This window comes from Mytilus californianus, unplaced genomic scaffold, assembly GCF_021869535.1.
Source record: "Mytilus californianus isolate M0D057914Y unplaced genomic scaffold, xbMytCali1.0.p SCAF_14, whole genome shotgun sequence".
In the NCBI taxonomy this organism is placed as follows: Eukaryota; Metazoa; Mollusca; class Bivalvia; order Mytilida; family Mytilidae; genus Mytilus; species Mytilus californianus.
This window is the reverse complement of record NW_026262626.1, coordinates 5,250,191-5,305,318: the sequence shown is the minus strand read 5'-3', so window position 1 is coordinate 5,305,318 and position 55,128 is coordinate 5,250,191. Positions and strand designations below refer to the sequence as shown.

The following is a 55,128-nucleotide window of genomic DNA, read 5'->3' as shown; positions in this document are numbered from 1 at the left end:
CCCCCCCCCCCTTTACAAAAAAAAATTAATTTTACCCCGGTTTTTTGCTTTTGTGCAAGTCATTATGCTGTTGAATATTAACCCCACAAAAAAAATATTTGAAGAAATTTTCTTTTAATTTCTGAAATCTGAAATGAGAAAAATTGTCTCCCCTCCAATTTTTTTCACCTCCCCCCTTTCCCTTATTCCCCAAAAAAATTCTTTCAATCAAGATATGGTCAGTGTCTCAATTCAAATTTCTAATGCAGTTTGCCATCAAAATTACCCATTTAAATACATCATGGAAGTTTTAAAATATAAAATGACATACATAGTCATGGCTAAAATTAATATTAATTAATAGTAACTGCTAAAAATAAATTGACAGCTAATCACCTCAAGACAATCATTATTTCTTAATACATTATTTACAAGCAGTGTAAGGGAGGTAATCAAACAGTGTTCTTTAATTTGAATCGGATTACCTCCCTTACACTGCTTTTAAATTGTCTCAATTGTCCTTTAACCAGAAAAACCCTTGTTTTTCCCCCTAATTACTAAACGGTTTAAGCCATAACCCCCCAAAGTCAATCCTTACCATCCCTTTGTTGTATGGAAGTTTGTGGTATAATTTCAGAGAGATTCATACACTTTAACACATGTTATTGTCTGGAAACTACAAAAATGCTTATTTGGGCCCCTTTTTTGGCCCCTAATTCCTAAACAGTTGGGACCATAACCCCCAACCTTCCTTTAGTGGTTATAAACCTTGTGTTAAAATTTTATTGATTTCTATTTACTTATACTAAAGTTATTATCCGGAAACCATCTGTCTTCGGACGACGACAACGTGATACCAATATACGACCAAAATTTTTTTAATTTTTGCGGTCGTATAAAAAGAATAGGTCACAGAGCCTTTTTTCCACCTATTGGTTGTGCAAAATTGTTAGATTTTGTAAGGAATTTACATGGAAAACCACTTTTTGACTATAATAATGTGCTGTCAGAAAATATATTAAAAATTGAGGTCACAGACTTATTTTCTTGCTACCAACAAAACAGCAAATTTGCTGTACATTTCTTAATTATATCAAATTATCTGAGTTACCTCCTCTTATTTGACTATGTTAAAAAAAAATGAATCAAGCAAAAAATATTCTGCATTTGAAAAAAAACCAGTCCTAATATTAACATTAAGCACCTAGTGCTCATTATTTTGATGGAAAGTCTTACAAATGAATTGCATTCCCGTCTTCAATTTGGCAATATTTCATTAAAGATCTAATAAAACCAATTGTTTTCTGCTTTTTTACAATCCAAGATGACAAAAGACCCATGATCAACATCTAAACAGTAAGGGACTATGTTTGAGAAACAATGAGAATGAGTCTCAACAATTAAATAAACTTTTTCAGGTCCATTGAATTTAAACTATTCTGATATGATTGCAAATTCAAACATCTTTCAATAAACTATCACAATAAAATTTATCAAATCTTTTCTGTTAACAGAATTTTCAAAAGGTTCTGTACATCCAGATAAACCAAAAAGATTTTGTTTATTATTCTATCAAAAACTTTGATTTGTCAAAGTAAAAATAATTTGTCATTTATTTAACATCATGATTCACATGTTGCTATTTAAAAATCTATAAAGAGTTTTGGTGAATTTTAACATTTTTGCATGTTTACTTACCCAATGCATGTCTGCAGTTTACTACAAGGTTCTGAAAACCCAATCTGCAGAATTCAATTAAACTGAATACAAAAGTATTCCATGATCTCTATTTCATAAAAACTCCAGAAAAATGTAAAAGGTAACTTCTATAATAAGCATGTTTCTAAAAGTCAATTTTACGATGTAGACATCATGTTTCATTATATACAATTTTTTCCTTAAAATTGTTTTGGGACGTTAAGCAAACAAAAATCAATATATTCTATTTAAAATATTCTACAACCTTTAAGTCTCTTAAAATAGCCTTTTCCATGTAAAAAATTAAAATTTGAAAGTCTTAAATTTTCAGTGTGTAGCTTGAACACAAGTATGGCACCCATTACTATTTATTCTAATTAATAGTAGATATCTAGTAAACTTTATATCTCATATAGTTATAAGATATCTGAAAATCATAATGCTGTGATACCTACATGTATCATTCCTACTGAGCACATATTACTTACTGCTTTTTTCAATTGTTTTTCCCTACTGAATTATCTACAAAGAGGAGTGTTGAGATCTCACAAAACTAGTTTCAAACTACTAGATGTCTTGTGCTATCCAAAGTCATGAAGTTATATCAGTAGTGGTATTTGTTCACTTTCTTAAGTTTCTGTCACTTTCTATATTAAGATCTCTATGAAATGAGACAATGTGATCCTTTCCAAGGACCATTATAAACTTCTACTAAAGAATTATGTCTGGTTTTTGTTGAAAACCTAATCTTTCTTGTCCTCCCTCACCTGCTGCAATTTGCCAAAGGACAGAAATAGTCTTCATCTGTCTGTCGTCCAACCATTACACACTACACTTCTGAGACCCTCTGTTTGAAATCTGTTATACTTGCTATGATTATCTGTTATCATTTGCAATTGACCATAATTTACCCGCATTTTGATCTGATCAATTAATGATCAATTTTGGCCATTGGTAGCATTGTCAGTTTGTTTGACAAAAAGCTTTAATACATGGTATGAATTATTTGAATATTTGTCATCATGTATAATTGATCATGCTACTGGTATATTCTATTTTGACGTGAAAATTTTTGCACGAGTTATTTCACAATTTTTGGCCTACTGTAGCTCCATGACACCTTGTGAACACTACATCTCTTTTCCATGTCTGAAAACTTTCATACTAAGAGAAATTATTTGCCCTTTTGATTAGTTGATCATACTTTATCATTATTTCGATTTGACAAATTTGTACTAGTTATAAGACTTTGTTCAATTCTGGCCTATTGTTGAATAATGACACCTTGTGACCAATTCTCTTGTGTTAGAATGTCTGCCCAAAAGGTTTCATCCCTAGTAGGATTGTTTCTGACCATTTTTGGTCTTAAGTAGCATAATTTGAATCCTCAGAGACCATAAATTTTGTCAGTAGCTTTCAAACATACTCAGATTGTTTGTCATCATGTGTAATTGACCTCACTGTACCACCATTTTGATTTGACAATTTTGGGGGAGTTATGGAACTTGTGCTATTGTTTTTTTATCATAATGACACACTGGGATCTTTCATTTTTTTTCCTGAAATTGTGTGACAAGTTGATCACCAGTTAGAGTAAATTCCTATGAAAATTTAGTATTATGCCAACATTTTCACAACAAGCCCTAAATTCACCAATTGACTACATTCCAGGAAAGGTGTAACAATTAGGGTAGGAGGGGGGTGCAAAAGCTCCAAACAGGTGTGATAATTTTATGTGTAGTTGTTCTGCAGTCTACTCTCCAGACTAGTACAATGTATTATAAGTAGCTGGGAACATTAAGCTACAGTGTATCAACCTTGTTTTTTGAGATTGTCTTGATAAATATCAACCACCCACCAGTCCAATGAAAAAGTGAAATAAAACCCTGAGAATAATCATGTTATTTAGTGCAGAAAAATATAAGTTGGAATACAAATTGAAAAATTCATTTCATAAAATTTTATTAAATAACTTTTTTTTAAAGAACACATGTATATATTGTCTTATCAACTATTATTTCACTGAAATATACATCACATTTATCAAAATATTATCAAGCTAATAAATGTTATCATCAAATGAATGATGTAATATCCCACAATTTTATTAATATAATATTTAGATATCATTCTTGCTTTGAATGATTTAAAAAAATCCTGTTATGATAGTTTTTAAGCAAAGCTTTATTTTAGTATCATATACTCGAAGCGCTCTTTTTAATCTATAATTTGATTGCAGTGTTTTAACTTGCTAACATATATCTATGTATATATATATCTACAGATCTAAATTATCATTTTTGAAAGTACATAAATTTTCTCCTATTTCACTGTAATTTTTGTTTGAACAGATTTTCTAGCTTAACAGCATCAACAGCAAATCGTCTGATTCCATCGGCTAATTTATCTGTTGCCATGGCATCTTCATTCATCTCCCAACGAAATTTGTTTTCATCTACTGTGACCTCTTCCAAGTCACAAGAATTTGCTATAAAAGAAAATGAAATGCATAGTTTAATACTTCTTATAATACATGTATTTTAATGAACTGAAGCATTTATTTTTATTTTCTCTAATTGGAATGTAATCAAATCCTTTCTCAACCAATATATTATCACATAAAGTTTAATCAGTACCTGCTCACAGTATTCTCAATCTGTAATTCCTTGCTAAATTAGTTACATTCAACTACTCTCTGATCAGGAGCAATAGATGTTAATTTTTTCATTTGATATTTTGCATAATTATTGTAGGTGACATATAAGGACTAATCACAAATTCATTCACAATAAACATAATGTTCTTTGTTGTGTGCTGTCTGCCATATTGTTTTTGTTTATTTATTGTTTTTAGCATAAAATCAGGCTGTTGAATTTATTCAATTGAATTGTTTGTCAATCTGTCATGCCTTTTATAGCTTAATATACAGTATAGATTTTGCTCATTGTTAACGGCTTAACTGTGACCTTGGTCTCTGGTAGAATATGATAGGCAATCATACCAAATCTCCTTATTTTCATATAAAAGCCAAATGCAAACCACCTATAATTATATAGATAGGTATTTTTATTTTAAAGTACAACTTGGTACATGTACATGAAATACAATATATTACAATTTTAAACATATGTAGTCAATAAACATGTAATTTATACCAACCAGCCTTTAGAGGCTTATGATGCACAGTCATTTATGAACGAAATGTTATATAAACAAATTTCAAAATCATATTAATCCTTATCATATCTGAGGCTTAAATCTTCTGAGAAAGTTTCAATATATCAGTTGTGTTTAATAATGTGAAAATAAAGATGAAAGTATCTAAGTAATTATTGGTTTAATAATGTAAGGGTTGTAAATGGAAATGCAGGAGGATAAGAGTTGCCTCTGTTTGTTTGTATCACCATTTGTAAATTAGGATTTGTAATAAGATATAAAAAGATATATAACTCATCTATTTAAAAATATTATAAATTTGTGTTTTACGCTTCATATAAATATGTTAAAATCTATACAAAATACTTTTGAAGATTTTTTGATTTTTTTATATGTCATGCATATTGGTGCAAAATGTTGAGGTGGAAGAAAATACAGATTTTCTTAGTAGTCAAATTTTCATTCTTAAAATTAAATAATTGATAAATATGGTAATCAACAGAATATTGGGACAAAATCTAAATTTAACTGATTCCATATCAACAGAATAACACAAGATCAACTTTATTCTATGGTACTTTTCATAAATATATGAATTTAATTACTTTTTCCATTTAAAATTGAACTATGTGTAATTGTGAAAATGCATCAAATGTATGGAATAATTGAAAATCAAGATAACATGTTTTACCTAATTTTTCGGATAGAACAGAAGATATCTGCTCATTTGCCTCAGACAGTTTCTTTAGCAAACCAGGTCTGAAAAATAGAAAATCACATTAATACTGATTCTAATAAATGACAGGTGCTACAAGTTGAGCAGGGACTGTACCTTAGTACATCCCAAAATATTAGTGGGGTTTGTGTTGTTAAGGATGTTGGCTACTATTATTTTAGACTTTTCGTCAGATATTTGGAATCCTCTAGTTTTATCCATGTAATGCCAATATAAATTTTGCCCACTAACCTCTACTTTTCTTTTCATAATTTTATTACATATAGTTTTAAAAGTCAGTTTTTAAAATCTTATAAAATCTTTGTTATTTTTTCATAGTTTTTGAAAGAATAAAGGTGCCAATGTTAAATGTATGAATAATCTAGAGAGAATCATTTCCGACCAAATTTTCAATCGATTATATTTCAAAAACAAGGACACGAACCTGTCATTTTTTTCTACTTTTTAAGTTTCGTTATTTATATACTATCAATTCATAATAGTCTTGCAAAAAGCTTGTTATTTTGAAACAGAGAAATATACTATCAATTAATAACAGTCTTGCAAAAAGCTTGTTATTTTGAAACAGAGAAGCGAACATTCTTAAATCTTTGATTTTCTGCGTACTGTTTCATGAACTGTTGTTTGCACGTTCACCACTTTGCTTTCCGCTATGTTTTTCTTTAACTTATGATTTTTAATTGCCCTCTTGGTATCTTTTTTCCTTTTTAAGGCTTCGATTACAGTACAGTGAAATAAATCATTCAAAGTTGCAGAGTCAAAATGTCTTCAACTCAAAAATATATAATCAGAGTATTGATGATAAATGCAGATTTTAAGGAGCAATTGTTTCAAGAATATCCCCTAAAGAGATGTTAACACGAATAAGTGTATCACATTTCCCTATTCAGTAAACTGAAAATCTAGGTCAAAACCTAATTTGACATATTTTAAAAAGTTCACATCACTTACTGATGATCAGTAATATACATTTTCAAGTTATGAGCTTCATGTTAAATTGTCTTTAACCAAAACTTTAAATTTATATTGTGCAGAAGAAAAGATTGACTAATGGATGAAGGTACAGTCTCTAAAACATAGTGCCCCCTACTGTCGTCCTTTAGGCAGGTCATAATAAATTGCTTCGCTGAGCGCAGCTGGATACGACCGCAGATGTCTAACACTGAAAAGTTGGGGCCAAATGGACACAATATTCATGCTTGATACAGGTCTGAATTTGGATTGTATCTAAATTTTTGATGCATAATAGGTTTCTGACACAGAATAACTGTAGTCAAAGAACTTCAAATTGGTTATATGATTTGAATTTATATTCAATTTTTTTGCTTTTGTGCAATACACTATGCTGTTGCAAATTGACCCCCCCCCCCCAAAAAAAAAAAAAAAAATTTACCCCGGTTTTTTGCTTTTGTGCAATACCCTATGCTGTTGAATATTAACCCCCCAAAAAAAAAATTTGAAGAAATTTTCTTTTAATTTCTGAAATCTAAAATGAGAAAAATTGTCCCCCCCTCCAATTTTTTTCACCTCCCCCCTTTCCCTTATTCCCCAAAAAAAATCTTTCCCTCAAGATATGGTCAGTATCTCAATTCAAATTTCTAATGGAGTTTGCAACCATAATTACCCATTTAAATACATCATAAAAGTTTTAAAATATAAAATGACATACATAGTCATGGCTAAAATGAATATTAATTAATAGTAACTGCTAAAAATAAATTGACAGCTAATCACCTCAAGACAATCATCATTTCTTAATACATAATTTACAAGCAGTGTAAGGGAGGTAATCAAACAGTGTTCTTTTAATTGATTTGGATAACCTCCCTTACACTACTTTTAAATTGTCTCAATTGTCCTTTAACCAGAAAAACCCTTGTTTTTCCCCTTTTTTTGCCCCTAATTACTAATTGGTTTGAGCCATAACCCCCCAAAGTCAATCCTAACCATCCCTTTGTAGTATGGAAACTTGTGGTATAATTTCAGAGAGATTCATACACTTTTTTTTTTAACACAAGTTATTGTCTGGAAACTACAAAAATGCTTATTTGGGCCCCTTTTTGGCCCCTTATTCCTAAACAGTTGGGACCATAACCCCCAAAATCAATCCCAACCTTCCTTTAGTGGTTATAAACCTTGTTTTAAATTTTAATGATTTCTATTTACTTATACTAAAGTTATTTTCCGGAAACCATCTGTCTTTGGACGACGCTGCCGACGACGTGATACCAATATACGACCAAAAAGTTTTAATTTTTACGGTCGTATAAAAACTCAATCAAAAGATGGAGTGCGACTGGAAAATAAAGAGGTATGGCTAATTTGCTCATATTTCAATTAACAATGAGGCTCGAATGAGAACAAACTTTACGACAAAAGAGATGATTTCAGCTTCCCAATTGTGACCTTCTACTTTTTCTATGTAGCAACATTCCAGTAGTGCCTGCATATGGAGTATATATCTCCCAGTTGATATGATATTCCAGAGCTTGCGTTTCCTATCATGATTTCCTTGATAATGGGTTGCTGCTCAGAAGGTAGCTATTGAGCTAAGAATTCCAAGTGGTGAAGTTCAAATCCTCCCATTGAAAATTTAACGGACGCCATCATAAGTTGGTTGACGGTTATTGAATATCTGTTTCAAAGATGACGATGTTCTTATTGTCATAACCACAATCTCGTTCTCTTTTCCTTGAATGTGACCTACCGAATGAGACTTATCACAGGGTTTATACTTACATAAGCAAAACAGTGGGTGCCACATGTGAAGCAGGATCTGCTTATACTTCCTGAGCGCATGAGATCACCCCCTTGTTTTTGGTGGGGTTTGTGTTGCTCGGTCTTTAGTTATCTATTTTGCGTTTTTTGTACTGTTGTTGGTCTTTTCTTTTTTTTCTCGTTTTTTTACCATGGCATTGTCAGTTTGTTTTTGACCTAGGAGTTTGATACCGTTCGGTATCTTTCGCCTCTCTTCTCTTCCACTCACAGGGTTAAAATTCTAAAGTTGAAGATACCTAAAGTTACATTATATCTACTTGTTTTTATATGCTTTCTCTTTACTTACGAGATTGTTAAGAGATCACATCCAGCTAGACCAAGAATTTGATCTGTATTTCTGAAGGAAGCACCCATTACTACTGTATCATAGCCAAATTTCTTGTAATAGTTGTAAATTTTTGTCACACTTTTCACACCTGAATGTACAAAAATACATACTTATATTAACTTTTTTCACCAGTGTCACTTTGCTATATTGATGCTTCAAAGGATGCAAATTCAATAACAACAACCAGACCATAGTACTATTTTATCATTTTCAAATGTTCCAACAGAATTCCTTGCCCTTTGTACCCCCAGTAGTTGCCATGATAGGCTTGGATACCATATTGTTATAACTGTAGCTATGTTAAAATTACACAGGCTAAAATACAATGCCAAGCTCTCTCATTTTGTTGTGAAAAAACCTTTGTAATTATTGCATTTTTTAAACTGCTCTATTTGAAATTACCATCCCTTGGACCATTCTTATGGCATTGACATATTTCAAGTGCCCTATAATTGCATTAGTACAATTTGTATCATTAAATCATGCATAGTCATATTATGCATACCTATTTGATGAGCCTCTAGTTTATGTACAAAAGTTGACACAGAAAATACATATGTGAAGATTCTCATATTGAAAGATCAGTTTGTATCATCAAAGTTAATCTTACAACCATGCTTAAATTTAAAGATATTCATTCAATGGACTTAAGTTAGTATAAAACATATGAAAGTAAGGATGCAAGAACATAAAGAAGCTGTCATTGACAGGCATAAAATAATGAAAATGAATTTCAGAACCTATCACACCACATCTTCTTATTTTTATATAAAAATTGTGTGAAAGATATGAAAGAGCTGTGATGTCTAAACATTACCGATTATCTATTTAAGTGTTTCTTAGTGGTATTATCTTAGCATTGTTTTACCTATTTGTTAAATAAGTACAGTGTTTGTAAAATGCTGGAAAAATATCTATATTTAAGTCATCTATAGGGTTTAGCAACTTAATATAATTCATGAACTATATTTTTATCAAGGTTGAGAATATGTATGTATATAGATTCTACCACTGCATCAAGTATGATACAATATTTCTCCACTCAAGACAGTTAAATTTCAAATTTAAAACGCGAGGCTTACTGAGCATTTTAAATGTTTAAAATCTAACTGACGAGAGTGGAGAAATATTGTATTGCATGAGATTTGATGGTGGAATCTGTTTCTTTAATGAAATTTGATGTCATAATTGAATTTTGACCAATGAAGAACTGAGATCAAACCAACCACACCTTTATTAAATGAAAATTATCAACAGGTTAGTAAAAGTATAAATCAGCTTAGAATTAGAGAAAAGTATTTTCACACTTACCTGGATCATCTAATCTTTCAAATGTTTTCTGGTCTGTATTTTTAACAAACCAATCATAAATTCTTCCAACAAAAGGTGAAATAAGTGTTGCTCCAGCTTCAGCACACGCTACAGCCTAATAAAATAAATAAGCGACAAAAATATAAGAAACGGTTGAGACTTAATCTTTTTGTACAAGGATTTTAGGGCTGTAGCCTATTTCATCTAATAAAAAAACAGGGATTTAATACAAACTGATGACTGATTTAAACATGAAGCTCATATGAAAGTAATCTTAAGTTCATATAATCATTAATACTTTGTGCACACTCATTAGACCACTCCACATCACAAGGTCCAATATTGGGAGAGTAATAGACTCTTTGAGCTTAAGGGCTCTAAGGTACTAAGGAAGTCTGTTATAAGACAAAAATGTCTGCCCCAAAAATATATCTTGTTTTCAATTGCAGTTAAAATTTTCTAACATTAATTAAGGTATAAAGACACTGCATACTCTATATACCAGTACATTGACACATAATTTATTGATAATTTTTTTTTCACTCTCTGATTTTGCATGAAATGTTTTCTGATGTACATTAAGCAAACAACAACAAATCTGCTGATCTTCCAAGCACAAAATAAATATTTAATATTTTTTTGTCTTCATTTTTACTTTGTATATTTTTTCTCCAAAAAAAATGGAACCATTCACATACATTTCAAATTGTTTTTACTATATACTTATTCTTACTTACTTGATAAAAGTTAAACAATAAAGTCATGTTGACATGTATTCCATACTTGCTTTCTAATACCCTGAAAAATACCATAAAGATTTAATTTCTCGGAATGAAATACATCACTGTATTCACTCAATTACACTAGAAATGCATAGCCAAAAATATGATTATGTTATGTTACTTCAAATAAGCTTATAATTTGTAAATTATATGTTATAAATTTATAAATACATTATTAGGTAAATTATAAGTACATTATTGGATTCATGCGTCCTGTATTCAAAATTTTACAAAAAAAACAGTCAGCTTTCTAGTCACCCTTAACCATGTTAACTGTGCAATCCTGTATCAGGCAATAATATAACTGACCACTATGAAATTGCATAAATGTAAAGAAAAAGTCATAAAACTCATCAATTAAACATTATATATAACATGGTAGGTAAAATAATCATGATAATAAAATAGTTGAATCTTCAAAGCATGAAGTGTGTCTGCAATATCCAAATAATCATGATACTATAAGCAGAAATGGTAAAATCCTTGTTTTGGTATGGGAACCCCCCCCCCCCCCCCCCAAATCACACACAGCAGAATTTAAAATAGCAGGTGTATAATTTTATGTCCTGTAGAAGGATCTACGCAAGTTTGGTTGGATTTGGTCAAGTTGAATCGATTCACTAAATATGTTGTGGATGAAGACCACAATGACAGAAGTGATCCCTATAATGTGTTGCCTCAACTCGAATTTGTCAGACAACCCAATAAATGGAGATGTTGGATGTTGGGTATACTTCAATGAGACTGTAACACAAGGAAACAAAAAAAAACACAAAAACAAAAAGTACAAGACATCTAATTCATCTTACCCCATGATAATACTTTCATATTTTTTCATGCTACACAACAGCTGTAACGTTTTTCAATGATGGACATTTCACATTTTCAATTGTTTTACATTTATTTAGGGGCCTTTTATAGAGTGCTATGCAGTACATGTTTTTGCTTATTGTTGAAGGGCAGTACAGTAACCTATAGTTGTTAAGTTCTACATCATTTGGTCTCTGGTGGAGAGTTGTCTCATTGTTACCACATCTTCTCATTTTCATATTAGCTGTTAAATTAAATTACATTTAACAAGTGGAACTTGTCTACAAATAACTACAATACCTACTTTGCTGCTTCTATTCCTTCCCATGTTGATGATAATTTAATAAGAATTCTGTCTTTGCTCACACCAGCAGCTTTATACATATCTATTAGTTTTTTAGCTTTAGCAATCATCCCATCTTTGTCAAATGACATTCTAAAAATAATAATATTATGCATTACATACAAAACAACTTAAAACTTAAACAAGACATGATGAAAATTTGAATGAGGTATATATATCAGGTTGAACAATGGTATCAAAATAATGTTTTGTAACTGCTTAACATCTAAATCTGTTTTTGGCTATTCTTGTAAGGTCCCTTTTGGTCATATTTACTGTACACATATATGTGTTTATACATCCTTGACTTTTAAATTTGTGGTTTTGTGTGTTCCTGGTGAGCATGGTGAGGGTAAATTAGAAAATTGTTTAAGAAGCACCACATTTATAAAGTGTTATTACTACCAATATAAACTTCTTTTTCCATATACATATCAAAATATAGGCGAGATTAGGTGCTGGTTCATTTATGGTTATTCCATATTTAATATCTAACCGACCGCAAGTAGTTTTTTGCACTTTGAGTCCTCCATACATATCGCAGACAAAAAATTCTGTTTCGGTTTTCCATATATATATATCTATTTATATTTTCACATGTTACTCTAGTTTCTGTTCGTTTTTGCTTATCAAAAATATTTTGTTAAAAGTTCATCTAAGATTGCATTTTATTGATAAAAATCTATAAGTTATTAAAATATTCTCTAACGGTTTGAAAGTAAAGCTAGAAAATATTGTATTGAATTTATGGGTAATATGCATATGATCCAATTGATTTAGAAACAGGTATGTAGGTGTGTTCAAATCTTTTGTCACTTACTAGCCGCCGTTCATACAGGCATAACTTATAGAAATCATATAAATATATATACATGTATATATTCATGTAGTAATTTTTTAGCAAGAATCATTTGCATTTACATCATCTCTTTCCTTATCCAAAAGATGTTAATAATTGAACAATCAGGTTCTTAAAAAAATAATCCTTTATATGCCTGTCATTGGCTAAAAAACTAACACACATTAATTGTTTCTGCATAGACAACCATTTGTTTAAAAAAATATACCTTGCATCAACCTCTGTTGAAACTCTGCCAGGTACAATTTTCAGAATCTCTAAACCAAACAAAACATATACCTTATCCATGGCAGCTTCTATTTGTTGTTCCATTGTCCTATTTGAAATAAAATTCAAATTCATGACATTAAAAATTATAACATATTTCATGTTGGTACATGTACATAAACATATGTTGTCTACTTCTTGTTTTTGCTCTGATTAAAATGACATGTTTAAGGCACACTTGCGCAGCAGGATATTTTTTTGGTTTCTCAAAAATTTCAGTTATTTTCTTTATTGTCATGTTTTCCAATTTACTTTTCATATAATTTAATGTTCATGTACATGTAAAAAATCAACAATAATCGATAATTTGGTACACCAGATCTGCATTTCGTCTACACACATATATATATATATAAAAGACATAGAATTACTAATATCATGATTATTGTTACTGATTTTTCATTTGAAATGATTCTTCATTAATTGCATTCTAACTTTAATAACATTGATAAAAAATCTCACTTTACATTGCCTTATTTCGATACAATATTAACTGTAATTTTACCCTCCACTTTTTTTGGCAAAGGTAACAGCCTCTTCAATAAGATGTTGGTATGCTGGCATATTTGCTGCTGCTGATATCAGAGAAGGGTTGGTTGTAGCATCAGTAGGCTTATATTCTTTCATAGCTATGAAAAAGTATTGAATAACTTCTGATAAATAATTATAACATGGCATATAAGAGGGTGTGGATGGGGGTTTACAGAATAGAGTATAATTCATTAATTGGCAAAAAATATAAAGAATAGAAAAAAATGGACCAAAAAAATAAACTAAAGAATAGAGAATAATGAGATGCTAAGATGTAAAGAATAGAGAATAATGGACTAAAAGTATAAAAAAAGAAAAATGGCCTAAAAAATTAAAGATACAGAAGGGAAGGACCCCACTCCAGACCCTAATGTATATTCTTTTCCTGTATACATTTTCAACGACAGTTATCCAGCTATAATAAGGGTAAACTATGGGCTTATAGGAGACAGAAACACTAAAATCCTTATCATGCTTATGTTATCATTATTAGTCCTAACAAAATAATATCTGGTAGTCTAACATACTGAATAAAACAGGGTTGGCAGGTAAAATACAAATGCACATCCAACATCAGTGTATTTTGTCTCTGGTGGATAGTTGTCCCATTTGCAATCATACCACATCTCCTTATTTTATATATAAGAAACAATTCACTGTAATTAAATGAATTTTAAAAAAGAAAATTTGCATTTTGCCCAGAGTTGTTGCCTGCATTTTCGCTGCATGAGGAATTTGTGTATTTTCATTTTAATGCAACAAATTCCAATTTATCAAAATGTTTAATGTTTGTAGTACCAATAATGCAACCATATTTCTCAATAGGTCTACTATATTTGCAAAATTAGACATTGTTTTACCATACCACAGTAGGTAATTTGTGTTACATTATTCATACTTTTTATGCTGCATTAACAGCATGCATTGCAACTGAAATTTTGTTTTTACATTTTAATAATTACAAGATTTGAAATTTTTACTTTATAAATTATTTAAAAAAATTTTAAACTGCAAAATTTAAAAATTATCCCTTTATTAGTGCCTCATATATATGTTTTGGCATTTAGCAAGATACATGTTTATGCTAGAGTTAAATGTGGTGCTGTTTTCTATTATTTATTTGCATGCTGCATGCCTTGTTTTATTTGTTATTGCATAGGTTTTTATATTCAGTGAAAAGCTCATTAGAGCTTATGTTTGTATGTTTCATTGTTTGTCAATAATGTCGAATCAAAATAAAGTTTTACTTTTGTTTTAGTGCTGTCAAAATTTTCCAGGAACGTTTGTTATGCACAGTTAAGGTAAACCCATGGAAAAAAGATGTATCAGAATTTTTGGTATAAATTTGTTTGCCCTATTTTCATGTGCATATAGTTGTAAATAACTATTAATATAGAAATCTTTTTATTTCATAAGTAACTTTGACAGCTGTATCATATTAAGTCAATCATCGTGTGCGTACTGTACAGGTGTACACATGTACATGCGACAACAACAAGGGCAAGATCTTCATTTTTTTTTCTCTCGGAAAATCCGTATTTACCTTCGAAATCGCCAGTGTCTGCAACTATGACAGTTAATTCCTTCAACTGGTCCAGTGTTGTCATGGCGGATTTTTTATTCTGAGGTTCAGACATCTCAGGAAATTACTTCATATAATATTTCCGCTAAATCAGGATGCAAAATATGGGACAAACTTTTCTATCAGGCTATATATTGATGTTTGTTGAGCGAAGCATGCAACACCTGACAAGGAACCAGACATAATGACGGAAGCGGTAACTTGAATACAATATTTGGGACAAACTCGGAGACGATATGCATTACCATCTTTAATTATTAGCTTTTTAAAAAGCGTATCCGACTTCAGTATGAAGAAAAATAAATAAAAAGAAAATAGTTTTAATCATTTGGTTAATATTATACAATTACTGTCTTTTGATGAGGTAAAATCTTCCAAATGGAAATAGTAAACTGCAGGAAAAGATTCACTGATGCAGATGGAGATCGCTTATTTGAACAATTTAATAGTGTTAATTTCGGAAACGACTTTATCAATAACCATCAAAATAGTACAGATATAAACAAAATGTGGGAGGAATCTAAAGATGAGATTCAAAAACTTACTGACAAGCACATACCACAGAGAACAATCACACACCAACATGGATACCCTTGGATAACCATAGTACTGCGTAGGATGATGAGGAAAAGGGACAGACTATACAACAAAATTAAAAAAACAGCAGATAACGGGAAAATGAGAACAGCATATAAAAACCTGAAACATCTTGTACAAAAAGAAACACGAAAATGCTACTGGAACTATGTATGAAACATCGTTGCACCAGATGATAAACCAAATCCAAAGAAATTTTTCTCTTTTTTAAAATGCATGAGGAAAGAAACAGCTGGAGTCCCACCAAGGACAAACATCAAATGACACAGTTGACAAAGCAAACACATTAAACCACCAGTTCCAATCAGTGTTTACTGAAGACAACAAAACTGAAATGCCAAATATGGGAAATAAAAAATTCAACACCATGAATGACATCAACATCACAACAAATGGAGTAGAAAAGCTGATGAAAGAACTCAACCCTAACAAAGCAAGTGGGCCAGACCATCTCACCCCAAGAATACTGAAAAAACTCCATCATGGATTAGCTGCAACAGTCACTTTCTTGTTCAATAAATCTATGTTTCTAGGAAAAACACCAACAGACTGGAAACACGCATTTGTTTGTCCAATCTACAAGAAAGGGCCACGCCATGAACCAGCAAACTACAGGCCTGTCTCATTAACCTGTATCCTTTGCAAGCAAATGGAGCACATCGTAGTATCCAACGTCATAAAACATCTAGAAACTAATAAAATACTATCCGAATTCCAACACGGCTTTAGAAGTAAGAGATCGTGCGAGACACAACTCATAGGCCTGATACATGATCTAACATGTACGATGGACTTAAAGACACAAACAGACATGATAGTCCTGGACTTTGCAAAGGCATTTGATAAAGTCAGCCATCCACGCCTGCTACACAAGCTCAGACACTATGGGATAAGAGGGAAAAATCACAAATGGATCACAGCATTTTTAGACAACAGAACACAGGCAGTTGTACTGGAAAATAAGTATTCAGACAAAGTGGGAGTAACATCTGGAGTACCCCAAGGCAGTGTACTTGGACCTGTCCTTTTCCTTATCTTCATCAATGACATCACTGATGATATACAGTCAACAATCCGTCTGTTTGCTGATGATTGCACCATCTACCGGCCAATTAGAACTACCAAAGATCAAGCCATCCTTCAAAAAGATTTGACTACACTGACGAAATGGGAACAGAAATGGAAAATGGAATTTAATGTCAGCAAATGCAACGTGATGCACCTAACAAGATCTAAAACCCCCATAAAAGAACCCTATAACATGCATGGGAAACAACTAGAAGCAGTCACAGACACGAAATACTTGGGAATTACCATCAAAGATGACCTTAGCTGGAACCTACACATAAACAACATTGTAGCCAGTGCAAACCAAGCACAAGGGATGCTCAGCAGAAACATCAAAAAAGCTCCACAACAAACAAAAACCAATGCTGTCAATGCACTTATAAGACCAAGAGTGGAATATAGCGCAGCCATATGGGATCCCTATATACAAGAAAATATTGACAAAATAGAGCGGGTACAAAGAAGAGCAGCTCGCTATATTTTCAACGACTACAGTAACGAATCGAGTGTCACAAGCATGATAAGCAAGCTTAACTGGATACCTCTCTACCAACGAAGAGTGAACATCAGATTATGCCTATTTTACAAAATTGTAAATGGACTAGTAGCAATTCCAACAGATACTTACCTAATTCCACTAAATAGAACATCAAGACACTACAATACCATGGCATACACCATCTTCAGCCCAAGACATGATTACTACAAATTCTCATTCTTTCCAAGAACAGTAATAGCCTGGAATAAATTACCGGAATCGACAGTGAAAGCTCCCACTATCGAAGCTTTCAAGACACTAGTTACCTAGATGATGGAATGTTTTTATCCTGCACCAACTGTACAGCATGCACCGTATTTTCTTTTTTGGTCTTTGATCTTTTATTGTAAATAGACATTACCAACACCTACGTAACGCACAAGTATTGAGTACTCATTATTGAGTTTAACTACTATATCTAAGAAGAAGAAGAAGAAGTGTTATTATCAGTCCAATTACACTGAGACTTTTGGAAGAACCTTCTACTTAAAAGGAGGGATCACAGTATTCTCATACTTCTAACGGTGTCAGCGAGACTTCTTCTAAAACTTTCTTTTAATTAGTAACACAATTCTATGACTAAACATTTCAAGTCTAATGCATTCTGGATACAGATCATTCATTAATATCATGCCCAAGGATTCAATAAGCATGGTCATGCACATCAACTTAATTACACTGTCAATGGTTTGTTGATAAAAAGTGATAACAATTGTCAGTGTTTAATGTTAACCTGCTGCTGAACTCGACGGGAATCAATCATATAACTTAATGGAAACGTTTACACTGATCTGTCGAAAAGATAATACATGTACTTCCAACCTTGATTCCATGTCTTGTTTTTTTAGAAACACGAAACCAAATCTGTGATACACACAAGCTACATGTTCACATGGTTTACAATTTTTAAAAAAAGTACAGAGCCCATAATCATAACACCTGAAGCTATTATACAGAACGAACTATAATAATTCAAATTGTATTCTAAATTAAGTCACACTTCCACTACATATGTTGAACAAAATTTTTAACGAATACTGTAACTGTAATGGCTCCTGCACATGATGATAGAACATACGCATTTCCAACAGCAACAAACGCAATCACTTCAAGACCATCACAAATAATTTTACTACATCAACAGTTAACAGACTTCCACTACCAAAATGTCTATAACGTTTGCAAATGGCATCACTTAATAAACTCACCGAAGATTTGCAATTCGTCACATAATACTTATTAGCGGCGCTCAAATCAAAATAGTCTGAAAGCCCAATAGAATACGAAATTTTAGAACGATGAAAACCAATAATTCCCCATAATTATGAAAAATCTGTCTTTGGCTAATTATCCCTTGAGGTGAAAAGTTTTAGTGTTTCGAATAATTTAAGATTTTATAAAAATAAACTTACAGATAATTATCGTGTACACGATATTTCATGGTAGCACAGAAGTGCCGAGTACTAGGTTTTGATACCTACGGAACAAAAACGTCAACCAGCAGTTGCATGAACATAGTGGTTGTAAATACTATTAAAATATACCAGACTTTTAATGTGCTAAGCTAGACGAGCGTTTCGTCTACATTAGACTCATCAGTGGCGCTTTGATCAAAACAGTTCAAAGTCCGAACCAAATAAGAAGTTGAAGGACAATGAAAACCAAAAATGTATGCAAAGTCTGGGTAAGCAGTTTAATTACAGAAAAATGACCATATCAGAATATTTGATGTCAACAGAGGAGTAGTGTGGTACCATCGGGAACGAAACGTCCAACAACAGTGAAATTGACCTTGCGTTTATAAATGCTAGTGGCAAAAAACCTATACAGAAAACTGAAGATTGAGCAATGATTATTTGTTATGAGATATGCAATTTATTTCAAGAACTGTTGGCAATAAAAGGGCCAAATGATTCTATAACAGACCCTTTCACACCAGTCTATTTAAAAGAATTTAAGAGTGAGCAAAAACAAACCCACTAACAATTTGGGATTAACCAGGGTGCATACGAGGGGTAAACCGTTCCTTTAGCAACAGGTGGAACTCGTCTTGTTGTTCATGACAGTAAATCTCCGGATATAAGTCGCACTAAGTGATATCATTAACTAGGATAGAAGGATGGGACTGTGGCGTGAACGGTCACTACATCATGATTGGCGTTAATTGCATACTTGGTAATACAGTTCCAGCAAAGTTCACGTGATACGTCTGAAATTTCTAAGTAACGACAATACTCATAAACACAACAGCATGAGTTATTACTACCAACTCTGACTTTTTTTAAGAGTAAACAACAATTACGTAAGCTATAACTTCAAATGCTGAACAAGCAACGTTTACTGAACTGAAAACTACATCTAAACAAGTTTTTACCACCAACGACATTCCTACTGCAACAACAGAATCCATAATGGAATTCTATGCGACTGTCATATATGTCATACAAGTTAGAGGTTTAGCTAGCTATAAAAACCAGGTTTAATCTACCATTTTCTACATAAGGAAATGCCTGTGCCAAGTCAGGAATATGACAGTTGTTTTCCATTCGTTTGATGTTTGAGCTTTTGATTTTGCCATTTTATAAATGACTTTCCGTTCGGAATTTTTGTTTTTTTCTTTTTTCAACACTACACCGTCACAATGGACTTAATTAACGAATATAAAGCTCTATTGGTGGTGGTGGTGGTGGTGGGAGGGACACAGTAATATCGACCTAACAAATGCAAATGAAAATACCACTAAAATTTTTTAAACAACCACATATGTCATAAATACTAAATATAAGCAGCTTCTGCAGTTATTGATCATACTACTTAACATCAACAAAACGGAAAATGGCAAAACTATGCAACAGTAATTAATTCAATTGCAAAATGCAGTGGAATGAACATGAATATGCGTCAACATAGTTATTAAACCAAGAGTTCAAAGGAGTGAAGTTGAAATCATCACTTCGTAAATTTTACGGACGCCATCACTAGTTGGTTGACAGTTATGGAATATCCGTTTTGCAGATGACAGTGGATATATTCCAATTGTCGTAACTACAATGCCACCCCCTTTTCCCCGAATGTGACCTATCGAATTAGACTTATTACCGGGTTTGTACAAACATGAGCAACACGGCGCGTGCCACATATGGAGCAGGATCAGCTTACCCTTCCACAGCACCTGATATCACCCCCAGTTTTTGGTGGGGTTCGTGTTGCCCAGTCTTTAGTTTTCTATGATGTGTTTTGTGTACTGTTGTTTGTCTGTTTGTCTGTTGGTCTTTTTCCTTTTTTAGCTATGGTGTTGTCAGTTTATTTTCTACTTATGAGTGTGAATTTCCCTTTCAATTGGTATCTTTCGCCTCTTCTTGACAACAGACATAACTACAACCCAGACTGTCACTAATTCTTCGGATCAAACGTCAATCGAATTTTCAACAACCACACAACCATTTGCAAAAAAACGTGGAGCTACTACAACGAAAGACAGAATTAAATCAACTCAACTCATAACTCGAAAAAAAAAAAACTTTCAGTGTTAGCTCACTACAAGGTCTGAACAAATCTTAAATTTGATGCTTTGACAACGTTCACTGCGAAAGATCATGCAACCAAAATATTTTCAATTACAGTGACAAAATGTAGCACCCTCTATAACTACTGAACAAAACACAAGTATGTTGCCAAAGACAACTACAATAGGCACAACCACAGAATTTTCTATTTCGCTTAAAGACGCACCAACTATTAAAGACACAAGCTTACATTGTATTTTCATTTTCAACAGTAGAAGTTATAGATACAACTAAGTTAGTATCTACAAATGCACTAGATAATCAAACATTATAAAGCCTTCCATTTTTATTGCAATACATGGGGGAAAACCAGTTTAAACTGTTTACACTAGCTCAGCCATTTCATCAATTTCTGCCATTTTTTCTAGACGCAAACACCTACTTTTGTCTTCAAGGACAACAGTTGATTGTATTTTTCAAGAACATTAATACTGTTTGCCATGTTCGAAACATTACTGTGTGTTACTTTCTAAACTTAACCCTGTGCTTCATTCTGACAATTACTAGACGTACCGTTCTGATAACTATTGTGTGTGTTACTTTCTGAACTTTACTTAAATGTTACATATGTAATTTGACATGTGTTCATCTAGGTAACGGTTAATTGTACAGATAAATTTACACATTCAATCATCCATTTTTGGCGCTTTTAAATACGAAATTTTTAGTAAATAGCGTTTTGATATATTTTAACAACTGTATTTAGCTCAAATGAATAATAGCCGTATTGAACGTTCAAAATTGTGATTATAAAAGTCAATTATTGACTGTTTTAAAAGTTTTTAACGCTTATTGAATATGAAACTGCAAGTTTACGAGTGTACAGTAAACTTAATAACCCATATTTATGTGAGTGAGTATATACATTGTGAACTTGTCTTCGATGTTGCCACAGATGGACGTCTTCAAACAAGAATCTATGACAAACATGTTGAAATCAACTTTCCTATTGTTAACTTTCCCATTTCTCAGCAGTAACATATATCCTCTGCACCATCATATGGCGTTAACATATCTCAACTAATACGTTACGCTCTTACATGTTCACAATATGCGGAATTTATTAAGAGGAATGTGCTCCTTTCACAAACATTGCTCCAACAAAATTATGAGGAAGAACGACTGAAGTCGACACTTCTTAAGTTATTGGATCACCATCACGAATTGGTTGACCGATGCGATTTGTCAGTGTCTCAGCTTACTAGCGACATGTTTTTGGGATCTTAAGATACCAGAATACCAGTATAGTCGTCTTATCAATATTTTAACCGATTGTGTCCTATTCCCGATTGTAATTTTTTTTACCGTGTGTGGGTTCGCATGGCGATGTAGAGGACGCTTAGTACCCTATCGTCGCACCGATATAGCCCCTCTTAGAGTTACTGTAATTCCATTCGTTTTTGTTTGTGACCTTGATTTTTGTATCTTCTCAATCGATTTATGAGATATGAACATCGGTAATTAGTTATCAAAGGTACCAGGATTATAATTTAATACGCCAGACGCGCGTTTCGTCTACATAAGACTCATCAGTGACGCTCAGATCAAAATAGTAAGCCACTGTTCTCTAAATATATAATTATTTGCATCTTCCAAGTACAAATTTGTAGATCTGAAAAAAATTGTTAAAGTCGGACATTTTAATTTAGAATTATAAAACGCAGGCATGTCTACATATTTCAGCCTTTTATACTATTATTTCTTTTGAATTGAAACCTTCGACTTCTCTCATGTAACAATTCCCACAATTTGTAAAAGTTGAATAAACGCCTTTTTTGTTTACCGAGAAAATGCCATGATTTTGCATGATGACAATTATAAACAAGATTAATTATTACTTATATCATATGTATATATGTCAAATAATCTTCTTTGATATATTTTTAATGTACGATCGTGGTTATAAAATAGTTTAATTAAGTATTGTTACCGACGTAAACATAATCATAAGAATAATTACTTTTCTATCGTTCGCGCTTTAGCAATTTATACCTATGTTTTTTGCATCATAGGAGCATTTCTAAAATCCATGTTTTGTCAGTGGTACTCAATACTAAAGAAATCGAAGGTAAGAAGAGTAATAAACCAAACAATAGTAGTAAAAAGGAAGTCAATACAAGGGAACACTTGGTCATAAGGATGACAATTTTAGTTGACACATAACTTGCAAAATTAATACTTAATTAGACTTACTGATATGCACAAAGACTAGCACCAAACATGATATTCTTAATAATAATCGCAAATAAGTTGCATACATTTTCTTTTTTATTTAAAGTTTTATGAGTTATAACTGAAAATGACAGACCTTTTTTTTTTTTATTAATAACAATATATAAATATAAATAAAAACAGCAATGATATTAAAACATAAGTTCAAAGTTTTCAGACTTGCTGTTTAATTCATTTCGTTATATACATCGATAATATTATAATACTTTCCCTGAAAAAAAAACATTATAAAGGCCTGATACAATATTTCATGATTTAAGATGCTTTCCCTTTCATCTATCATTTCAGTGAACATCAAATGAATGCTTCGCTACTCACGAGCATTATCACCTCTTCTTGGCGATTACATCAAAACTTTGTTTCTTTCATTTTTCATTCAGATTATCTTTCCTTTAATACGAAGACAATTCTTGAAATGCATCATAAACCGATAACTTAAAACAATGTACCAGTTTCTGTCACATTCATACTTGTGGAGTTTTTTTGGATTTTCCGTGGTGTTATCTGTACTATAGATGAGTAATTTCCTGTAATAGAAATACATTTAAGTTTCATTCAACTAATTGCAAACATGTTTATTCGTCTGGCAAGTCACATGGGTTATTATTCTGAATAGAATAATGCTTCTTCGACCAGCTTAAATAAAAATAAGGAGATGTGGTATGATTTCCAATCCCAAAGTTCAAATGAAGTAGATGGAAGCAATTATATGCAACCGTACGGCCTTCAACAAGGAGAAAAACCGTATAGTCGGCTATAAAAGGCCCCGACATGAACAATGCGAAATAATTCAATTGAGAAAACTAACGACCTAACTTATAAGTAAGTTTATAATGTATGCAAGCTTTAAATGATCAATTGGTTTCTTAGTAATATCTTAATATCGCTACTAAAATATTGTTATTTTGTTTTTCTCTCGTTAATATCTCACAAAGTAAGATTTACGAGATAGCTAATGTTGCATGTCCTAATTGGCCATGAAAGCTGCCCCTTAATAACTATTATCAATAAATAAGTTTCCCAGCAACCCAAAAATTTGTTTTGTAAGCAGATTATTAGATACAATTCAGTAAGAAAAATATAAATAAACCATTTCATACAAGAGTTTGACTGTCCCTCTGGTATCTTTCGTCCCTCCTTCATACAAATTTGTGTTAATTACTTATTAATATTGTACCGAAGTTGTCGGTTTGTTGTTGGATCAGACCGTGCATTTTCTAACCAATGTGTAAATAAATGTTAATTTCGCTCTAGAAGGGATTTCAAAATGTAAACTAATGTCCAAAATTAGCCCCAAAGGGTGTCTTAAGATAAACATGGTAATTTCATTATGATAAGTTGTATATTGAAATGTGGTATGATTGCGAATGGGACAACTTTCCACCAGAGTTCAAATGGAGTGGGTATAATACTCACCAGATAGCCAAAGGACTCTGTGTTCTGGAATCTTTCTCCTAGATCACCAAGGTCTTCATAACCATCATTATCAACATCCCCTAGCTGCAGTTTTGTGTCGCGGTGGTAAACGTTAATACTTTCTTCGTCCTTTTCATATCTGAAAAGATTATAATCGGTAATTTTTGACCATAGGTTTTAATTTCTAGTATTATTATCAGTATCTCACAGACGTTTAATACAGTATACTACAATTTTACAAGTTCATACCACTTCAATTACAGTTCGAAGTGACCATCTTGGTACATAACATTGACAATAGATACTTGTACGTAGCCTTTAAACGTCAGTTTATCTCAACCAAAAGGAGATAATCTATCTGGGTTTTACCCTTTACCGTGTTAAAATTCAGATCATAGTATTATGATTGTGATACAGTAAAAGCGCAATGTTGTAGATATCAAAGCCAATAACGGTATAAAAAATAAATCTATACATACAATGGAGTTCTACTTTGAAAGTTTGTTTTAAAAGTAAAATGATAATACTCACAAAACCTTGTAAACTAACCATATTAAAATAATTGGCATGTCTTTATAGATGTTGTTTTCAATTTACAAGATAATTAAGTATTTTACAAACAACAGATAAAATTTGAGAATAACTCGGCTGATTCGTTGATTTATTGGAAAAGTGTCGTTTGTTCATTTAGAATTGTGGAGCTTGTGCATGTTCACATCAACGGTGATCTCCTGACATAAAACTACCCAAAGAGAGTTATGAAGAAAAACAAATTAAATCGACTGAGCACAGTTGTTACGGTCACCATCACGAATTGGTTGGCCGGTATGATCCTAGTTCTGTAGATAACAGAAGAATTGTCTGATCAATCAAATTATCAATGGGGTCCTATTCCCGATTTTTATATTTCGACTGAGTGTGGATTTGCATGGCGGGTACTGCATGCATAGAAGGAAACGCTAACCATGTCGAGGCACCCGGTATAGAGTAAATGAAATTCCCTCAGTGTTTTTTTATACCTTAGTTTGTATTGCACTTTTTTGACAACCATTCATTTGAAGATTGAAAAGCAATTAAGATAAAGTTTGTTGCAACTTAAGTACCTCAATGTGCTGAATACAGTTTGGTGTCAACGACCATGCCATATTTTCTACTCATCTTGGTTTTAGAATAGTGGTGTTTCATTTAGACAAGGTTAAAAATGTTCACAAAAAAAAATACCGAACTCCAAGGCAAATTCAAAAAGGGGAAGACAATACAAACTGACAAAACCAAACGCTATAAATCAACGGAACAAGTGAAAACAAAATCAACTGCCATATTCCTGACTTGGTACAGACATTTTCCGAAGCATGCAGCCAAATAGATACTCTTATTGTATATATGTGATTAAGTGACAGGACATTTTCAAGGTTTCATAGCTTTTTTTTAGGTTATTGTACAAACAATGATCTCCGCAAGAAAAATTGTATTTTGACAGGTATCAAAATCTTTGTAGTAACAGAAATCTCTTGCAATTTGTTGTTTGTAGATCTTAATCACCGAGTCACCCGTGGTAGAATCTGGTATATATAAACTCATCATAGATACCAGGATTGAAATTTTATACGCTAGACGCGCGTTTTGTCTACAGAAGACTCATAAGCGACGCTCGAATTTTAAAAGTTGAAAAGGCCAAATAAAGTACGAAGTTGAAGAGCAAAGAGGACCCAAAATTCCTAAAAGTTTTGCCAAATACAGCTAAGGTAATCTATGTGAGTAAAGAAAACGTCAATTGGAGAATAAACCAGTAACACCTATATATGTAAAATAATATCTTGATATGCTAAGCTTCTTTTCTTAAATTCTGTACACAGTTGGGTAAAAAAGAAACAATGTTAAATAAATATATTTCATATTTTAGAAAGGATAAAAGTAATACGAATATTCAAACAATGTTGAAACAATATATAAATATATACAATGATATATTTTCAATACGTAGTATAAACCTTGTGGTAATGAAATAATAGACACTTACACGCTGTATTTTCTGCTGTATCGTTTATAAGAGCAGAATCCAAGACAAATCAAAAGGACAATAAGGATAATTCCAGCAGAGACCGAAACTCCAATTATCAATGGTTCGTCATTCTTAACTTCTACTTGTTTGTTATTTACTAACTCGCAATTACTTCCACTATAGATATATTTTTCATTCTCCGCGCAACTGGAATAAATAATGGAATACTTGTATATACATTATGGACACAAGAGGGGACCATCTTCTATTTTATATTAATATTTATATTTCAAAGAAGTTGCAAATGTCAACTTATTGATAAACTCAATCAAGGAAAGGAATTAACTCAATATTTGAGAACATCTTCAGAAGCAGTGACATGTACATACATTTCGTATAAGACACAACTTTGCTCCTTTTTTTTTGCAATCTATTACTGTGGATTCATTTATTTTCGTGGGTACCAATTTTCGTGTTTGAGGAAAACTTGTATATTCGTGGATATTTAATTTCGTGGTTTTTTGCAAATTCTTAAATATATTCCTTTAGAAAGTTTGCAATTCGTTGTATATTTAAATTCGTGGTTCCCCTGTACCCACGAAATCCACGAAAACTGGTATCCAACGAATATTAATGAATCCACAGTATTACAAACCTAAAAACTGATAATTTCCGAAAATCAATTGTCATTGGCATATTTCAGAACCAATTCAACGTTGTTCATAACATTTACAATTGTTTCGATATATTTAATAGAAATGACAACACGGATTTTGGTTCGAAAAAAGTCGTACTTGTAGATGTATTTAAATGGTATCAATATTAAGAGAGAACTAACGTTGTGATGTAATAAGACATAAGGCATTATGAAAACGTTAAGAAAGATAAGGAGCCTACAAAATAGACCCTCGTAATCCCTAAAACTGTGGGAAAATGATTAGAATCGAACATTTAAGCAACAACACGGAATACGTTTTGTTAAGATAATCGTGCCTGAATAATTTAAAAATAAATTATTGATAAATAAAACTTGACCTACCTAAAGACTAGATTTTGTTTGTTGAAGCAGATTTTTGCTCAAAATTGCAGTACGATAAAAAAATATGAAATTAACCTTAATAATAAAAAGTGAAATATAAGAAAGCAGACACGTTTATTCTTAGACATGTTAGAAGTGTAATTGCATTTTCATAACATGTGTTTTAAGCTTACTTGCAAAATACACTGCTTTCATTCAAATAACATATTCCACCATTGAGGCATAAATGATTATTACATTTATGTTCACAAATTAAAGATGATCCAAGTGATTTTTTGCAAACATACCCTGTCGGACAGATGCCAGTGGCAGAACATTTATTTTCAAGCGTTGTTTTTGCTGAAATGATATAAATAGAACTAGTGATCTTTAAAAAATCCATCTATTTTATGAAGTATTTGATTAAAAATAGATCTATAATGCAAGTATATACTTAAAAGACATTTTAACATCCAACCATTCTTTTTTCAAAAAGTTTGAATGGTCATGAAAATAACGAAGATTCAAAATTCAAATATTGATTTTTGGAAATTTTAAAATCAACATAATTAACACAAATTTAAAAACATTATACTACAAACTCATTTGTTGAATGTAACACAAATACAAATGTTCAAACCTGCTTCCACAGTCACTGACAGTAGTGATAAATGACAAAAAACCACAAAAAAATTTAAACTGGTTCTTATTTAGAATAATTTTAAATTAACATTTGATCATATTGTTGTATTTCTCTTGAGATTAAAGATATTAAGATACATTTTATTGAATATAAAAATAAGAAGATGTGGTATTACAGACAAAGAGACAACTCTCCACACAGACGACGACGACAGACGACGGACGACGACGACAGACGATGGACGACGACGGACGCCAAGTGATGGCATAAGCCCACATTGGGTCTTTCGGGCTCGGTCTTGAAGCACCCAAATAAAATTTAATTGTTTTTTAAACAAAATGATTTAAAAAAACACAAAAAATTCAGTGACTTCATGACACAAACAACATATTTACCACTTCGAAGAAAATAGTTCCCATGGTCCTTTAGGTAATCATCTGTTAAATTATAACCTCTAAAAATTACAGAATTCTGTAGTGTAGCCTTCTTCTCAAGTAAATAAGCAAAAACCTTTTCGCTGTCAACAGAAGCCGATACCTTAATTCGATAGTCCACAACGACACTGCCTTGTCTGAAACAGACAATACATTTATGTCAATATATCAACGCTGCAAGACGTTTCGGCCATACTACCAGTTAGGCCACAATCGTTTCGGACATACTGCCAGTTCAGCAATATTTTGTAAAGTCGTTTCTGCCTTGGTTTTTATTATTATAAGGAGAGGAAAAAATATGTGTTTTAGAAGCAGAAGTTGAATAATAAATGGAAAAAATACACTTTAATTCTACATTTAGATTTATAGATAAAAGAAAGGACGTATGTTATTAGTCATATGTTCTTAATAAAAGTGTGTATCAAATTATGAATGTTATAAGAATAATCGTTAAACTTCTTTCAATTGTTGTAATTTGTTTTTACTGTAAAATCCAAGCGTTAACAAAACCGCTAGAAAAATCTCATCTTCTATTATTTCTTTCTTTTCTTTTCTGTTCATTTCTAATTTTATACCAGGTCTAGAAACTTATGACACAAACAGTCAACATTACCAGAAGATGGTCCTTTCTCGTAGTGCTGATATGATTATATTATGCTTGCATGCATGGATAAGAAAATATTACAAACAAAACATCATTAGTTACTTAGATTAGTTTTACTGTTTATAAAATGTTGAATGATTCGAGACACTAAGGGTTTTCTACCCTTAGGCATAGATTGCCTTAGCCGTATCTGTAGAAACCAATAAAATCGTCTGATCTGGTTTTTTTACCAATTGTTTCCTATTCCCGATTGAGGCATTTTGACTCAATCTCTTCCTAATCGATAAACGACATTTGAACATTGGTAAACTACTGACGCCTTTATCTGATTCATTTTGTTCGAAATATTCGTTTTTTTTATAAACGCTCTTCTACTTTATATTTGGCCTTCCAACTGCTTTGATGCAAGCACCACTCATGAGTTTTTTGTAGACGAAACGCACGCCTGGCGTACCAAATTATAAGCCTGATATCTTTAGTTATTTGTTTGTACATGCACTAATAGAGCTTATAAGATTAACTTTGAATACTGCATAGGACTTCAGAAGTGGAACCTAACGAAATTGTGCATTGGTTGTTACATGACTTTATCAAATTTATTGCAAAAATTAATATATCCACCCACTGGACAATGAAAACAATGGCCGAAAGAAATCAGCACGGCAGTCTTTTATCAAGAATCAAACCTCCATTAATCATGATATACAAAGAAACAGTCATTTTATACAGGCATCAGAAAATAGAGTACTAATATGGACTGATACTTACATGTACCTTACAATTAATAATGACATAAATCCTGGCATATGCTTGTATAGTACCAGCAACTGAAAATATCCAAATTATATTAAACTCTACTTGAATTGACAAAAAAAAGTTTAAACATCTTACGCTTATCTTTAAAATTTTCTTAGTGTCAAGTTGAAGTGACTGGATTTGCACTATATTTTACTTTTACAGCAAGCCTGATCAGCTTTTAACTAGAAGTTCTACCGAGCCTGCAGCATCACTTAAATATACGACCAATGTCAACAATGGTCACTGTCGAAAAACCAACTTAATCTTCTTAGATTAAGAAGCAATTAACCTTTACGGCATTTATGGAAAATGTTCACTAATTTTCAAATCAAGCAGAATAAAGAATTACTTTTTACTATTTTGTCTTGTTTTCAGTGAAATAGAATGCAATGAGAATAAAAAAAATGTTTTATCAAATATTAGTATCAACTGGTATTTTACAACACTTTACGGATTTGTTATTTCATCTTTTGTCTAATATATCATTTCTTGTAACAACTACGGAAATGACAAAATTTTTAATCTGGTTTTGGTAACTTAAACTCAAAAATTGGTAGCAAGTGGTCCTTCACATGATTTTGTTAATGATTTCAGTTTTTCAAAAAATGATTTTTTTCATGATGATTGCATGTTATAACTTGGGTTAAACAACATAACTCTGAAGAGGGGGTTATTACTGTATCTTTGAAGTTTTGCATTATTTATTACTAAACGTGGTTTTAAAAATTCATATGACAAGGATAATTCTATTATAACCATATTGACAGAAAAAAAAATACACCATCATGCTAATAGTGGACAAAAAGTATTTAGCGAAAACTGACTTTTATTTGTATCTTCCTAATTGTTCGATGAGATTTAAACTTCAGTAAACTACTTTACCTAAATTTTATGATTATTGTAGTTCGCTATGGCGAATAATCGCACCAACGCTAATTGAACTTTATATATGCTTAAACAAATACAGTACTGCGGCTTTCTCCACTAATCAAAACTGTAGTCATTTCTGCTGAAAGTAAAATTTAACACCAAAAATCAATCAATCAATCAATCAATCAATCAATCAATCAATCAATGTTAAATAAGTATATACCATGACCCAATAAAAAGGATGTAGATAAACCATATCCCTTCAAAAGATACAACATAACTTCCCACTATTAAAAAGAACGATTATCAAAACCAAACCTAGTCTGAGCATGGAAGAATTAAGGTAATAGGTTATGTGTTCGTTTTTACGATGCTTAATTGAGAGAGCATCGATTTTCACAATGTGTCCGCTTATCGTTCTGTCGTCATTATGTAATGAAACACTAAACACTACTATTGTAAAAGATATTTTAAAAAATCAACGTGAATGTTAAATGTCACACACATACAACTTACAAGAATGTGTACACCACAAAAGAAAACGCAACTGAAAATACATGAAGGCACAAAACACTCAAACATAAAGGATTTTAAACGTCACAAAAAGATGATAGTAAGATATATGAGAGGGACGAAGGAATGTTAAGATAGATTTAGATAGGGAATTTGAGTTGCATGCATAGAGTAATGGCGGTTATCACATTTTAACTAAAGTTATTGAGAAACCACAATTACACATTTTTTTTACAGTTGTCTGTTAAACTGTGCAATTTGAAATATACATGCATACTGTCTTACTTTCAATTCTTTCACAGAAAATGCATCGATACATTGTTTCTTAAACTGTTAATCTTGTAATATTTCCATGAAAGGACAATCTTTCATGAAAATATATCGCCTATATGAAAATAAAAGGATTATCAGTAATCCCTTGTCGGTTTAAAAAGGGAAATGTTCTTAAAAAAAAACAACTTTATTTTCAAATTTTTGTATAAATGCATCGAATTTGTCTAAAAGCTAAATAATCCTCTCTGATTAACAATTGTCTTTTTTATTTTCGCCTGAACCTTTCGGATTTAGCTTTTGGACATATGTTATCAGTTTAACCATAATCTAAAAATATGATGTTAGCCCCTTAGGATTGATGTGAATGCATCTAAATCTCAACATTATTCCAAAACCTACCAGTTATCTGGCAGAAACAACTTAGCAAATACCTGTTTTAACTTGTTGTCATCTTTAAATTATTAAATGAAAATTTTTAGGTAACAAATACAAGAAAGCGTCAATACACTCTATTATCAGAGATCGGTACAGCAGATACTGAGATAAGTGTTCCCAATCCTACCTACCTTTTCTCTTCGTCCCCGGTGGGACATAACCCTATATGTTCCCGATCGCTATTACACAATTTTTTTTGCTATAGTGTACAACCGATTTCTTTCCAATTTTCCAATTGCCATTGTAATGAAATGGATTCGCATTCGTATACAGCAGATTTTGATCTTTGTATGGCATTGCCGGTGGACGTTTAGTCCACCATGGTATCACCATCCCCACTTTTGTGATTAGTACATGAAATACCATTGATTTATTCATTTTCCGTAAATTTTAAATGGAAGAATTATTCGAAACGTTTTTCTACCCCCAGGAATGGATTGCTTTGCCGTGTTCTTCAACCTCGTATTTGATTTGGCTATTCAAATATCCTGATTTGAGTGCCACGGACAAGTCTTATGTAGACGAAACGAGCGTCTTGCGTACCAAATCATACGACTGATAACTTTGATGACTTTTACCTTTTGCATCTGCTGTATCGATAGCCGGTTATAGGGTAGAGGTATAGTCAAAATAAACATAACAATCACAATTATAAAGGATTGTTTAAACATTAAACAAATTTGTGTGACACAATACATGTAGTTATATTTTCCTTTCAAACAGAAAATTATATAGTATACTGTAACACATATTTTGAAATTACACAAATGCGCCCTTTTTTCCTGGTTTGTGACGTCAACGAATAAATTAATTGTATGACAGGGATAATCCTACGTCAGCTGTAGCCATTATATCTGAGACATAACAAAGAAATAGTTGGTGCTAGGTAAGTTCAGATAAATTAACTGATTTCTTTCCTTTCTAATAAGTAAGTTGGTTGACAGGAAATATTGTTAAGTATTTAAGGTGGTACCCAACACTTTGACTAAAAAATATTTGGCTCGTTTAATTTTCATAAAAAATTGACAAAAAATTTACTTTGACCTGTTGACAAAAAATATAAACATTTCAATAAATTTGAACCACACAATTTACAAGAATAATTTCACGGATATATAGCAGTTTGAAAACACTAGTTTTGATCATTGAGAATCTTGATTTCTCTTTACTACTAGTATGTGATTTAAACGTTCATCAGATTTTTAAAGGGTTAACTCCCTTAGGTGTTCTGTATCATCTTAATTTAGATTCTTACCTCTTCGCTTATGTGTTTACTAATGGTCTGGTACGCATCAGTATGAGGATAGTAGTAATCGTTTGTCCATTGAATACATAAAGATATCGTCAATTTAATGGTAAAATATGCTGAATCTGAAAAAGAACCATAGTACTGTAAGATTATGACAACAGTTGCACTTACATATCATTCGATCTGTTTTAATCATTGAGACACTTCTGAAACCTGAATGCTGATGGGCGTCTCAGTATTTTTGAAAGAGGGTCAAATCCATTGATAATTCCTGTATAGACCAAAATATAACTGAAAAACAGTATTTTTATCTAAGCGAATAATATCTATTTGTGATTACTTAGGTGGGTGTGACTGCTCTTCATCAGCCAAAGGAGTTATCTTTTAATTTACTTGGTACAGTAATAACTTTCTTTGCCGGTTGTTCCAAGTTATAATTCAGTATTTGGCATCATATTCCTTCTGTTTTAAAAAATCTGAATACATTTTATTCTATCATACTATTTACTGCTTCACCTATTAACTTTTTTATCTATTTATTTATTCTGAAATAAGTTTTCACCCTATGTTTCCAAAGTAGCTACCGATTGAAGTTTAATATAGCAAACATATATTCAAATATTATCTAAATTTGGAATAAGTGATATTGAAATTTTATTTATAATTTAAAGCAATACTTTTTACATTTTAGGTATTGTAAATTCATAATTATTCATTAGGTTCAAATATGGATTTCTTGTGCATAGTTAAACCAATAATTTTAATGTTTAACAATATAACATTATCCAATAAACTTGTGTGAAAAAATCTGTTAACACCAGGAAATTAAGTATCTTAGAAAATTATATTTTCGTAAATCCACCAAAATTGGTACCAACAAAAATAAATCTATGAACAGTTTATAGCAAATAACGAGTATTGCAATATATAGAAAATATGAATTCACTTTTGCACTACAATCATTGTTATGGTTGTCCAAGATCCATATGCAAAAAAAAAAACAAAAAACAAAAAAAACAACTATAACAAGTTCTTAATAATTTAATGGGGTCTTTATGCTGCCATAATGATCAATTGCTTATAAAACTTTAAAGATACCTAATATATTGAAAAGACAACATAACAATATGAATTTACTTTTGGACTACAATCATTGTTATTGATGTCCAAGATCCATATGAGAAAAAAACTATTACTACTACTTAATAATTCATTGGGCCTTTATGTTGCCATGATTATTAATTGCTTATAAAATGGAAAGGTACTTGATACATGTATATTGAAAAGGACAACATAAAGCTTTTGCTTAGACTTTCCATCATGGAAAACCGTCCTCATATGTAAAATAATGTATAACTGAAAAGCTTACCAAGCAGTAGTTCCTGATTATCATACTTTGCTATGTTGGCTGCATAGGATAGTGGTGTTGACACAGAAATATTACACCAACCTCCCACTGTATAACAATAATATTCACATATAAACTTCTCTGATGGCGTTGTTGTTGGCGTTGTTGTCATGACCGTTGTTGTAACAGCCATTGTGGTAGTAGCTTCAGTCGTTGTTATCTGTGGTGTAGTTGTAGCTTCAGTCGTTGTTATCTCTGGAGTAGTAGTAGCTTCAGTCGTTGTTATATCTGGAGTTGTGGTAGCTTGAGTAGTTGTTACCTCTGGTGTAGTAGTAGCTTCAGTCGTTGTTATTTCTGGTGTAGTAGTAGCTTCAGTCGTTGTTTTCTCTGGAGTAGTAGTAGCTTCAGTCGTCGTTATCTCTGGTGTAGTAGTAGCTTCAGTCGTTGTTATGTCTGGAGTAGAAGTAGCTTCTGTCGTTGTTACCTCTGGTGTAGTAGTAGCTTCAGTCGTTGTTATCTCTGGAGTAGAAGTAGCTTCAGTCGTTGTTATCACTGGAGTAGTTGTAGCTTCAGTCGTTGTTATCTCTTGCGTAGTCGTTGCTTCTGTCGTTGTTATCTCTGGTGTAGTAGTAGCTTCAGTCGTTGTTACCTTTGGAGTAGTAGTAGCTTCAGTCGTTGTTATCTGTGGAGTAGTAGTAGCTTCAGGCGTTTTTTTCTCTGGTGTGGTAGTAGCCTCAGTCGTTGTTACCTCTGGAGTAGTAGTAGCCTCTATCGTTGTAATCTTTAGCGTCGTTGTAACTTCAGCCGTTGTTATCTCTGGTGTGGTAGTAGCTTTAGTCGTTGTTACCTGTGGAGTAGTAGTAGCTTGGGTCGTTGTTATCTCTTGTGTAGTAGTAGCTTCAGTCGTTGTTAGCTCAGGAGTAGTAGTAGCTTGTGTCGTTGTTATCTCGGGCGTAGTAGTAGCTTCAGTCGTAGTTATCTCGGGTGTGGTAGTAGCCTCTGTCGTTGTAATCTCTGGTGTCGTTGTAGAGTGAGTCGTTGTTATCTCTGGTGTAGTAGTAGCCTCAGTCGTTGTTACCTGTGGAGAAGTAGTAGCTTCAGTCGTTGTTACCTTTGGAGTAGTAGTAGCTTCAGTCGTTGTTATCTCTGGTGTAGTAGTAGCCTCAGTCGTTGTTACTTCTGGAGTAGTGGTAGCTTGAGTCGTTGTTACCTCTGGAGTAGTAGTAGCCTCTATCGTTGTAATCTTTAGCGTCGTTGTAACTTCAGCCGTTGTTATCTCTGGTGTGGTAGTAGCTTTAGTCGTTGTTACCTGTGGAGTAGTAGTAGCTTGGGTCGTTGTTATCTCTTGTGTAGTAGTAGCTTCAGTCGTTGTTAGCTCAGGAGTAGTAGTAGCTTGTGTCGTTGTTATCTCGGGCGTAGTAGTAGCTTCAGTCGTTGTTATCTCGGGTGTGGTAGTAGCCTCTGTCGTTGTAATCTCTGGTGTCGTTGTAGCTTGAGTCGTTGTTATCTCTGGTATAGTAGTAGCCTCAGTCGTTGTTACCTGTGGAGAAGTAGTAGCTTCAGTCGTTGTTACCTTTGGAGTAGTAGTAGCTTCAGTCGTTGTTATCTCTGGTGTAGTAGTAGCCTCAGTCGTTGTTACTTCTGGAGTAGTGGTAGCTTGAGTCGTTGTTATCTCTAGTGTAGTAGTTGCTTCAGTCGTTGTTACCTCTGGAGTAGTAGTAGCTTCATCCGTTGTTACCTGTGGAGTAGAAGTAGCTTCAGTCGTTGTTATCTCTGGTGTGGTAGTAGCCTCTGTCGTTGTAGCTTGAGTCGTTGTTATCTCTGGTGTAGTAGTAGCTTCAGTCGTTGTAATCTCTGGAGTAGTAGTAGCTTCAGTCGTTGTTACTTTTGGAGTAGTAGTAGCTTCAGTCGTTGTTATCTCTGGTGAAGTAGTAGCATCAGTCGTTGTTACCTCTGGAGTGGTGGTAGCTTGAGTCGTTGTTATCTCTGGTGTAGTAGTTGCTTCAGTCGTTGTTATCTGTGGTGTAGTAGTAGCTTCAGTCGTGGTTATCTCTGGCGTAGTAGTGGCTTCAGTCGTTGTTATCTTTGGAGTAGTAGTAGCTTCAGTCGTTGTTATCTCTGGTGTAGTAGTAGCTTCAGTCGTTGTTATCTCTGGTGTAGTAGTTGCTTCAGTCGTTGTTATCTCTGGTGTGGTAGTAGCTTCAGTCGTTGTTATCTCTGGTGTGGTAGTAGCCTCAGTCGTTGTTATCTCTGGCGTAGTAGTAGCTTCAGTCGTTGTTATCTCTGGCGTAGTAGTGGCCTCAGTCGTTGTTATCTTTGGAGTAGTAGTAGCTTCGGTCGTTGTTATCTCTGGTGTAGTAGTAGCTTCAGTCGTTGTTATCTCTGGCGTAGTAGTAGCTTCAGTCGTTGTTATCTCTGGTGTAGTTGTTGCTTCAGTCGTTGTTATCTCTGGTGTGGTAGTAGCTTCAGTCGTTGTTATCTCTGGTGTGGTAGTAGCCTCAGTCGTTGTTATCTCTGGTGTGGTAGTAGCCTCAGTCGTTGTTATCTCTGGCGTAGTAGTAGCTTCAGTCGTTGTTAGCTTTGGAGTAGTAGTAGCTTCAGTCGTTGTTATAACTGGTGTTGTAGTTGCCTCAGTCGTTGTTATCTCTGGTGTGGTAGTAGCTTCAGTCGTTGTTATCTCTGGTGTTGTAGTAGCCTCAGTCGTTGTTATCTCTGGTGTGGTAGTAGCCTCAGTCGTTGTTATCTCTGGCGTAGTAGTAGCTTCAGTCGTTGTTAGCTTTGGAGTAGTAGTAGCTTCAGTCGTTGTTATAACTGGTGTTGTAGTTGCCTCAGTCGTTGTTATCTCTGGTGTGGTAGTAGCTTCAGTCGTTGTTATCTCTGGTGTGGTAGTAGCCTCAGTCGTTATCTCTGGCGTAGTAGTAGTTTCAGTAGTTGTTACTTTTAAAGTAGTAGTAGCTTCAGTCGTTGTTATAACTGGTGTTGTAGTAGCCTCAATCGTTGTTAGCTCAGGAGTAGTAGTAGCCTCTGTCGTTGTTATCTCTGGTGTCGTTGTAGCTTCAGTCGTTGTTACCTCTGGTGTAGTAGTAGCTACATTAGTCGTTATCTCGGGCGTTGTAGTAGCTTCAGTCGTTGTTATATCTGGAGTAGTAGTAGCTTCAGTCGTTGTTACCTCTGGTGTAGTAGTAGCTTCAGTCGTTGTTATCTCTGGTGTAGTAGTAGCTTCAGTCGTTGTTATATCTGGAGTAGTAGTAGCTTGAGTCGTTGTTATCTCTGGAGTAGTTGTAGCTTGAGTCGTTGTTATCTCTGGTGTAGAAGTAGCTTCAGTTGTTGTTATATCTGGAGTAGTAGTAGCTTGAGCCGTTGTTATCTCTGGTGTAGTAGTAGCTTGAGTCGTTGTCATATCTGGAGTTGTGGTAGCTTCAGTCGTTGTTATCTCTGGCGTAGTAGTAGCTTTAGTCGTTGTTATATCTGGAGTAGTGGTAGCTTGAGTCGTTGTTAACTCTGGTGTAGTAGTAGCCTTAGTCGTTGTTATATCTGGAGTAGTGGTAGCTTGAGTCGTTGTTATCTCTGGTGTAGTGGTAGCTTCAGTCGTTGTTATCTCTGGTGTAGTAGTGGATTCAGTCGTTGTTACCTCTGGTGTAGTTGTAATCTCTGCTGTTGTTGTCATTTCTTGTGTTGTTAGTACATGACAGTAGCTTTCACAAAGATCTGCGACTGAAAACCCAAAACATAGTTTCAATAAGGTTTGACGTATAGATGGCTCATAAATGTTTGTTATGTTTATCAAAAATAACATTACATTACTAGTATCAAATGTTATAAAAAATTTCCTTACAACTGATCGATTGGTTTGTTATAATGTTCTGCACGGGGAGACCTATTATTTGTGTGTTTTTTGTCCGGATGTAAAACGTTTATCACCGTAAAATCTATAACAACTAATATTTAAAAGAATCTTTTTATAATTACTTCATACAATATTTCGTTATGTATTTGTATATTCTATTTCATGTTTTTACCAAACATATTTTAGGGGTGTCAAGTAGGAAATTATGGATTTTGTAATTTCTATACATACTGGGTAGTTTGTAAACGCAAAAATCGACAACATCTTACATTCGATTAGAATTACTTATAAAGTGCCGTTATGTATCTTATTGGAATATTTGCTTAGTTCTATTTTGTGACTATTGAGGTACTCCTAGTGTCCAAGAGAGCGTACGCATGTGTATGCATTGGGCGGCTACATCCAGTTCTCATAAACTAAGCGCACATAGTAACATAATTTTACTTGCAGATGCATCCCGGAGAGACTAGCATTTTGCCATTAGATGAAATTCGCATGACCCACAATATATATTACAGTTGTTTTTCACTTGTTCCGTTGGTTGATACCGTGTGATTTTGTCCGTTTTATGGACCTCCCCTTTTTGAATTTACCTTGGAGATCGGTATTTTTGTTATACTTTGTTATGGTTCAGTTGCTTTCATCAACTTTTAAACTTCATTTAGTTTTTGTCCGAATATTTAGTTCTCTGATACTCTGTGACCAACAATCAAACAATGTTGTGCAAAGATGCATCTATACTAGGTGATTATAACAATATGGTATTAGAAGAAGTCCTCTCTTACCAATATTTTATGATTCATTGACTTTGATCAAGTTGTACGTCCTAATTCATTCTTAGATACTACATGACTTACAATTATAATATAACTAGTACTAGAAACTATCTTTAGGAAGTGAAGCAGTCGGTCACATATAAAAGGTCAATTCTAACTGTCTTTTACGATTCATTGACCTCGGACTAGTCCGAGTCATGATTTTGATACTATGTGACTAACGATTATAATACTTGGTGTAAAGATGCATATTAAGGAGTAAAGCAGCCTCCCACAAAAATACGTCACTCTGACCTTTATTTAATGCTTCATTTACTTCGATTGAGTATTTCATTTGAGTTAATTTTTCAAACAACAAGTGACCAACAATCGTACAATTTAGCGTATTAATGCATTTAGGAGACATTATAATGTCTCCCTTTCCGATCTGTATCTTGTGGAAAAAAAGAAAAACGTTTGTGTCAACAATCAACAAACCTTATTCTATAAGGTTCAGTCAGTTGTAACAAAATTTATCACAGATATGTTATAGGTATTCAGGTGCTTGTTTTGTTTATTTATTTGTTTATTATATTTTTATTGTAATTATCATTATTGCACTGCGCTAAGAATTCTTACCAGTATAACAATCCGCATTCACTGTACATATGCCTTTCAAAATAAGCAATGAAGAAATGGCCAATAAATCAGAATAGATCATTGTTCTGAAAAAAATTATATTTTCATTATAAGTATTTAATTATGTGTTATATCTCGTAAAATTAAATTCATAAGACTAGTGGTGATATTTTGAATGATAAAGGGTTTGAATGTGACAAGTGTTGAATTAAAAGTCGGCGATGTCGATACAAGTATAAAGACGTGTGTAAAGTTTTATAGTTTACATTGTGTACTTTCGTCTATTTTTTTCTTTTATTTGTCCTACCTTTCATTTGTGATGACATTACTTTACTAATTTCGGATTTTTCCTTTTTTTCGATATGTCGACCACTTTTTGTTCTTTATAAGATTTTTTTGTTCCGCGTTTACTGTATAATATGTACCAGGAAAACTTGCAATATGCACATTTTCTAGTCTAGTTATTTTTGTCAATTTAAATCTATTTTAAAATATTAACAAAAGACTTCTTGGTATTGTATGTTTTAAATGGTATTAAATAGATGTTATTATTTATGTGAACAATATATAATTTATCAAAAGATAAATTTGATTGATTTTGTTTTTATTCGGACCATCCAATTTGACATATGTTTAATGATGTCTTCATAACTCTATCAAATAAACGAATATAACAGTATATACTTATCTTTAATACCAGTTGGGATTTCTCGCATAATTGCGATTAAGACAAGAAAAGTATCCAATGGCATGTATTCAGTTGCATTTATTTCTTTAGATATAAATTTGAAATTACCAGTTTATATTTCATACATACTTGTGAATTTTTTCAACGTCGAGTCTGGTCAGTAACATCAGGATCCAGAGTTGGTAAATTTAAAAACTCGATAGATTTATTCAGGTAGTTAAATAAGACAGGTATTTCAACAAAATTTTTACTGGTACGGAGTAAAAGGACTCAAATAACTGTTTAAAAAAGAATGTTATGAACTTGTCAAAACCTATACCTCTAAAAAAAACATAAAATTGGAATTTATCTTTAAATATTTTCAGTAATTTTATATTGTTACAAAACATTATTTTTCTAAGTAAATAACCCTTTAACTTTAAATAATATCAAGGGATACGATTCAATAACGTCAAAAATTTGTATTCTGTTTTATCAACATACATTGAATGGCTTAATGAATAACCGTGATATTGTTCAAATTATAATTCTACGTTCTGATGTTGATTGGCACAATTTCCTAAAATATTGCATATTGGACGAGCAGTTAATCCTATTCATACCATAATTGATCATTTTGGCTGTTTGCCATTAACCAAAATTTTGGATCCACCAATTATTGTTCCATGAATAAAATATACGAAAAAAATTACTGAAGTTAAACTGTTCATTTAGCATTTAGTACATTCAGGTATATAGAATATTGTGAACTTTTGCTAGATTGCAAATGCAAAATACTTGTAAATGATACTGAAAAAGGTAGCTTGATCACCCATTAGTTATATGGAAAGTAAATTCCTTTTTTTTCTTAATATTAAAAAAAGATCAAACTGATATAACATTTATAATGATTTCTTCAATGATCTTTTCATCATATTTGACTTCAAAATATCCGTGTTCATTTCTAAAAAATGGAAGAGAAAAAAAAAAGAACTTAAGATTACAAACATGATTAACCTGGCCTCCGACACACTTATCTGGTCTAAATTCATGTCAGTCTTTGTTAAACTTACAACTATTATATTATTATGAAAGTTTATAATAATGACTGTTCGACGTCTCTACTGCATGTATTGATATATTTTGTGTATACGATATTTTAAACGCACTCAACCATTAAAAAAAATTTAATAATATAAAATTTGAAGTATTGAAGTTATCTTATTATACTAATACGAATGAAACGAATGGTTTTAAATTTCACCTTATTAAAATGTATTTTCAAACATCCATTTTTGTTGGATATCAGTTTTCTTGTTTAAAGTTAAGCTATCCACATGGTTTCAGTTAGAAAAAATTACATAGATAAAAATGTACCCTTTCAACAAAATCAATGCATAAGCTATAACTTAACGAAATTGATTAACAGGAGTGTGCTCCTGAAATAAAAACTTATTAAAATGAGATATGAAGATAAACGACTGAAATCGACACTACATAAGTTTACGGTCACAATCAGAGATTGGTTGAACGATATGATGTGACTGTGTCTCTACTCACTTGCCTAGCGATATGTTTCTTGTCTATTACTATCGCCGTAATTTAAATACCGGAATAGTTGTGTGATCTGTAAATTTACCGACTTTGTCGTCTTCCAGAGTGAACAATTTAGACAGAGCGTGGATTCGCATTGGGGTGATGCAGACAGAGCAAGAGATGCTGAACTTCGTACTTTTTTTTATTCGAGCGTCGCTGACGAGTCTATTGTAGACGAAACGCGCTTCTGGCGTACACAATTTTAATCCGGATATCTATCATGAGTGCATTTACCCTGTCGACACATAAGGTTTTGCTCCTTTTGGAGTTTATATGACTACCTTCTCAGTTTTGTTTTACCTTGATGTGTATCTTCTTAATGGGTTAATAGAGATTTTCAATAAAATGACATATGTAAGTAACTCGACGTACGGACCTAATGGGACTGGTTATTGCCAACCATTGAATTTGATTAAATGCGTTGCTCAAGTTTAAACAAAGTATTCAAATACTTTGAAAATCACACACTGGAATTTTCGTCCCTATAAAATAATTTTATCATGACGAAAAATGATAGAAATCTTGCATTTCATTTATCACGTAGTTTTCCAGATTCCCGTCTTTATTTTCACAGACATAAGATCACGTATAAACACACGTATCCCATACCTATCATACGTACGATTTGAGTTATCTTTCATGGTTTTGATAATGACAATTATTTTTCAATAGACTTTGCAGATGAACGCCCCATTATACTTTTTTTCTGTCTTTCTTTATAGTTTATCTATTTTTTTTTATTATATTTGTTGCGGGGAAAATATTTAGAAGGATATTTTCTGACAATTTCAGAAATATCGAAACCAGAGTTTGTGAGAGTCTGTCTCTTTATAAAAGTTGAAAATTGAGTTAAAACTCTCGCTTCCATTTAATTTCTAAACAAAAGTATTTTTCATTTATTATAAAATGTAATGATAAAAAATCCCTATATATGTTGTTTTTTAGAATTAAGGTGTGTTCGAGTAGGGATTGTCCTGTATTAATTTGTTTAACGGGAATGCTATCGGAGTCCAAACACAAAAGACATTTCTAGGCAATTTTTTTTATATCCCTTGAAAGAAATTATCTTATAGTATTTTATCTATTTTATTGATAAACAATTAAAAGGGGATCACCGAATTCATTTTACTGAATAAATCATTAACGGAAATGTGTAAGGTAAGTAACATTGAACAACATAATATAATAAGATTTCGATGCCAGATGCGGATCCAGGGGGGGGGGGGTGTATAGGCAACGTAAGAAGTGGAACAAAAATAAAGTATTAATAGGATGTAGGGCCATATATATAAGTGTTCGTTGCATATGTATTTTACATATGCATATTTAGGACGAGAAGATGAATATGATTTTGTATTATACCGCAGGAAGACATGTCATCCTACCCGGACACATGATTTTGACCCCGGACCGATCAATCTTTGCTCTAATTCTTAATATTGCGTGCTTGACAGAGAGGCAGCCAATCTTCGATTTGAAACGGGTGAGGATCAATTATATACCATGTACGTCATAGTATAAAGTATACAGAGTGACGAAAACGTTGACTGCTTTACTCTTTACTCACTCAGTCCTCATTATTAACGTCTTGAAAACTGTCTTTCATAAAATCAACAAGGTAGATGCGAATATCTTTTTTAAATAACAGACAAAGTATACCTCGCAAAAAACTGATTCAAACAAGAGGTGTTAACTGTGAAACTGATATGATGCTTGATTTTTTTTTTTTTGACAACGAACTTGTTACTTTTGGTGGACAAGTTTTCTACAGACACTTGGCACTCTTCTAGTACTCTTCTACCTTGGTTAATATAAGCAAGACTTGATAGTTCACCCGGTTATTATCATCCATGCATTTTGACAAAAGCTAAACGTATAAAAAAACATAGTGGATCTCAAACTTAATATCCCCAAATCTGTACAAAAGCATTTTAGGAGAGGTCATACATATAATTCTGTCAATTATTTTTTTTTTATCAGAACCTGTCTGTAACTGAATAATGAGAATTAAACCTTTAACCAGCAGTTTCACTGAAATATATTGATTTAATGCGCACTAGAAATATTATTTTATGATAAAATTCCACAAATCTGGATTTTTCATAGACAGGATCTTTTTGCCACTGTGTGACATATCAAGAGTATGATCACCTACACCTATTTTGCGATTCATATTTTCAATTAACCGCCCACTCCCTATTGGCATTGACTTCTTTTAACCAAGATGAGGACTGCCAAGACTCAAATCATTTGCCTCACCAGAAATAAAATTCAAGTAACGCTACTGTCGATTGATTGATAGTTGGTAGCTTAACGTCCAGTGGCAAATATTTCATGCATAATTATCGTGTAGAGAGCGTGGCATTCTCTCTATAAGAGGCATCGGATTTAACGTCCCCACTCTGACCGGACGGTACTGCGTACCTGTACATCCCGCACAACAAACGGACTCCCCGATTTGGTAATGGTTTAACTGCCGATCGGAACAAGACCAATAGTGACCATATTTCTACCCCCCGACCACTTTTGAGGGGTTACTGTCGAGGCGAGCGCGCGACAAAAGAGACAGTTATGATTATGAAAGATACATATACATGTACGTGTATAAATCAATACATTTGCAACAAGAATGTGTGGCCTTAAGACAATTAAGACAACGTGCCCCTTCACATGATCATATTTCCTTGTTCAGTGCACCACTTAATCCAGGTCAAACTCTTATTTGGTATATAATTTCAAACGTTTTATATTTTGAACAGAACGGAAGAACGGACGGATGCACAGACCAGTAAACATAATATCCCCTTGCTATCATAAGTTGGTCATAAAACTAAAAAGACCATCCTACTTAACAAAACTTCAATCGAATATTCTGTTTTTCATACATATTTGTATAAGTTAAACGCAAAACATTTTAGAAAAACAATTTAAGAGCAATGACGTTTAATTACGCATGCGTTTGTACGCGCTCTTCCTAGAATCCATGCATCATTATAATTAATGACAAGATATAACAAAAATTACTGATTCAGTAAAGTGTAATCATATTCCTTCTTGAAGATGCGTCCTCATACATTCCATTTGATAAAATTCGACGGAAAGGTGACAAAGTACTATAAGAAAGATGCATCAGTGATCTGAATTTTTACCTTTGACAAAAGTATCTTGAAATAAATTATAGAAGTATGCAAAAAAAAAGAAAGAAGAAGCAAGTCATGTACACCTTTTACATACCGGTGTGTTTGAAACTCTTGTTTTATAATCTTAAAACTTTTAAATAAAAAATGAGAATATGATATCGCTTCAGATTCCATTATTTTTATTTTTTCAAACTTAAGGTAGCAATACACAGTTAGGAAAAAAACTTAAAATTGACACTCATAATTTTTAAACATCCTCTTTCCCTTCCTTTCTAACAAATAAGGCTTAATATTTGTGTTATGCATGTGTATATTTATAGAAAGAGAATCTTCCATAGATTTGATTTCTAATGGTTATAATGGTGAAATATAATCTCTTTTGGGTGTAACCATGGCAACAATCTGCATTTCTTTGATACAAAATATTGCATAAAAGGGGGGTGAACATGTCACAAAAGTCTCCAAAATTTGGTCCAAAGGAAAATTTCAATCAATTACAGTGATACCTTTCCTGAATCCATAGACATATATCTATCAAGAGGTCCAAAAAAAATCATATGCATTTCTGCTCGTTTTTCCATAAAATTGAATTGAAAAGATCGAGCGCAAAATCTTTGTTGATAAATACTACAATAATTTATGAACCTATGGGCGGTACGGATAGGAAAATGCGGACTGTCAAACAGAAAAATTGCCTATAAAACATGCTAAAAATAATCTAAATGTTCATATAAACCCACTAAGAAGGCTATATTATTCTTCAATTATCTAAAAATCTATTTTATTGTACAAAAACTTTCATATTTAAAAAATTCACCATGGCCATAATGCGAAACTAAACTTCTAACTGTGTATTGCTACCTTAAGGATAAACATTTTTTTTTCCAATTCCACTTTAAATGGATTTCTGTGTTCTTCTAGCTTAAACGAGCAAATTGGCCTGCTAGTTTTGAAAATTGGTTCAGAAATAAATATTTTATGAAGGTTAGCAGTTGACACTGAAATGCAACAAAAAAGTGATTTGGTGAAACATGCCATGTCGAAGTGTAAATTCTCCTTTTTTTAATCAAATTTCTAAAACTATACCTTCTGTGCTTGTCTTTTCTTGTTTAAAAACTTAAATTAACCTTAACAGTAGACAAATTTTACAAGTTAAAGCTATTTTAAGGCTTTAGAATGTCAATTTTGTTGTGTATTAGCATACCAAAGCCTTGCTTAAAATTTAGCAAATACTGAATTAATTTATAACAGCCGGAACAAATTTAGACTTAATTCAAGCTAAATTGTGACTTTATACTTGCTAAAATAATAAATTTGATTTAGTCGCATGAAAAAATATAAAGCGTTCCCTTCTGAGGTTTCTACATAACGCGCATTGTTTCTTTTCCAAGGGGTAGTCAATAAAGTATCAATTTATGACCGAACCAAGTCTTTGTGTCAAAATGTCTATATTGGTTGCTAAGGACAATAAACAACAAAAGTAACATACATTGTCATACTAAAAGATGTTTCTCCCTCATAATTGTATCTATAATCTAAATATCAATAGATTTGTGGTATGATTTGTCTAAAAATAAGCAATTCTGTGATTTGTCAAATGCCTTAAGGATAAACATTTTTTTTTCCAATTCCACTTTAAATGGATTTCTGTGTTCTTCTAGCTTAAACGAGCAAATTGGCCTGCTAGTTTTGAAAATTGGTTCAGAAATAAATATTTTATGAAGGTTAGCAGTTGACACTGAAATGCAACAAAAAAGTGATTTGGTGAAACATGCCATGTCGAAGTGTAAATTCTCCTTTTTTTAATCAAATTTCTAAAACTATACCTTCTGTGCTTGTCTTTTCTTGTTTAAAAACTTAAATTAACCTTAACAGTAGACAAATTTTACAAGTTAAAGCTATTTTAAGGCTTTAGAATGTCAATTTTGTTGTGTATTAGCATACCAAAGCCTTGGTTAAAATTTAGCAAATACTGAATTAATTTATAACAGCCGGAACAAATTTAGACTTAATTCAAGCTAAATTGTGACTTTATACTTGCTAAAATAATAAATTTGATTTAGTCGCATGAAAAAATATAAAGCGTTCCCTTCTGAGGTTTCTACATAACGCGCATTGTTTCTTTTCCAAGGGGTAGTCAATAAAGTATCAATTTATGACCGAACCAAGTCTTTGTGTCAAAATGTCTATATTGGTTGCTAAGGACAATAAACAACAAAAGTAACATACATTGTCATACTAAAAGATGTTTCTCCCTCATAATTGTATCTATAATCTAAATATCAATAGATTTGTGGTATGATTTGTCTAAAAATAAGCAATTCTGTGATTTGTCAAATGCCATAAGGTAGCAATACACAGTTAGGAAAAAAACTTAAAATTGACACTCATAATTTTTAAACATCCTCTTTCCCTTCCTTTCTAACAAATAAGGCTTAATATTTGTGTTATGCATGTGTATATTTATAGAAAGAGAATCTTCCATAGATTTGATTTCTAATGGTTATAATGGTGAAATATAATCTCTTTTGGGTGTAACCATGGCAACAATCTGCATTTCTTTGATACAAAATATTGCATAAAAGGGGGGTGAACATGTCACAAAAGTCTCCAAAATTTGGTCCAAAGGAAAATTTCAATCAATTACAGTGATACCTTTCCTGAATCCATAGACATATATCTATCAAGAGGTCCAAAAAAAATCATATGCATTTCTGCTCGTTTTTCCATAAAATTGAATTGAAAAGATCGAGCGCAAAATCTTTGTTGATAAATACTACAATAATTTATGAACCTATGGGCGGTACGGATAGGAAAATGCGGACTGTCAAACAGAAAATTTGCCTATAAAACATGCTAAAAATAATCTAAATGTTCATATAAACCCACTAAGAAGGCTATATTATTCTTCAATTATCTAAAAATCTATTTTATTGTACAAAAACTTTCATATTTAAAAAATTCACCATGGCCATAATGCGAAACTAAACTTCTAACTGTGTATTGCTACCTTAAGGATAAACATTTTTTTTTCCAATTCCACTTTAAATGGATTTCTGTGTTCTTCTAGCTTAAACGAGCAAATTGGCCTGCTAGTTTTGAAAATTGGTTCAGAAATAAATATTTTATGAAGGTTAGCAGTTGACACTGAAATGCAACAAAAAAGTGATTTGGTGAAACATGCCATGTCGAAGTGTAAATTCTCCTTTTTTTAATCAAATTTCTAAAACTATACCTTCTGTGCTTGTCTTTTCTTGTTTAAAAACTTAAATTAACCTTAACAGTAGACAAATTTTACAAGTTAAAGCTATTTTAAGGCTTTAGAATGTCAATTTTGTTGTGTATTAGCATACCAAAGCCTTGCTTAAAATTTAGCAAATACTGAATTAATTTATAACAGCCGGAACAAATTTAGACTTAATTCAAGCTAAATTGTGACTTTATACTTGCTAAAATAATAAATTTGATTTAGTCGCATGAAAAAATATAAAGCGTTCCCTTCTGAGGTTTCTACATAACGCGCATTGTTTCTTTTCCAAGGGGTAGTCAATAAAGTATCAATTTATGACCGAACCAAGTCTTTGTGTCAAAATGTCTATATTGGTTGCTAAGGACAATAAACAACAAAAGTAACATACATTGTCATACTAAAAGATGTTTCTCCCTCATAATTGTATTTATAATCTAAATATCAATAGATTTGTGGTATGATTTGTCTAAAAATAAGCAATTCTGTGATTTGTCAAATGCCATAAGGTAGCAATACACAGTTAGGAAAAAAACTTAAAATTGACACTCATAATTTTTAAACATCCTCTTTCCCTTCCTTTCTAACAAATAAGGCTTAATATTTGTGTTATGCATGTGTATATTTATAGAAAGAGAATCTTCCATAGATTTGATTTCTAATGGTTATAATGGTGAAATATAATCTCTTTTGGGTGTAACCATGGCAACAATCTGCATTTCTTTGATACAAAATATTGCGTAAAAGGGGGGTGAACATGTCACAAAAGTCTCCAAAATTTGGTCCAAAGGAAAATTTCAATCAATTACAGTGATACCTTTCCTGAATCCATAGACATATATCTATCAAGAGGTCCAAAAAAAATCATATGCATTTCTGCTCGTTTTTCCATAAAATTGAATTGAAAAGATCGAGCGCAAAATCTTTGTTGATAAATACTACAATAATTTATGAACCTATGGGCGGTACGGATAGGAAAATGCGGACTGTCAAACAGAAAATTTGCCTATAAAACATGCTAAAAATAATCTAAATGTTCATATAAACCCACTAAGAAGGCTATATTATTCTTCAATTATCTAAAAATCTATTTTATTGTACAAAAACTTTCATATTTAAAAAATTCACCATGGCCATAATGCGAAACTAAACTTCTAACTGTGTATTGCTACCTTAAGGATAAACATTTTTTTTTCCAATTCCACTTTAAATGGATTTCTGTGTTCTTCTAGCTTAAACGAGCAAATTGGCCTGCTAGTTTTGAAAATTGGTTCAGAAATAAATATTTTATGAAGGTTAGCAGTTGACACTGAAATGCAACAAAAAAGTGATTTGGTGAAACATGCCATGTCGAAGTGTAAATTCTCCTTTTTTTAATCAAATTTCTAAAACTATACCTTCTGTGCTTGTCTTTTCTTGTTTAAAAACTTAAATTAACCTTAACAGTAGACAAATTTTACAAGTTAAAGCTATTTTAAGGCTTTAGAATGTCAATTTTGTTGTGTATTAGCATACCAAAGCCTTGCTTAAAATTTAGCAAATACTGAATTAATTTATAACAGCCGGAACAAATTTAGACTTAATTCAAGCTAAATTGTGACTTTATACTTGCTAAAATAATAAATTTGATTTAGTCGCATGAAAAAATATAAAGCGTTCCCTTCTGAGGTTTCTACATAACGCGCATTGTTTCTTTTCCAAGGGGTAGTCAATAAAGTATCAATTTATGACCGAACCAAGTCTTTGTGTCAAAATGTCTATATTGGTTGCTAAGGACAATAAACAACAAAAGTAACATACATTGTCATACTAAAAGATGTTTCTCCCTCATAATTGTATCTATAATCTAAATATCAATAGATTTGTGGTATGATTTGTCTAAAAATAAGCAATTCTGTGATTTGTCAAATGCCATAAGGTAGCAATACACAGTTAGGAAAAAAACTTAAAATTGACACTCATAATTTTTAAACATCCTCTTTCCCTTCCTTTCTAACAAATAAGGCTTAATATTTGTGTTATGCATGTGTATATTTATAGAAAGAGAATCTTCCATAGATTTGATTTCTAATGGTTATAATGGTGAAATATAATCTCTTTTGGGTGTAACCATGGCAACAATCTGCATTTCTTTGATACAAAATATTGCATAAAAGGGGGGTGAACATGTCACAAAAGTCTCCAAAATTTGGTCCAAAGGAAAATTTCAATCAATTACAGTGATACCTTTCCTGAATCCATAGACATATATCTATCAAGAGGTCCAAAAAAAATCATATGCATTTCTGCTCGTTTTTCCATAAAATTGAATTGAAAAGATCGAGCGCAAAATCTTTGTTGATAAATACTACAATAATTTATGAACCTATGGGCGGTACGGATAGGAAAATGCGGACTGTCAAACAGAAAAATTGCCTATAAAACATGCTAAAAATAATCTAAATGTTCATATAAACCCACTAAGAAGGCTATATTATTCTTCAATTATCTAAAAATCTATTTTATTGTACAAAAACTTTCATATTTAAAAAATTCACCATGGCCATAATGCGAAACTAAACTTCTAACTGTGTATTGCTACCTAATTTTGATTTAGTAGCTTTAAGAATTCATCGTTTGAGAGATAAATATACGGGTCAAGTGAAATGTAGAAGTAATGATCGATGCATTTGATTACAGGTAACTGAATTAAATATTCCCTTTAAAGGTTGTTGTTAATGAAATCATCCCAAATTTAATAACAAAATATGTAAAGAATTAAACTAGTAGTTTGTGCTAATTTCTAAATAACATCTATTCCAACAAAGTATGTGTATTCAACGAGCCAAAAATTCATGCAGTCTTTGCTCCCCTTCGTCATCCTTCAATGCAATAGGCCGAGATACGGTCAGATATGTTGGTTATGTCGAGTAATGTAATTTTATTGGAAATTTCTAATAAGACTTGAGCATCCGTAATCTACTGTTGACTCTAATGTACGCACAAATTTCTCCTCAATGATAATGAAGATTTTCTGCATCTTCAAAAATGTGTTGTTTAAATAACTCTTTTATTTTCTAATTTCTAATGTAGCATTAATCTCAATAAATGTATTATCTTCACTGAGTTCATTGAAAATTCATCTTTTATAATGGTTTATTCCTTTAAAAAATAGAGATATGTTGCAGGGTAACAGGGACTTGATATGTTTTAGTACTAAGATTTCTATAAAAAAATCATAACTCAGATAAATAATAATTGTCCTCTTCACTTTTAGTTTAAAATTAAAATACATATCTATATACATTTATTATTTGTCAGCAAACTGTTTGATCTGAAATAAGCATTTTAGACGTTCTTGTAGTCAGCACTTTAGTTTTTACATGAAATATCATTGATAAGTTCGTTTTCTGTAATAATTTAATGTTTATAAATGTTTGCATTATTCGAAATATTAAGGTTTTTTTTCCCCCGAAGACAGATTGAACATATTTCAATGAGTACTATATCATCTCATATACCTAAGTAAACTTGAAATTTAGGATACTACCGAAACTAGAAAGTCTGCTTAATATCTGAATATTTTCCTCTGACATATGTATTACTTCAAAATAAAATCTATAACAAACGTTTTGATTAAAATTTTAAAATTATCAACTTCAAATTTATCTTCAGTAACATATCCTCTGATCCATCGTTTTTGCGTTAGATATGTTACGCTCGTCCTGGACTCCATGTTCATGCTATACTGACTTATTTAGCAGGGGTGTGCTTCTAACAAATAAACCGCTCCAACGGAGTAATCAAGAAAAACGACAGAAATTGACACTACAAAAGTTTTACCGTCACTCTCACGAACTGGTTAACCGATACTATATATATATTAGTCTCAACTCACACGCAACATGTTTACGTAGTCTTAGATATTTAGATATTAGAATAGTAGTCTTATCTGTAATAATATTAATTAAGTCCTATTCCCGATTGTGACATTATGACTGAGTGTGGATTTGCATGGCGGTTGGTGCATGTATAGCAGAAGACGATTACCCAATCGACGCATCCGGTCTCGCTCCTTTGGAGTTCATGCATTTTCTCATCACTTGGCGTCCGTTGTCCGTCGTCCGTAAACTTTTACAAAAATCTTCTCCTCTGAAACTACTGGGCCAAATTTAACTAAACTTGGCCACAATCATCATTAGGGTATCTAGTTTAAAAAAAATCTGTCCGGTGACCCAGGCAACCAACCAAGATGGCCGCCATGGCTAAAAATAGAACATAGGGGTAAAATGTAGATTTTGGCTTATTTTTTTGAAACCAAAGCATTGAGAGCAAATCTGACGTGTAGTAAAAATATTTATCAGGTCAAGATCTATCTGCCCTGAAATTTTCAGATGAATCGGACAACCCGTTGTTAGGTTGCGGCCCCTGAATTAGTAATTTTACGGAAATTTTGCCGTATTTGGTTATTATCTTGAATATTATTATAGATAGAGATAAACTGTAAACAGCAATAATGTTCAACAAAGTAAGTTCTACAAATAAGTCAACATGACCAAAATGGTCAGTTGACCCCATAAGGAGTTATTGCCCTTTTATAGTCAATTTTTCGTAAATTTTTGTAATCTTTTACAAAAATCTTCTCCTCTGAAACTACTAAGATGAATTTAACCAAAGTTGTAAACAATCATCATTATGGTATGTAGTGTAAAAATTGTGTCTGATGACCCCGCTCGCGAACCAAGATGGCCGACATGGCTAATAATAGTACATAGGGTAAAATGCAGTCATATATCTAAACCCAAAGCATTTCGAGCAAATCTTTCAAAAACAAAATTGTTCATTAGGTCAAGATCTATCTGCCCTTAAATTTTCTGACCATTCAGGCAACCCGTTGTTGGGTTGCTGCCCCTGAATTGGTAATTTTTGAGAAATTTTTTCAGCTTTTGGTTATTATCTTGAATATTATTATAGATAGAGATAAACTGTAAACAGCAATAATGTACAGCAAAGTAAGACCTACAAATAAGTCAAACATGACCAAAATGGTCAATTGATCCCTTAAGGAGTTATTGTCCTTTATAATCAATTTTTAACAATTTTCATAAATTTTGTAAATTTTTACAAAATAATTTTCACTGAAACTACTGGGCCAAGTTCATTATAGATAGAGATAATTGTAGGCATCAAGAATGTTCAGTAAAGTAAGATCTACAAACACATCACCATCACCAAAACCCAATTTTGTCATGAATCCATCTGTGTCCTTTGTTTAATATGCACATAGACCAAGGTGAGCGACACAGATTCTTTAGAGCCTCTAGTTATTTGTTCTCTTGGTTTTTCTTAATCGATTAATGAGATTTGAACATCAGTAAACGACTTTTTTGTCTATACTTGGCGGTATTTGGACATTTTTTCGGAATTTTTGGTTTTTAATGCTCTTCAAGATCGTATTTTATTAAGTCTTTAAACTGTTTTGATACGACCGCAACTGGCGTAACAAATTAAAAGCCAAATATCTTTGATGAATTTTTATAACCACTAGGTCGATTCAACTGCTGGTGGACCTTTCATCCTGATGATATCACCATCTCGGTAGTCAGCACTTTTTCTTGACATGAAATAACTAGAGGCTCCCAAGAGCCTATGTCGCTCACCTGATTCTACTTTGGTTTTGGAAATCATGTAAAAATAGATTAAAACCATAACAGATACCCTAATAATGATTGAGGCCTAATTTGGTTTAATATTGGCCCCGTAATTTAATCAAAAGCAGAAGACTTTTGCAAAGTTTACAGAAATTACCAATAAATTCATTGAAATTGTAGAAAATGACTTTATAAAGACAATGACAAATCAGCTACAAAGTAACAACACTTGGTCAGCACCTCAAAAGAAACATTCATACCATGTTTGGTTTCAATCCATTAAACAGTTTTCTAGAAGAAGACATTTGTATATATTTCCCTTAAGGTCCTTTGTTAAACTAAGTCCCCCGTTGGAAGCAATCTTCTTTGATGGATTTGCTACAAAGTAACAACACTTGGTCAGCACCTCATAAGGAACATTCATGCCATGTTTGGTTTCATTCCATTCAGTGGTTCTTCAAAAGAAGACTTTTGTATGTATTTCACATAGGGTCCTTTGTTAAACTAAGTTCCCCGATGGCAGCCATCTTGGATGATTGATTGGCTACAAAGTAACACTTGGCCAGCACCTCATTAGGAACATTCATGCCATGTTTGGTTTCATTCCATTCAGTGGTTCACTTAAAGAAAACATTTGTATATATTTCACATAGGGTCCTATGTTAAACTAAGTCCACCCTGGCGGCCATCTTGGATGATTGATCGCCTACTAAGTTACAACACTTGGTCAGCACCTCATAAGGAACATTCATGCCATGTTTTATTTCATTCCGTTTAGTGGTTCTCTTAACGAAAACATTTGTATGTATTGTCCATAGGGTCCTATATTAAACTAATTCCCCC

At 32.4% G+C, this 55,128-nt stretch overlaps 2 protein-coding genes across 51 annotated transcripts; both read right to left on the bottom strand.

The window, feature by feature from the left end:
- Nucleotides 1-3,622: 3,622 nt before the first annotated feature.
- On the bottom strand, nt 3,623-15,343 carry LOC127724070 (transaldolase-like). The gene is made up of 9 exons (XM_052230912.1): nt 15,122-15,343; nt 13,553-13,676; nt 12,989-13,096; nt 11,883-12,014; nt 10,724-10,784; nt 9,987-10,101; nt 8,634-8,763; nt 5,525-5,592; nt 3,623-4,165 (listed from the first exon to the last, which is right to left on the bottom strand). Exons 1-9 carry the CDS (start codon nt 15,213-15,215, stop codon nt 4,005-4,007), a joined length of 993 nt encoding a protein of 330 aa, XP_052086872.1. The 5' UTR covers nt 15,216-15,343; the 3' UTR covers nt 3,623-4,004.
- A 7,832-nt stretch (nt 15,344-23,175) lies between these two features.
- On the bottom strand, nt 23,176-40,940 carry LOC127724068 (mucin-17-like). Of its 50 annotated transcripts, XM_052230905.1 has the most exons (14): nt 40,823-40,940; nt 40,006-40,091; nt 37,934-38,478; nt 36,716-37,144; nt 36,074-36,304; nt 35,843-35,875; nt 34,786-35,413; nt 33,423-33,538; nt 30,047-30,105; nt 28,636-28,811; nt 27,792-27,957; nt 26,598-26,786; nt 24,578-24,716; nt 23,176-23,688 (listed from the first exon to the last, which is right to left on the bottom strand). In XM_052230905.1, exons 1-14 carry the CDS (start codon nt 40,858-40,860, stop codon nt 23,671-23,673), a joined length of 2,853 nt encoding a protein of 950 aa, XP_052086865.1. In that variant the 5' UTR covers nt 40,861-40,940; the 3' UTR covers nt 23,176-23,670. The 50 variants fall into 50 exon arrangements, with proteins under 50 accessions (XP_052086865.1, XP_052086822.1, XP_052086827.1 ...); XM_052230862.1 differs by having other exon boundaries at nt 34,786-35,017; nt 35,084-36,304; XM_052230867.1 differs by having other exon boundaries at nt 34,786-34,984; nt 35,084-36,304.
- Nucleotides 40,941-55,128: the final 14,188 nt, after the last annotated feature.

Excerpts from the sequence above, each read along its gene's own strand:
- LOC127724070 (XM_052230912.1), bottom strand. The coding sequence starts at position 15,215 with ATGTCTGAACCTCAGAATAAAAAATCCGCCATGACAACACTGGACCAG. Across the intron at positions 12,015-12,988 it reads TCAACAGAGGTTGATGCAAG|AATGTCATTTGACAAAGATG; the intron begins GTATATTTTTTT and ends TATTATTTTTAG. Across the intron at positions 8,764-9,986 it reads TGAAAGATTAGATGATCCAG|GTGTGAAAAGTGTGACAAAA; the intron begins GTAAGTGTGAAA and ends TTGTACATTCAG.
- LOC127724068 (XM_052230857.1), bottom strand. The coding sequence starts at position 40,860 with ATGTTACTGACCAGACTCGACGTTGAAAAAATTCACAA. Across the intron at positions 36,305-36,715 it reads AAGCTACCACCACTCCAGAG|GTAACAACGACTGAGGCTAC; the intron begins GTAACAACGACT and ends ACTTCTCCACAG. Across the intron at positions 28,812-30,046 it reads TTATTAATTGTAAGGTACAT|ACAAGGCAGTGTCGTTGTGG; the intron begins GTAAGTATCAGT and ends TGTCTGTTTCAG.